Source organism: Cupressus sempervirens, chromosome 9 (genome assembly GCF_028749045.1).
Source record: "Cupressus sempervirens isolate cs-2001-9-10 chromosome 9, ASM2874904v1, whole genome shotgun sequence".
Taxonomy (NCBI): Eukaryota; Viridiplantae; Streptophyta; class Pinopsida; order Cupressales; family Cupressaceae; genus Cupressus; species Cupressus sempervirens.
In genome coordinates this window covers 159,985,171-160,057,259 of record NC_143126.1, presented here as the reverse complement: position 1 = coordinate 160,057,259, position 72,089 = coordinate 159,985,171, and positions in this window count along the sequence as shown.

Sequence of the window (72,089 nt, the reverse complement as noted above, 5' to 3'; positions counted from 1 at the left end):
TATTTGAAATCGTGTGGAATTAAGCACGAGCTTACTATTCCTTATACACCACAACAAAATGGTGTAGCGGAAAGAAAGCATCGGACCATTGTTGAAATGGCTAGAAGCATGTTGCATGCTAAGAATTTGCATTATAAATTTTGGGCTGAAGCCATGTTTTGTGCAACTTATATTCTTAATCGGACTCCTACCAAAGCTCTCAAGGCTATCACTCCAGAAGAGGCTTGGTCTGGTAGGAAACCGAATTTACATCATTTACAGATATTTGGTTCTATTGCTTATGTTCATACGCCTAAACAGAAAAGGCATAAATTAGATGCTAAGTCATCTCCTTATATGTTTGTTGGCTATGATGAAAACACTAAGGGTTATCGTGTTTATGATTCCACTACTAACAAAGTTCAAGTTGCTAGAGATGTTTGCATTGCAGAAAAATGGCGTTCATGATTGCTCTACTACAACGGATGAAGAATTCAGTGGCACTAAAATTGTGCTGGTGGAGGACCAACCTCCTTCTCTTAACCCTACTCATTCTCTTAATCAAGTACCACAGATTATTTCTGCTCCTACATCTCATGATACTCAAATAGATATTAATGATACTTTTCTTACTCATGATTCTTCCTCTAGTGATAATTCCATTACAACTAAACGTAAACCTAAATGGGCTCAAAACCTCATCAATGAAGCTGATGATTATATTTCCAAATCTGGTGGAATTAAACATAGAAGGATTAATTATTGTAATTATGCTTTTATGACTACTACTATGAATTCTAACGATCCTAAGTCTTTTGATCAAGCTAACTCTCAACCTCATTGGCAGAAAGCCATGCAAGAGGAATATGATTCGTTACTTGCTAATCACACTTGGGACTTAGTCACATTACCTCCTGGAAAAAATCTAGTTTCATGTAAATGGTTATATAAAACAAAATTGAATACTAATAATGCAATTAGTAAATTTAAAGCTAGACTAGTTGCTAGAGGTTTTTCCCAAATTGAAGGCTTAGACTACAATGAAACCTTTGCACCTGTTGCTAAAATGCCTACTATCAAATTAGTTCTTGCTTTAGCATCTAAAATGAATTGGCCCATTCATCAAATGGATGTTAAAAGTGCCTTCTTAAATGGTGAGTTACATGAAGAAATCTATATGGCTCAACCTCCTAGATTTGTTAAGAAAGGTAGTGAAAATCTAGTTTGCAAATTGAACAAATCTATTTATGGTCTTAAACAATCACCTAGAGAATGGTATTCTAAAATTAATTCTTTCTTCATTTCTCAAGGTTTTACTAGAAGCAAAAATGATCCTAATTTGTATATTAAACATACTAAAGATGATATTATCATTGTTATTGTTTATGTAGATGATTTAATTCTCACTTCTAGTTCAAACATTTTGATTTCTGATATTAAATTCCAACTTAAACAAAAATTTCAAATGACAGACTTAGGTATCTTACATTACTTCTTAGGTATGCAAATTTTTCAAACTCCTAAAGGTATCTTTGTTTCTCAAAGAAAGTATGCTTATGATCTTTTAGAAAAATTTAAGATGAATGACTCTAACCATGTTTCAATTCCATGTGAATTAGGAACTAAATTAATGAATGATATGAATACTCCTTTTGTTGATGAAACTTTGTATAGATAGTTAGTAGGAAGTTTAAATTATTTAACTCTTACTAGACCTGATATTGCTTATAGTGTTGGATTAGTTTCTCGCTTTATGTCTAAACCTCAAAAAACTCATTTTAAAGTTGCTAAACGCATCTTAAGGTATATTAAAGGAACTATTAATATAGGCTTATTTTATGATCCAAACTCTGAATTTATTTTACATGGCTATACTGATTTCGATCTAGGTGGAGATCCCAATGATGGGAAATCCACTTGTGGTTATTTTTTCTTAGTTGGTTCAGGTCCAATTTCTTGGAAAAGCAAAAAGGAACACTCTATTTCCCTATGCTCAACTGAAGCTGAATACAAAGGTTGTACCAATGCAGCTAAGGAAGCTTTGTGGATTCGAAGACTTCTTGATGATTTGGGTCTACCTCAACAATTACCTACACCTATACATTGTGACAATCAAAGTGCTATTGCCTTGGCAAAGAATCCAGTGTATCATGCCCGCACCAAACATATTTCACTTCAACATCACTTCATTCGAGAACAAGTTGAAGACAATCAAATTATTCTTCTTTATTGTAAAGGAGAAGATCAAGTGGCTGATATTTTAACCAAACCACTTTCTAAAGAGAGATTTCAGTTCCATTGTAAAAATTTGGGTTTACAACCCGTTGAAGTAAACTCCCCAAGTAAAGATTAAGGGGGGGTGTTAGAAAGGTTAATCTTTCCTTGGATATATTTTAATTGGGATATTCCAAGGGTCCCTACATGTAGTTTGTCCACTTGTACACATGTGGAGGACATGTCATTGTTTTTCCTTTATTCCACATGTAAGGACAACTCTTGTTTATTTCTTTATTTAGTTTATCCTCCTTAAGAGGATTGTGACACTTTGCACACACCTATTATGAATGTGGCATTCATAGAAATGGGAGTTACAAATTCAACTCCTCTCTCATCTCTATATAAGAGATGCTCCTCCTTCTTTCTTCACAACTACAACACCACTCTAAGCACTTGATGTTATTGTATTGAGCTACTTTTGCTCCAACACTCTCTCTCTCTCTTCTCTAGGCATTTGCCTTCATTCATAATACTCACAAGGGGTTTTCTTTGCTTTCCCCTTATAAATCCTTGTCTCCATTGTTGAACCATCTTGGTGTATGCTCTTGGAGTTGCTTATCTTATGGTAACATTGTTTCACACTTAACTTACTTAGATTTTTTCTCGTTCCTTGCTCAACATTATCATTTCTTACAAATCTCCCTAATAAAGTAGATATGTTTTTCATGTACATATATACCCCATTGAAAACAATGAGAAAGGTATCATTATGTCAATTATCTACTCCAAATCTTTAACCAAGTCAAGTTTCCAAAGACAATGTTTCAAGACTAATTACCAAGAGTCCTTAATGAATATTCTCATCTTAGACACTCCCCATACAAAAAGCATCAACATTTAGTCCATTCAAATAATAGTGCTCTGTATCACTAGATTGATGCAATCTCTATATCACCTACTCTAAAGTAGGTAGGGTCATAACCCCAAACATACCTCTCAGTACTCAAATTTATCTTTAGGTAAGGGCTTTGTAAAAATATCTACAATCTATTCTTTAGTACTGACATACTCCAATCTGATTTCTTTTTCTACTACCATCTCTCTCAAAATATGATACTTAATAGATATATGCTTAGTCTTAGAATGAAATACTTCATTCCTAGACATAGTTACTATACTTGTATTATCACAATATATGGAAATAGGTTTTGAGAATTCTATCCTAATATCCTTTAGCATCTCCTTCATCCATATGACTTGATTATAATGATTTGTTGATGCTACACACTCTTCCTCAACTATACTTTGTGAAATACAATCTTGTTTCTTGCTTAGCCAAGAAACCAATCTTCCTCCAAGAAAGAATGCTCCACAACTGGTTCTCTTTTTTTCATCCATAATGCTTGCCCAATCCACATTAGTATAAGCACATAGAGTGAAATCACTTGATCAATCATACCATATTCCATAATTAGATGTTCCCTTTAAATATTTGAATATCCTCTTTGCTTGTGCATAATGATACTCCTTAGGATCAGCTTGAAATCTAGCTACAATCCCAACTGCATTTGCTATATCTAGTCTAGTGTGAGTAAGATATTGCAAACATCCAATCATGGATCTATACTTCTTTTGCTCAACTATAGGTGTCTCATCTTTGCTAGATAACTTGTGACCAATTGTCATAAGTGTACCAATGGGTTTACAACTTTCCAAGCCAAATCTTTTCAAAAAGTCTTTCAAATACTTAGCTTGTGAAATGAAAATTCCATCATTGTTCTATATAATCTACAAACCTAGGAAAAACTTCATTTCTCCTATCATACATATTTCAAACTCATTCTTCATTTCTTCAAAAAACTTATCACTTGCTTCATCATTGCTTCCAAATATTATGTCATCAACAAATATTACTATTATCAACAAATCATTCTCAGTTTCTTTCAAATAAAAGTTTCTATCTACCATACCTTTAGAAAATCCAATTTTTTCCAAATACTTGTCCAACCTTGCATATCAGGTTCTAGGTGCTTGCTTCAGACCATACAGATCTTTCTTTAATCTACATACCATATCTTTCTCTTTTGTCAAAGGAAAACCTTCAATTTTTTCAATGTATACCTCTTCTTCAAGTTCTCCATTTAGGAAGGTTGATTTAACATCCATCTAATACACTTTGAATTTCTTGTTTGTTGCATAAGCTAGGAACATTCTTATTGATTCCATTCTAGCTACAAGGGCATAAATCTCCTCATAATCTATTCCTTCTTGTTTTGAATATCCTTTTCACACAAGTATAACTTTCTTTCTTATAACTTCAGCTTCTTCATTCATCTTGCTTATAAATACCCATTCGGTTCCAATAACATTTTTGTCTTTAGATCTTGGAATTGATTCCCATGTTTCATTCTTAACAATTTAATTTGATTCTTCCTTCATTTCTTGAATCAAATGGTAATATTTACATGATTCATCTATACTCTTAGGTTCATCTTGACAAATTAATCATATTTTTGCATTAACTCTATTTCTTTTCATTACTCCTTTCTCTTTGCTTCCAATTATCTTCTCTGGAGGGTGATTCTTTGTCAGATTCCTCTCAGACATAGGAGTTTCTACCTCAACTCTTACTTCTTCTCTTGGTTCATATCTTTCTCCTCTTTGCTCAAAATTTTTTACATCATTATGCAAATCATTGTTAGTCTCAAAGAAAACTTCTACATTCTCTCTAACTATTGCAATATTTTCTTCTTCTTCATTATCATCAATAATAGTTACCAATGCTATCTCTTCTAATTATTCATATTTCTTAACTACTTCAAGGTTATTATCTTTATCATCATAGTTATTCAAGAATCTTTCCATACTTGCTTTAAATTTTTTAGCTTCATCATAAAGTGAACTCTTTCTATTTTTTCTTACTCTCTTAGGATATCTGGATAAAAAATGACCAAACTCTATACATGTCCAACAAGAACAAACTTGCATACCTTTTGGCTCTCTTTTTATAAGTAGATCAATACCTTCTTTGATCTTCTTGTCTTCTTTAGATCTATATCTATCTTTACTTGTGCTTCTATTAATTTGTAAGCAACAAAAGGATTCTAGATTTGGAAACTCAATTATCAATTCTTTACACATTTCTAATATCTCACCAAGAAGCTCCATCTCATGGGTGTCCAAATTTCCTCCAATAAACTTAGGAATATCATTTTTTAAATGACTTTCCAATGATCTCCCAAAGCTATTAAGATTTCTCTTCAAGGACATGATTCTCTAATACCGATTGTCAGAATATATAGTCCACCAATATAACTGAAAGGGTGGGCATAATCAATTGTACAACTATTATCATAATTATCAACCTTATTAAATCTTAACCATATGAGCAATATAATTAGAAACCACAATAAGATACTCATACACAATAACACCAGATATATTAACTATAGAAACCCTTGATGAGAGGCAAAACCTCAGTGGGGATGGTACCCACAAGATGATGTACTAATATAAATATTCCTTGTTAGAGACTGGACCCTGTTAGGAGTCTATGAAAACATTTAATACATATCAGTCCATGTTAGGAGACTTTGAATCCTTGTTAGGAGATTCCAACTCTATTAGGAGTTGTACAAAACCTATTAGAAGTTGTAAAAGGTAGATGGACCCATTTTCCAAATAGCTTTAGGGGCCAGACCAATGAACCTAATCTCCAAATGATCTTTGTATCATTCCTTATAGAATAATAGAATTGTATTGCACTACTCCTTCCTCTTTCTTTTTCCTATCAAGCAGACCTCTTCTCCTTTTAACCTTGATACCAAATCAAAAACTTTGCATCCAATAATCCCTTGGATTGCTTACTCGCATTTACCAAACACTCTACTCCTTTTTGCACTTCCTTGATTACTTCACTTTCTATACATTAATTACACACTTTACAAATAAGGAAAACATCTTTCCTTTATACCATATCTTCACAATAATTGCTTGAGTTGGCCTTGAGGCTTTTCCAATTTTATTTTTTAAGAGGGGTAAACGCTTTGACCTGGAGCTATGAACCAGTGAGGCTACAAACAGGGGGCCTCATCCCCATGAGATTTGAACCTTGATGGCAAGGATAACAACACAACCACTTAACCATCACAACATGCCACTATTGGCTTGAGGCTTTTACAATTAATTATAGTAAGATAATTAATTATTTTTTCAATTACAATAGCATTGTCAACCCATAGTCTATAAAAACTCTCACACGTTTGACACTTGGACTTGATAATTCATTGATGTCACTATTAGACTATCTTCTATTACTATCTAACTGTGCATTTCCAAATTATATTTCTATTAAAAGATATAATAAAATCATTAGAAACTACTTAATAGTTACTCCATCTCTATATTGCTCTCCATAAATCACTTGCAAATTATGCATGTCTTCAACTTATGTTATGCATATTTAACCTTGTCATCAGGACACAGTGTGGAACACATTCTTATCCATGCATCACTATAACATCAAACCTTTGTATGTATGACCCTAATTGCTATTTTCTATTTTGCTAGTCTTCATAGACTTATTTCTATTATAAAATCAATGGAAAACATAGTCATGAATGCAACATGCTCACCAATACTTACGATACTCCCCCAAAGGAATACCATCAACATTCATGCTAGCAATGTAGCTTCCAAGTAGATGATCAAAGGCAAAAAACCACCACTAATAGTCACCCTAAAGGCCATGGAACCATTGATGTAATTCCAACAAGCAACAACTTATCCTAATAGGATTGAGGTGGGGGTGCACATAAAATGGTGACAACATACCAATACTTTCTATCTTTCAAAGCCAAAACCACCACTCAAGAAACCCATGGAGGTGTCCCTATACTTCCTTGGTCAAGCCAATAGAATGAATTTGATTGGTGAGATCCTACCTCACACAAAACTAGGACAAAAGAAGGATGCCAAAGGGAATCCAAATGGTGAAAACCACTTTCTGGTATGCAATCACCCAAGAAAACCATAGAAGGAAAAACTAGACCACCAAATTGAACAAAACCAAAAGGAAAACAACATAGCCAGACTCTCCTTACCAAAAGATATGTTTTGCACTATGAATCTTGGATGACCAAGTGATGGTCCAAAAGTCTAGAATACCCATCTGATTTTTTTGGAAGAAGGTTAGATAACTTTGTAAAATTAAAAAGGTGGAGCCAAAGAAGCTTCACTTGACAAAAACTAACTAAAAAAATGGAACAAAATGTAGGCCTAACCAAAGGAATCAAACAACCACCCAAAAGAAAAACCATGCCAAAGCAATGATGAAACAACATAACTTAAAGAAAAGAAAAAGGAAGAAGTGTAGACCCTTAAAAACTAGAAAAGCCTTGCAACCCAACAAAAAAAGGAGATGCAAAAAGAACCAAAAATACCAACCTAGAGCACGAGAATGCAAAGGTGGTCATAGTGTTAGGACCCATCCTCATCCAAACATGAACTAGAACAAGCCCAACACTGAAAAATACACTCATAGACTTGTGGAATGAACACTTGTAGGTAGGGTGATGACCCCAATGATAACTTTTCCTTGCCGAGCATAATTAAGATTATTAAACGAAGTGAAAATTAACCCCCTTAGATATCTTAGATAGCTTGTAGATTTTTATAATTAGAAGGTGCACTAATTTTACCTATCCCGCATTAAGGATATTTTTCATGCATATTTCCTTAGGACTATGGAAATCCTTATCCATCATTGAAGATACCTAAGTAAATACTCCCACTTGATTCAATATTGGCTTTTATAAAAATCAAGGATCCATTTCCCAAGGTTGGAAGCACTTGCTTCCTTTCTCCCACATGAAAGGGTCCAACATCCTAGACAAGAATATGGGAACCCAAACACCAAAGGCCAAAACCAAAAAAAGGACTTATCTCAAATGAGGTAAGGAAAAGGAGAAAAGAGGGGACCCAAATTTTTGCTCTCAAAAAGTAGGGATGTGTATGTAAGGCATAAAAAATGGTGACTCAACAAGGAAAATGCCTTGCATTTGAGAATTCTAGAACTTAACCTTTGAAATCACCAGTGCCTTATAATTGTAAAGCTAATCCCTTTAAGCATGAACTACATATTTGAACATCCTAACTCACTATAGTCCATGAAATTTACAAATGCATAATAGTGAAGTGTGTTCTTTGAATGGGGTATATCATTTAATTCCCAAAGAAAAAAAAGAAACCAAGCTCACTCAAGATTACATTTTGTCTTGCTTTTATCAAATATCATGCATTATTCAGAAATTATGTCTACCTTTCCCTCTATATATATTTATAAAATTTGCAAGGCATGGGACATAGTAATTCTTTCCCTAGATGGAAAATTTAATTTGATCATTGTCGGGGTACTTCTTTCACCATCCCATCTTTGTATTCTATTCTTATTTCAGAGGGGAGAAGATACCCATTCCCCGCGATATCACTTAGCTTAAAATTTTTATCAAGTTTTGAGTAGGGTTAATTTATTTGTTCCAACCTTATCATGATTCTTCTCTTCATTTTTTATTTCCAACTTATTTGACCATTTTATCTTGGAACAAGAGAAGAGTTGTCTAGATTCAATTAATGTTGGCCACATCTTGAGTTCATATTTGTAGTTTTCAATTTATAATAACATGGTGGGAAGAGATTCATAAGAGATGTAAAGTAACAACCAAATGCTAAGGATATCTTTCAAAAAATTGCCTAATATCATGCGAAGCATACATGCCTACATAGAGGAGAAAGAAACAAGCCCCTTGAGAAAGAAAATAACAAAAGGACCCAAAGACCTAAAAAAAGAAAAACCAAAGAAAAACTTAACCCATTTATTTACAAGGGTCAATGATACAAAAGTAGAAAAAGGGGAAGAATTCATAGGATACACCCAAAGGAGCAATAGGGAAATATTTACAAGAAACTATACATATGATACAATAGGGGAATAGAGACCCTTTCTTATCTCCTTATTCAAAATAATGCTTGAGAAACTGTCCATTAATGGGAAGTGGAATAGGTTCTCTAGTTAACAAACTAGGATGGTAGGTATTGGCTCCCTAGATCTCTACAATTTGGTAGGCTCCAAGCTAGACCGATTAGAAATTTGTGTGCTTCCCCTTCTTCTCATGGGCCTTATCCCATAGGAGGAATGGGTCCAAAATTTGAAAGGCCTTGTACTAGGATCTTTTGTCAAACCATCGTTTGACTATTGCTTGATGTTTTGTACAATGTTTATGGGCTGCATCTCTATTTTCTTCATGATGCACAAGGTTGAGGAGGAAAACTTCCATGATGTTATAATCCTCATCAAAATCCCTCATGAATTACAAGGCTAAAATCTACATATTCATTTGGAATGCTAGATTCTAGCCATTGACTAGGTAGAAGAAAGAAGTTCCCAAGCTTTGTTAGTTTAAATACAATCTATCCACATAGCAAATGAGCTTGTTGTGCCAATCCTGATGATTTCTCTTTAGCAATTTTTTGGTAATCTCTAGTAGATTCTTATTGGTTGACTCTTCTACTCCATTATCTTTTGGATAGTAATTTCTTGATTATTTCAAGGTAATAGTAATTTCTTGATTATTTCAAGGTAACATTTCTTTCATATGACCACTCTAGGAGTTGGGTGAAGGAAAATGTTGCTGCATTGTCACATACAAGGGAGGAAGGCATTCCAAACCTGATGGAATTGTTCTCAATACATTGAATCATCACATCTATTATGTTAATCTTACAAGGAATATCCTTTGATCGCTAATTAAAATAGTCTATCATGGTTAGCACATGCTAGTGTCCTACATATGAGTTGGGGTTTATCTTGATGATGAAATCAAATGCCCAATGAGAAAAAGGTCTAGCCTCAAAGATTGGCTGAAGGGGCATAAGATGGTTCTACACTCTAGAAGCAATAGTTTGGAAAGTGTGAGATTTCATCACATGATTTTGGACATCACAAAACAAACAAGGCCAATAATACCCATCCTAGAGGATTTGGTGGGTCATAGCATCAGCTAAACCATCCTTGGATCCAAAATTTTTGTGGAATTCCTCAATCATCTTCTTTATTTTCTCTTGATCAAGATACTTGAGATATATGCCTTTAATTTTTTTTTTAAATAAGGTACTTCCTTTAATTATGAAATTTTTTCTTTTTTAACAAAAGGGTGCAGTGGTTGTAGGCTAGGAGCCCTTCTAGACATTTTTTATGCAATAGGAGGTACACTAAATCAACATACCAGGAGTCTTAGGTTAGAGCCTACATGGTGTAGGTTTGACATTTTATTTGGAGGTTTACTAAGTTCATAGATTTTGATAATCCTTTCCCAAAAACTTACTTCATGGGCTATATTCCTATGCCATACTCTTAGAGGATAGCCATCCACTTCCCACATCTTTCACCAAGTTTACTCTTCATCAACAAGGATTTGACCTCTTGGTCTAGAATAATTGCATGCACTTTGCTTTGGAGGATACAATGTCTAAATTTATTTACTACCCTAACAAGGGAAGACACTTGTTTTTCAAGTATGGAATATCACATTTTGACATTCTTGAATGGGGAGCTCATGAAAGTGATACCATTTTCCTCTCCTTTGACCTTTTGGGATAGTACAATAGCAATAGAGTGGATGGATGCAAAGGAATAAATATAGAACAAGAGGTCATAATTGGGACTCCTCAAGTTTGGGGCCTCCATTATAGCTTATTTTATTTGTGCAAAGGCCTTCTTAGCCTCCAATAATTCACTTGATTTTATTGTCCTTTTTCATTACATCATTCAAGGGTTTAATAACCTCAACAAATCTTGTGATAAAATATTAGACAATTTATCATTTCAATGAAAGATCTCATTCTAATTTATTTTTTCCAAGCATCTGCAAACTCAATAGAGTCTCTACTATCTCTAGGTCAATATTAGTATCCTTCTCAAAGATGATATGTCTTACTTGTTTTCCTTTAGTGACACTGAATATGCATTTCTTGGGGTCCAGTGAGATACCAAATCAATTACATCTCTCATAAATTTTTGCAAAGATGGTTAAATGATGTATATAGATGATTATACATTTGTTGACTAATCCCTTCAAATTTTTATCCATCACCTTCTAGAACATGGCCACAACATTGGTTAGCCTAAAGGGCATACATTTGTAAGAAAATATTCCCTACTTGGTGTAAATGTCATCTTAAGCTGGTCTTCATGATTTACTATGATCTTATTGTAATCATAGTATCCATCCAAAAAGGACATCATCAGTGCACTATTAAAAAAATATATAGGACCTTATCCAATGAAGGTAAGGGGTAGTTATGTTTCATTGGTTCTCTATTCAAGTTCTAGAAATCTACACATAATCTGATTTCTCATTTTTTTCTTCTAGATTAGAACCAAATTAGCTACCCATGTGGTGTGTTAAACATGGAAGATTATTCTTCAAAAGAGTGGCTTTTGAACCTCTTGATAAATCAAGGGTTCAATCAAGGGGTTCATAGGCCTTTTCCTCTATCTGAATGGCTCGAAACCTAGTTTGAGGTGTATGGTGTGTATCATCTTGAGTGTATTGTATGTCTTTAGATCTTTGTAGCTCTATACAATATTATATATTTATTATCAGAGAACCATGAGAATCTTCCCCTTCTCTTTGAGGGAGGAGGAGGTACTAATGAACACATTTTTATCCTTGGTATCTATCTTAAGGTTGACCTTCTTATACTTCCCTTCATTTGAGGAGGGATGATGCCTGTCTTTAACCCATGGATCCAAGTTAAATATTCATTTGAGCACTATCATACAAAATTTTTTAGTTTACTCTGACTTTAATTTAAATATTAGAGATTTTGTAGATTGCATTTTAAGTGGTGTCCTACCTCCATGCCATCTAGATATATTAAATTATGTCATTTTGATCTTGAATCATCTAATTCTATATTTATTATTCACTTTAGGTAAGTGTTCTTTCCACTATCATATTCCTCTTTATAAACACATCCTCCCTTCACTTTTTCTTACCTTAGCTATGGATACTCCTTTTAAAAATAGTTTCCCAAATAGGTTGATGAGCTTTGATGCTACTATAACTTTGGATGTAATTAGGCAATTTTTTAACATTAGGAACAAAGTCAGTTGTAGATCAATGTTGTATAGTTTGGGAAATTAATATTTTTTTTGTACTAATAGATCACACTAATATTGATATTATCATTATGTTCATTGCTATATCTATTCATATTTATAGGAATAGGAACACTATTGTCAATGTCTATAGAGAAATCTTCTTTGAGGAAATTTTAGGTGATCAAGTTAGAGTTCTGACCAATATTCATATGGACCTCATAGTCCCTTTGGTTGACAACTATGGTCTTGTTTACATTAATGGGGCTCCAATGCCAACCTATTGTATTATTTTCTCTAAAGAGTTGGAGGACTTCTAGGCTGATAGTGTGGTGTAGAAAAGGGATATTAGGTTCGTCATGCTCTTTTATGGGGCTCTATATTTTGTTAACAATAACTAGCTTGAGGACTATTTGATGGAAGAAGGAATTCGGGAAGAGAGGTGGTTGTAAGAATCCATTATAGGTCTTATGAATTCCCTAATGGAGCTTGATGCTTAAGTTTCATCTAGTCAGTTGTGGTTTGACTTCATAAACTCTAGCTCCTACTTTTTATTTTGTAACTAATAATGCAATACTTAAAAGGAAATTAATCAAACTATTTGATTAAATCTAGGATTCAAATATTAGCTTACTAGAACTATATAATTAAGGCTATTATGGTTTTATTACTAAAGATTATATTCTATCAAACTAGAATCTTTATGCCTAGTCCACTAATTTTTATCTATATATGACATTTTTTTTTAAAAGCTTAACTTTAAAGTATTTATTTAGCTTACTAGTAAACCCATGTTTTAAAAGTGGAAAGTCCTTCATTAATTGGGTTAAGCAGGATAATTTGTTTCAAGGTTGGAGTATATTCTATGTATAGTTTTTCCTCTACCTTGACCTTTGGTGGGGGCTTTGTCCCCTTTTAATGGACATACCCTAAAATATGTATGAGAGTAATAGCTTTTGGGGTATGGTAATTCTTGAGGCCATAAGGCCCACAAGGGAAGTTTCATAGTTGGAATATTTAGCCATTGTTGCTTTGGTGCCTCTATAATAGATAAAGTCATTTTGGAAGTACTTTCTATTCTATTATATGAACTTTCTTAGGGGTAGTAGAATGGATCCATTATTACTCACTCCTTTCCACAAATTGAGATGAAGCGAGTTAGTTTTTCTATTGGATTCATTTCAAACATTTCAATATCATACTATGGTTTTATTTTAATTTTTAATATATGTGAATTGGTTTCTCTCGCTAAGATGTTTAGTGGCCACTAACTATATGTTCTTCAGATTAATGAGGCCCCTTTGGTTGGTGGTCATCAACTTGGTTATCACAACAAAGTCTTCCTTGATGGGAAGTTGAGCTTGGGCTCTCAATTTCCTCTTTTAAGATTGGTTTGTGTTCATCCTTTTAATGACAATTAAATGAAAGTTTGCTTCTATCTAGTAAATGACTATATTTTTGATAATGACTATAGGGGTTGGAGCATACCCTTTATACTAACATCGTATGTGAAAATTTGTTATTTTTGATTGTGGTGTTGGATGTATTTGGTCTTAGGCCTTCTACTAAAGAGTTGTGTACTTAAAGCAGATTATCCATCAAATGAGTGGTTTCAGAGTAGTTGAATTTTTAGTACTCTCTATTATTCCCTCCTTTGTTATGTAATAAGGGATGTTAATCCAAGTAAAAGTTTATTATGATTATATTTCATTGATGTAAAAGAAGGTATGCCTTCTTCAAGACCCATTGAATGGAAATTGTACCTCTTGAACAAGACTTCAGTCTTGGGCTACAGTAGGGGTAATCAAGGATGTTAATCTAAGTAAAATTGTATTGTGAAAATATTTTATTAATGTAAAAGAAGGTATGCCTTCTTAAAGACCCATTGATGGGCATCTGTACCTTTTGAACATGACTTTGGTCATGGGCTACACTGGTGGCTTTCTTCCCCATTCCTTTTCCCTTGGTGCTTGCACTTTGAACATCGATATCATTGTAAATATTTTTGAAGTTAAGAAAATTAGGCACTTGTATTTTAATGATAAAAAAACAAAATAAATAAATAAATAATATTTAAAAGCTAAAAAAATTAATTAAAAAGATGAGTTACCATGGGGGTTACATTGGTCGTAGACCCTGTGATGACCCTAATTATCATTTTCATCAATGGCAATAATTGCCACCATTAACAATTGTTAGTTACAACAAATACTTTCAAGGCTATCGTGGGAGAAGTGTACACCCTTGAGGGAAACATGGGTGGTGGCCCTATCACACGTTTAAAATGTTTTTATTTTAAAAAATTAATTTTTTTTCAAAACTTAATATATAAAATACAAATGGAAATTGGAGAAATATGAATAGTTGGAGAAAGTGGAAAAATAAGAACATTTTAAGGAGATGAAGAGTTATTTTTAGGATTATAAAGAACTCCTCTCATTTCATTTTTGTTTTGCAAAGAGGAGAGTAAATTTGGACAAAAAAATAAGGGAGATTTTGAGAGGATGAAGAGAGATTTTGAGAGGTTGTAAAATATAGATTTTGTGAGGAAGAAGAGAGATTATGTAAGAAAGAAGAGAGGTTTAAAAATGAAGAAGAATAACTTGGAGAAGAGGAAGAAACATTAGAGATCAAGAAGACACATATTGGAGATCAAGAAGACAAATAAAAAACAAAGTAAGTTGCTTATAATGCATTTTTATTTTAGATTAGATTTTCATATTAAGTGCATTATTGATGCAGGACCATCCAGAGGTATAAGGGCAATCCTGTGTCACCCAAAAAAAAATGTACTTAGACTTAGTTTTTGTTTCATGTATTTTCATTTTTGGATACCCATTTGGGTCAACTAAAGGTTCCAACTCTCATAGTTCCACTATCAGTGTTCTACGATAGAGTATTTGAACACCTTGGGATACATGTAAATGCTAAAAAAATAGGAGTATGTAATTGAGCCATCATTTTGGTGAACTAGAAGATGTAAATTGCTGGATGAATGTAATTGTAATTTAGAGCATTCCAGAAAAAGAATCAGGTCAAAAGGCCCCACGGTTTGAAAGTTATTGCAGTTTTTAGTTTTTGGAGACCTCTTAAGAATGCTTCAAAGTCAGGTTTGGGGAATTAAATGACCTTGAAAAGGGCCAAAAAATGCGGACGAGCAAAGCTGGTCCATAGGGATATAGAGTGCTTCTAGAGCTTTTCAAAAATGTAAACGGTTCGTCAATTGGAGCTACAGTTCAAAAGTAATGCCTCTCGAAAGTTCGGTTACCATTTTTGGATTCTTCTAGATTTACACCAACTTCTAACACAGCTTTTGGAGCCTTCTACTTGGTTGGTGGATGCCTACTAGCACTTTCTAGAATGTACTCCTGGTCCTTAACCCTTTGGGGTCTATTTAAGGACATTACTGGCATTGTAAAAGGCAGTTCGGAGTGGAGCTTGAGAGGAGGTACCAAAAGGAGAAATTATCTCTAGTTTTGTGCTATTGTAAGCCCTTAGGGCATGTTTTGAAGTCTATTATCTCTGTACTGAATGTACTAGCTTATTTTCATAGTTAATACAATTTCCCTTTTCCCGTTGTGTCCATTCTGTGCTTGGGTTGTGTCCCCATCAATTATTTACATTTACAATGTGTTATATTTTTAGTTAGATTTTAATTTTTATTATGTATTTGTATTTGTATTAGACTTACATGCTAGGTATACTACATATATTTAGTTGCATGCAATATTTTGTAATTAGATTTAGAATTTTATTATGTTTATATATTTGAAATTAGATTTGTATGTTAGGTATACTATTTAGATTTATTATGCATATTGTGTTTTGTAGTTAGATTTATATTTTTATTATATTTTTGTATTTGAAATCAGATTTGCATGTTATATTTTTTTGTTAAATTTAGATTGAGTTCTTTTAAATTATCATTTTGTATTAGGAAAATAGGTTTTGAAGGGGTCTTGAAATCCTATACAAAAGATACTAAAGATATAACATTAAGTCCATAGGTACATTATATCAAAAAGAAATAGAGCCAATGCCCAAACAAAGCTAATTATGGACAAAAAAACTAACAAAAGATAGAAACAAAAAGATGTAGAAGGAAAATGAAGAGGGACAGCAAATGTGTAGTGCCTCTCATGTTTGCAATTTGTACCTTGTCTATTTTTTATTTGAGAGATACTTGATACTCTAATTATATGTACTTTGAGATGACCAGAGGGTTAAATGTTATATTTTGTTTCAGTACAATAGATGCTATACTACTATGTTGTTCAGTTTATCATATTTTCATGTTGACACCATTTTGAGATGACAATAGATCTATGATTATATTTGATTATCTAGTATTTGGACATATTTTCTGATTATGTTATGTGAAGGGTTTTATTATATTCTGATTTACTTCATTCTTGTCTCTTTATGCTTTATGTGAACATGAGTGATGTAAATGGATTTTTAGGTATAATTAAATAAATGGTTAAATTAGGTATTTAATGCATTATTTCTTTGGCTATGATATTATATGCAATTGCACTTGATTGTGTGTTTTAGTCTGCATGTTTATATCCCTCATAGTGGTACATGGAGTTAATGATTCAACTATTCATTTTACCAATGTCTTCCCTATATGGTTGATATATCCTAATTTTAATTATTCAATTAAACCTTTTAGTGATTACTTAATCCAAACTCATCTGCATTATGTGATTGGACAAGTAAGGGTGTCTTTGCATTTAGAGGTTCACATTTTCATGAAAGTTATTAAGTGATTTTTTATGATTTTGGGCTTTTGGGCTTTAAATCTTATTGAATTTAATTTCTAGTAGATTTTCCTTAGGTGAATTCCCATTATGAGGAATAACCTATTTTTATTTTGGTCAATTCAAAGTCTAGCTAATCTATTGGCTATTTCCCTAGTCAAATATTCACTCAAAAAGTGAATAAGTATTGAAAAAAGATTTGTATTCTCACTTTTGAATTTTGCAATTTAGAAATTGGAGAGCTTTTCTGAAATCTTCTTTTTGAAGGATTGGATTTTTGTTCATTTTGAGAGTTGCAAGTGTGGGATTTTCATGAGATCAGTCTCATTAGATCTAGTTCAGGGAGACCTTGCTTTGCCATCACTTTTGGTAGTTTCGGTAGATTATTTATTTTATTAGCTTGATTTTAGTTTCAGCCCCTTTTGTTGTCAAGTAGGGATTTCTAGTTTTCTTGTTTTTGCTTCATTTTAGCTTCTATTTCTGGTAGCAATTTGTTAAGAGGCTGAGAACTAGTGTTCCCCTCAATTTTTGTTTGTTGGTTCTACCCAATTGGTCGAGTATGAACATCTTCCATATTTTTGGGATGGGGTTTTGGGGTCTTGCATTGTTATGCTGGCCATTTTTACATACAATTTTCAAACCCAAATATTATTGGATTTTCAAGGTTTTTGTACCTAAAGGCCAAATGGGTTTTAATTTTGGAGCTTTCCAATTTTTGGGGTTTTTACCTCTTTTTGTGTACTACCCTATTCTCTTGGGTTTTCTTGGCAGAAGTTTCATCATGGGCCTAGATCATTTGTTTGGATTTTGGTGAGACCTTTGTTGCACTTTTACATTGCATTGGGATGCATGCCATATCCATCCTCCCAATTTGATTTCAGTTGAGTGACTTCCTACATTGTGTTCTCATCTAGTCCTTGTGTTACGATCTTCATGATGGTGGTGCACCACACATGAGTACATGCACATACATTTGTTAGGTGACTTATGAGTCCTAATCTTTTGTGGTACTTCTAGGAGTTACAATCTTTGGGGTTGGGTTGGGAATATGCATACCTATGAAAACTCATCATTGGATGAGCATGGGTAGGGTAGGGTAGCACATGGAGGGGCTTCTGTCTTGCAACCTGGTGACTATTCTCATTGGTTGTAAAGGAAGTTTTTTATAAGTGATAACTAAATTAAAATATTGGGTGGTAATAAATATAAAATAATTAAAATGTTGGGAATTGTACCTTCCATTGGGAAGAGTTACCACTCAAATTGCACACATTCCATTGGGGAGTGCAGCTACCAAATTGGCTTAGGCTTGTTGATGCCAAGCAACTCTCTATGATGTCAACCCCTAGTTAGTAGCCCATTAAGTGTTTGACCAAGACCTATAGTTTATGCATTGTTTATGTCTTGGTTTTACTCATCATATTGTCTAGCATGAGTGTTAGCCATGGACATTGTGCTTTGTGTGTATTTGTGGCTGGATCATTATCTCCATTAACATGGTAGGAATGTTCTTGTGGTTTCCATGTGGTTGGGAGGCATAGCTACCTATACCACTACCAGAGACTAGTCTACAGAGATGGTCTTTGTCATAGTATGACCTTTGCTAGATGTTTTCACTTGGTACTTTAGGTTTTGGAGTATGCTTTCTTGTGATTTATGCTTTCATTGGAATGTTTATATATCATGTTTAGATAATGTTAGTTATTGACACATTTCCTTATTATGATGATTAGCATATGTAGATGATGATTTAGTTTGTAGGATTATCTTATGCTTTACTTCTAGCATGTTAGATTTCCTTATTCTTATGCTGTAGCATGTTTTAGTAGTGATGTCCTTATAAGATAGTACCGATGATGTGATCAGTAGCTTGGGATGCTACACGTAGGGGATGGCTAGGGCCTATGATGGTCTTATGATGCTATTATGGTTGGGAGGAACCATGTACTTAGTTTGATTGTACTATTCATTGTGATGTTACTTTGGGTATTGCAATGATGTTTTAGTACATTGTGATATTTCCTTCTATACTTTCCTTTCACTATTTTTTAGATGGTTAAATTGTGTTTCCATCTTTTAGTATTGTGTTTGAGTGCATACAACTCAAATCATGGATCCAGTACGCCCCATTGTGTAGGAAATTCATTCCTTAGCTTTTTACAATTTTTTGTTCTTTGGCTTGCTATCATGGGATCTCACGTGAAATTGTGCTTTCTCATGCAAGAATAAAAGATCTTGCTTGGTGTGTTGGGTTTCCTTGTGTAGCCTTGGGCACTTTCTTGTGCAAAATCGAACACCAGTTTTGGTGTCTTGATTGTTTGTTCAAGCATTTTCTCATGTTGTATGGTGCACATCCACTCATGGAAGGTATTTACTTGCATGGCATGCTACACATCTTTGTGTAAAAATCTATCTGTTATTACTCCTAGCACAAAAAATAGGGTACATCTCCGCTAGTTTTTGGGGATCAATTTTTGGTGATTCTAGTATGCTTTGAGTTTACTTAAATTTCCATACCTTGATAGATCTTACATTATTTGTTTTTTTGTCTTTTTGGATTTCCATTTCCTATTTTAAGTGTGTTAATTCACGTAGTGGCATTTGGAGATTTTTTGGTTGTCGAGATGGTGGTTAAGTCTTCTGTTGTGATCTATGTGATTTGTGTATGATGTTGTCATGTGCACTTGTAAAAAAAATTTATCTTCTCTTGTATTTCATCCTTGTTCCAAGGATCTATGAGTGGGATATTACATCTAGTATCAAAGCCCATGTTGCAACATTGGGATCTCTGTGTTATGCTTCCATTATGGTTTTGTTTTTTTATTGTGTATTATTATATTATAGTTGCTAGTTTGATATCTTGTTAATTCATGGTTTTGACTCTTATGCTCATGACCTAGTTGTTCTGACATTGTCATGTTGTTCCCATAGTGATGCTTCCTACACATAGACTTGGTGGTCAAGGTAGTACCTATAGCGATAATCATGGAGAACACTAGGAAGAGGGATGTTAGGAAGGAGAGGGAGAACATGGTAATAATGCTAGTTAGAATGGTGTGGGGGAATTGATTCTAGTGCTTCAAGAGATTCTTTCTAAATTGGGCCCTTGTGTTGAGGAGTGCCAATAGGATCATAATCAGGAAGAGGGATCTCATCATGGAGATTCCCATCATTCAGAGCATAGAGAAGAGGAACATGAACGTGAACGTTCTTGTACTCCACTAGGTGGTCAAGGACACTGTCGGGGTGGTAGGGACTACAATGGTGAAGATTCTATTAGGTTGGGTATCATGAAGTCTCTTCATCAATCCAAACCACCATTGTATGATGGTAAGGGAGGTGGCCTCAAGGTAGAAACTTGGTTATTGGACATGAAGCATTGCTTCACCATGTACCCATATGCAACCAATTTGAGGGCATATTGTAGAATTATGTAGTTGAGGGACTACACATCTAAATGGTGGAATATGGAGAGTTAGAATCTCTAGATTAGGGTTGTAGATCTCACCTGGGAGATCTTTGAGGAGAGGTTTTGAGAGAGATTCTTATCTCTTTAGTTTAGAGAGGCTCGTGCTGATGAGTTCTGTGTGATCTAGCAAGCAAATATGATAGTGGATTAGTATGAAATCTAGTTCTTTGAGCTTAGATAGTATTTTTACTACAATCATGATGATTTACTCCTGGCTCATCATTTCATCCAAGGCCTTAAGGATGCCTTGATTGGAGAAGTCCATATGCACTAGCCTAGAACTCTTATTTTCACTATTGAGAAGGCACGTATAATAGAGGAGAATTAGGCTAGAGGTTTTAGTAGAAAATCTAGTTCTTAGAACCAAAGTACTCAAAATTTAGGGCAATATGTACAGTACTTTTAGTCCTTAGGGAAGGGCTAGACCAAATCATAACCCTCACAAGGTGGTAATTGTCATTTCTGATCAAAAGGAAAATGGCTTATGAATGGATAGAATGTAGGTGACTTAGGGAAAAAAGGAGATAACCTAAATCAAGGATAAAAATCTCAGTAGGATTATCCTCCTTAGAATGTTCAATATAATTCTAGTAGGGGTAGTGCATCTTATCCTAGTGCTACCTAGGGTGGTCATAGATCAAGTTCTAGCTTTGGAGAAAACTATTATTCTTGTGGCCAGCCTGGCCATAAATCTTTTGAGTGCTTCATCAAACCATCTTTAGGAATTGGTAAGGGTGCAATGAGATCTAAGCATACCATAGAGATGCTAGTAGGAACCATAGAGTCTTTGTAGTGGTTGACAATGATCAAGGGGATCATCAAGGTATAGTAGTCAAGGCTACAGGTACATTACATGGTATTTTAGCTTCTATTTTGTTTGACTCTGGTGCTTTAGATTCTTTCATATCACCATCTCTTGTGTAGCAATGTGGGCTAGTGGTAGTGCATCAGGTCGATAGATGGTAGGTTGAGTTAGCCATGGGTTCCAAAGTGGCTATAGACTCATTAGTCAGTTGTTATATTATGAATTTTGGAACCTTCACCACCACATTAGATCTTCATATCCTACCTCTAGGATTGTGTGACATTGTGTTGGGCATGGATTGGTTAGCCACCCATTAGGTGAATATTGATTTCCATCATAAGATGGTACAGTGTGTTGATGACATGGATGGATAAGTCAAACTTTTGGGAGTCTTGAAACTAATCTCACTTTCAATGATCTTGACTAATCAGTTGAAGTGGAGTGTGTGGAAGGGTTATTAGTTGTTTCTTGTGTTTGTCAGTGATCTTGAGGAAGTTAAGAACCATACAGTGATACTTGATGATCACCCACTCCTTTGTGAGTATGCAACTGTGTTTTATAATGAGATTCTAGGTATGCCACCATAGCATGACATTGCTTTTCAGATTGATCTTGTACCAAGAGAAGAGCCAATTTCACGAGCTCCTTACTACATGACTACTTAGGAGTTGAGTGAGCTTAGATTAAAGTTGGAGGAATTCTTAGCTAAGGGCCACATTCATCCTAGTATATCCCCATGGGGTACACTAGTCATCTTTGTAAAGAAGAAGGATGGTTCTTTGTAGTTATGCATCGACTACTAACATTTGAATAAGGTGATAGTAAAGAATTATTATCCTTTGTTGAGGATAGGTAACTTGTTTGATTAAATAAAGGGTGCACAAGTGTTCTCAAAGATTGATCTTAAGTTGGGATACCATCAACTTCATATCTAGGAGGTTGACATTCATCAAACAATTTTTTGTACATGGTATGGGCATTATGAGTTCATGGTTGTACCCTTTGGGTTAACCAATACACCATCAGTATTTATGAGTTTGGTGAATGGTTAATTTCACACTTACCTTGATCAGTGTATCATTGTATTCTTGGATGACATATTGATCTATTCAAAGATTGTGGAGGAGCATGAAGTCCATTTACATTAGGTATTGTAGTGCTTGAGAGACCATTAGTTGTATGGAAACTTAAGTAAATGTGGGTTCTTCTAGTTAGAGGTAAAGTATTTGGGATACATGATCATTAGTGATGGAATTGTAGTGAATCCAGAGATGATTTGTGCCATCATGGATTGGCCAATACCCACTAATGTTTTAGAAGTTTATAGTTTCGTGGGATTGGTGGGTTACTATCATAACTTCGTGAAGGATTTCTCATGAGTAGCTCATCCCATCACTTCTCTTTAGTGGAAAGGGAAGAAGTACGTTTGGCCAAACTAGTGTGAGGTAGCATTTAATGCTCTTAAGGAGTGTTTGGTCAATGCACCAATTCTTGCAGTGCCTAATCCTATAGATGATTTCATGGTTTTCATAGATGCTTTGTTGGAAGGCATGGGTACAATGTTGATGTAGGATGGTCGAGTGATTGCATATGAGTCTAGGAAACTAAAGGATCATGAGCTTAACTACCCCATTCATGATTTGGAACTCAAGGACATAGTGCATGGCCTTGTCCATTGGAGGCATTTTATTTTGGGACATAGGTTTGAGTTGCATAGTGATCATATGAGCTTGCAGTATATCTTTACTCAACCAAACCTGAATGCATGACAATGTTACCAGATGGAGTTCTTATGTGAGTATGAATTTGATGTTCACTACATTAAAGGGAATGAAAATTTCATCTTGGATGCCTTGATTAGGAGGTGACATGAGGTATTAGTGATGTCATTGGGAGTGGATTTGTGAGACTATATCTTGGAGGATTTACCTAGTGATACTTGGTATTAGGAGGTGAGGGCAGAGATCAAGTTTGGACATACCCTTGAGGGGATATTTTCAAGTTATATGCTTGAGCTTGATGGACTACTATGACACTTGGGTATATCTATGTACCAATGTTAGGTGATCTTTGTACCTTGGTTTTGTCAAAAGTGCATCATGCACCATATTTTGCACATCCCGGTGTCAAGAAGATGCATGCTAACATCAAACAACTATACTTTTGGGTAGGGATGAGATGCAATATTGTTGATTTTGTTGCTAGATAACTTGAGTGCTAGAGAATTAAGGAAGAGCATCAGCATCCAATGGGTCTTTTGTAGGTGCATACCATTCCAGAGTGGAAGTGGGATACAATATCTATTGATTTTATCATAGGGTTGCCTATGTCATCATAGAGACATGATTATATCATGGTAATAGTGGACAAGTTGTCCAAGGTAGCACATTTTTCACCCATGTGAAAATACTACATAGCTTCGTCTATAGTGCATGTTTTCTTGGAGGATATTGTTCATTTGCATGGGATCCCTCATTAGATTATTTTTACTTTTACACTATGGATGTCTCATTAGCATGCCTTGGGTGTGTAACTCAATTTTAGTTTGGCTTATCACCCGGAGACCGATGGTTAGACTAAAAGAGTGAATCAAGTTTTGGAGGATATACTTCACATGTATGCTATGGATGGGCAGGTGAGGTGGGAGTACTATTTGTACCTTATTGAGTTTGCATACAACAACAAGTATCATAGTTCTCTCTGCATGTTAGCTTTTCAGGCCTTGTATGGTAGACCATGTTGTACCCCTTTGAGTTGGGATCATTTAGAGGATCAAATTCTTTTGGGTCCAAAGATGCTTCAGGATATGGAGTAGTAGGTTATTTTCATTAGGGAGCATTCGGTTACTATTCAGGATAGGCAAAAGAAGTTTGCAGATGCCCATTGGTTGGACTATCACTTTTTTGTAGGTGACAGGGTGCTTTTGTGAGTGCATCCAAGGAAGAGCCCCATCCATAATGGAAGAAGCTCTAAGTTGGCACCACATTTTGTCAAACCATTTGAGATCCTCAAGAGGATTGGTCCTATTCCTTATTGACTAGCATTTCCATCTATCCTATCATGCATCCATGATGTTTTTCATGTTCCTATTTTAAGGCATTATATTCTAGATGTGACCCATGTTCTTGATTGTGATGCTTTGTAGGTAGAAGATGAGAAATTTACTTTGGAGCCCATTTATATCCTACAGCAGTGGAGGCTAACCTTACAAGGTTGGGACATTGAACAAGTAAGGGTCCAATGGGTCCTAAGTGATGAGACCTCTGTGACTTGGGAAGATGCTACACATTTGAGGGGATTGTACCTCTATCTTTTTTTTGGCTTCTAGGAGCAAGCCTATGCTAGTGGGGGAGGATGAGTGCCTCTTGTGTTTGCCATCTGTACCTTGTCTATTTTTTTATTTGAGAGATACTTGATACTCTTATTATATGTACTTTGAGATGACCTAAGGGTCAAATGTTATACTTTAATTTAGTACCATATATGCTATAATGCTATGCTATTCAGCTTATCATATTCCCACGTTGATGCCATTTTGAGATGATAGTGGATTTATGATGATATCTGATTATCTGGTATTTGGACATATTTTTTGATTATATTATGTGATGGGCTTTATGCTATGGCACTTCATTCTTGTCTCTTTAAGCTTTATGAAAATGTGAGTGATGTTAATGGATTTTTATGTATAATTGAATAAATGGTTAAATTAGGTATTTAATGATTTATTTCTTTGGCTATGATATTATATACAGTTGCACTTGATCATGTGTCTTAGTGTGTAGGTTTATATCCCTAGTAGTGGAACATGGAGTTAATGATAATGCTATTCATTTTACCAATTTTGTCTTTGTATGATCATTGTATCCTTATTTTAAATATTTAATTAAAATTTTTGGTGATTATTAAATCTAAACTCATCTGCTTTATGTGATTACACTAGTAAGCATGCTTGTGCATTTAGACATTCACATTATCATGAAAGTTGTTAAGTGATTTTCTATGATTTTGGGTTTTTAGGCTTTAAATCTTATTAAATTTAATTTTTGGTAGCTTTTCCTTAGGTGAAATCCCATTACGAGGAATAAACTATTTTTGTTTGGGTTGATTTAGAGTCTAGCTACTCTAACTAGCTATTTGCCCTAATTGACTATTCACTCGAAAAGTGAATATGTATTCAAAAAGGGATTTGTATTCTCACTTTTGAACTTTGCAATTTGGATATTGGAGAGCTTTTTTGAAATCTTCTTTCTGAATGATTGGATTTTTGTTTTTTTGAGAGCTATGAGCATGGAATTTTCATGAGATCAGTCTTGTTGGATCCAACTCAAGGAGACCTTGCTTTGCTACTACTTTTGGTAGTTTTGGCATATTATTTATTTTACCAGCCTAATTTTAGTTTCTTTCCCTTTTGTTGTCAAGTAGAGCTTTCCAATTTTCTTTTTTATGCTTTGTTTCAACTTCTATTTTTGGTAGTAGTTTGTTAGGAGGTTGGGAACTAGTGTTCCCCTCCATTTATGTTTGTTGGTTCTACCTAATTGGTCAGGCATGAAAATTTTCATTATTTTTTAGATGGGGTTTGGAGTTTTGTGTCATTATTTTGGCCATTTTTGCATATGGTGACTAAACCCAAATATTATTCGATTTTCAAGGTTTTTGTACCGAAAGGCCAAATGAGTTTTAATTTTAGAGTTTTCCAATTTTGGAGTTTTGACCTCATTTTGTGTGCCACCCTATTTTCTTGGATTTTCTTGGCATGAGTTTGGTTGTGGACCTAGATCATCCATTTAGATGTCAATTGGACCTTTACTTCACTTTTACATTACACTGGGATGTGTGTCACATCCATCCTTTCGATTCTATTTTGGTTAAGTGACTTCTTGCATTGTGTTCTCATCTAGTCTTTGTGTTATGATCTTTGTGATAGTGGTGCACCATACATGATTATGTGCACACATATTTTTTGGGTGACTTGCAAGTCTTGATCTTCCATGGTACTTTTAAGAGTTATGATATTTAAGGTTTGGTTGGGAATATGAATGCCTACAAGCACTCATCATTAGATGAGCATGGGTAGGGTAGGGTAGCACATGGAGGGGCTTCTATCTTGTAACCTGGTGACCATTCTCATTCATTGGTAGAGGAATTTTTATATAAGTGATAACTAAATTAAAATACTAGGTGATAATAAATATAAGATAATTAAAATTTTGGGAAGTGTACCTTCTATTGGGAAGTGTTACCAATTGGATTATACACCTTCTATTTGGGAGTGCAGCTACCAAATTGGTTTGGGCTTATTGATTCCAAGTGACTCTCCATGATGTTAGCCCCTACTTAGTAACTCATTCAATGTCTGACCAAGACCTATAGTTTATGAATTGTCTATGTCTCAATTTCAATCATCATACTATCTAGCATGAGTGTTAGCCATGGGTGTTATGATTTGTGTGTGTTTGTGGCTAGATCATTATCTCCATTAGCATGATGGAGGTGGGACTATAGGTTCCATGTGGTTGGGAGGTGTAGCTAGCTATACCACTATTAGGGACCATTGTACAGAGATGGTCTTTGTCCTAGTGTGACCATTGTTGGATGTTTTCACTTGGTACTTCAGATTCCAAAGTATGCTTTATTGTGATTTATTCTTTCATTGGAATGCTTGTATATCATATTTAGATAATGTTAGTTATTGATGAATTTCCTTATTATGATGATTAGCATATGTAGATGATAAGTTGATTTGTAAGATTATCTTATGCTTTACTTTTGGCATGTTAAATTTCCTTATGCTTATGTTGTAGCACATTTTAGTAGTGATGTCCTTATAAAATAGTATTGATGATCTGATTAATAGCTTGGGATGTTATGCATGAGGGATGGCTAGGGCCCATGATGGTCTTATGATGCTATTATGGTTGGGAGGAACTATGTATTTAGTTTGGTTGTACTATTCATTGCAATGTTACATTAGTTATTGTGATGTTGTTTTAGTACATTGTAATGTTTCCTTGTATACTTTATTTTCACTATTTGTTAGATGGTTAGATTGTGTTACTATCTTTCAATATTGTGTTTGAGTGTTTATGCCTTGAATCATGGATTCTATTGGGCGTTTGTTTTGCATGAGGTCAATGGCAAGAATCCATTGTGTAATTCCTCTCTTGAAAAGAAAATCTATTTAAGGATCCACTCCAAGGTTCAGTGTTTGTCTTGCAACATACCAAAATCTGCTCTATAATAGATAAATGTGAGTGTTCACGAGGAGGCCTTTGCTAGTTCTAAAAAAACACTTTTGTCTTAGAATCAAAGTAAATCTATTTGTTGTCTCAAAATAGCACACCAAAGAGAGCAATATTTTTGTATTTTCTATTTTTTTGATGAATGCAACTCTAACAATGCAGCTAATATGAGGTCCTATTCTAACAAAGGGTTAGCAAAGAAAATAATGAAATTGAAAGAAAATAACATGAAATCAAAATAACTTGAAATTGAAATCCTAAATGGACATAATCTACAGAACAAAAAACATTGTGAGTTAAGCTTTCGAATAAATCAGTAGGAAACTAATGAAAATAGGATCAGTGCTTCCTAGAATCCACTGATGGAATTGTCAATGAGAAACTTGAATAATTATATGGTATTTCACCTCTCATCAAATAGTAAGGCCATGGAAAGTGTGATCATGTGAGACAAAAGGCTATGCAGACACAATTCGATGATCGCTTCTCAAGCTCATTACATCAGCAAAATTTGTAAATCTATAGCAAACAACAGAACTAAAAGATCACACAACCAGAAACAATGCAATAAATTTTTGGCTCAGTCACAATCTCATGAACAAAATTCACAAAACAATGACACATTGAGGCAAGAATAACTACACTCCAAATGTGAGCACCAAAAGCATAATTTTATTGCATAATAATGGCAACCTTTTTACATTTTACAATGGGATATTTATAAGAAATCATCTCCTCAATTTGTGTTGAGAGTGAGAGATATCTTTCATGCAATAAAATTCTTCTAACAATAAAAATAAACTAAATATATACACACAAACAATCTAATTGGTGCTTAGAGGGATTCCATCCATATTTTATTCATTAATTGGATGCATGAGCCCTTTACATGTCAAAAATAAAGAAAAAACAAGAGAGAAAGTAGGAGGAATCCATCAGTCGAAGTGAAAGTGCATGGAGACACCAAAAATAGAAGCTAGCCCTTCACTAGGCATGTGTCAGATTTATCGTACCATCAAAACGTGCTCCCAATGCATGGAAAGTGCTATTTTTGGAATTGGCAGTCAATTGTCAATGCACCCTTGAATTGCAGAGATATGGACCTATGGACCTATGGAGCTACAAATTTGTGGAGTTGTGGAGCTGTGGACCTCGACAGGGTCAAAATCTCAAAATTTTACTAAGTGTCAAAATTGATATTTTGGCATCTGGATTTTGTTCTTCTTCATCCCAAAGCTATGTTTAGATGTTTGCTCTTGAATTTCTCTATCATATTAGTAATTTTAGCTGCATCTAAAAGATCTAAGGCCTCATACTTGTCCTTGACCTTTTGTCTATAGTTTTCCACCTCAATTTGAGTCTGTGAAAAGTCTCCGAGTTTGGTGTCCAATTCTAACAATGCTTATTCCATCCTAAAGGCTTGTCTGATATCTTTTTCACTAGATACTTCCTCTAAAGTCCTCTTGAAATTCTCCACTACTACCTCAATTGGCAAAAACTTCTCTCATTCTTCATCTTCAAAAATGTCTAAGCATGCATCACTATACAAGTTTTTTGCTTCCAAAATTTTCTCTCAGGCTTGGTCCTTGAGCCTATGTATCTCATCATGCAATGTTTCCATTACTTTATTTCCATCTACTATCTTCTCTAACCAATCATCTATCATGTCTAGCTCTTCTCCAGTATATGCATCAATCAAAATGAGGTACCTTTGGCCCTTTATGGCTTTCAGAGTTTGCAAATCTTTGCTCCATGCTTGTACCTCATCCATGATGCTAAAGTCTTGCCTCAAAATTGCCATGATCTTATCAACATTCTCTTGCATAGCATGCAACAACTTCAAACTTCCTGTGATTATAGTGGCACCTATATCCTCAAGAATTTCTCACCATTCCTGACAAGCTCTCAAAAATGGATTGAGCTATACACCTTCACCTTTTCTAAGAATGGTATTTAGAGTCTCCTCGAGTCATTCAAGATAAAGAGGACCAACAACTTCGGCTTGATATCCCTTTAGGATCTCAACTTGCCTTCAAAGAGTTTGTTGTTCAATCTCATCCTGCTCCATGTGCTTGAGAACCTCTTTGACTCTCATAGTCATCGGTTGTTGGGCTGAATCCTATGTAGGCTTTCCCAAAATAACATCCCTCACTTCATAATCCTCAAGGCTAACGGCTTCTACATTTGTACCTTTAGGAGGGAGGGACACTTGTGCAAATAAATATTTGTTTTGTATGGTAGTGATAAATGCAAATGACATTGCATCATGTAACAGAGACTTAGGTTTGTTTAAGATCTTTGCAATATCACAAATATCATCTTCTGAAGCACAAAATTGATGCTTGGCACTTCTCATTATCTCCTTTTAGAACCATCTCAAGATATTTTTCCTCGTGGATCTAGATATTGATGATAAAGGGGTGTGTTTAACTACCTCCTTCCCTTTATCACTCTTACTTGTAGTCATCTCCTATTGTGAAGACTCTCCTTCTATAGCCTAAGTCCTTGTAGATCCTGTAGCTTGCTCCTCAGCATCCTAGGAAGGTTGTTATGCATATTCCACCATAGGTCCCTCTTTTTATGCTTCAACAGTAACCCTTGGTTCTAGTTGACCTTGTAATGATGGTTCCTTTCGAATTTGTTCTTCTTTTGAACTTGGAGGTGGGGGAGTTACTAAACCCTTATCTACCACCATAATCTCTGGTGGAGATGGATGAGTGAGATCAAGAACCTATGTTTTTGGTGGAATCTACATCCAATCCTCCTATTGGTGCTTACCTGTAGTGGTGTCTCTAATCTTATCGCCAACCAACTTTGTCCCCATGGGCATGAAATCAAAATATATCATGGAGAAAACATCCTCACCTCTTGCCCTTTTCTCATTCACCCACTATTGCACTTCATCTTGTGAAGAAGAGATTTCTAATGGTTCAACTTGGGTGGATGGCAGGGTACTGGTGGCACTTTTTCTTCTTTCCAACTCTATAGCTTTTGCTAACCAAGTTCTTCTTTGTAGGGGTACCTATTCCTCCTCCTCTTCTGATTCTATTTCTTCCTAATCTTCTTCTTCCTCCAAAATAGTTTCAGGAATAGATGGACTAGGTACTAATCTTTTACTGATCCTTTACCTTTTCTTCATCTTAATCTTGATCCTTATATGTTTCTTAGAGATGGAAGGAAAAGGGGGCTCTTCTTGTACATGAGGAATGGAGGCTTCTAGAATCTATCCCTCTTTTGGTTGGCTTGGCACAATAGGAGGCAATTGAGGTTCATCTTGGATTTGAGAGGCTCCAATACCTTGGGACTCTTGTGAGCTCTATTCATGTTGTTGAGAAGACACATGTTTTGTAACCTGTTCTATCTAAATCCTTTGAGGAGATGTTCTCTTCCCCTTTCCCTTCCTTTTAGGAGGGTGATAATATCTAACTAGGCAATCAAGTTGGTAGACTATCTTTGGCCTAATAGGAGACTAGAGCACAAAGATAGGTACTGTGACTTTCCTTCCCCTACCCCTTTTTGGGTGAGCATGTACATGGAAGATTATAGTATCAGGGATTGGGTCAAGTGGAAAATGTTTCTTGATCCAGTCCTTTGTCATTCTAATGACATGTCTTGTTTGATGATTGATGTCATCTCCTTCCTCTTTGTCAACCTCTACATTCAGAATGGTTCTTTCACCAACTTTATCTATACTGAATAGGAGATCTAGCAATTCTTTAGAGACTTTTAGCCTTATCTCATTAGGGATAGTCAAATGGAGAGCCTTTTTTGCTAAATACAAAGTCATCCTACAATAATCCCTGATGTGGACATCGTAGTCATTTGTGGCATTCATCTAATGATCTTCAATGGCATCTTTATAATAGAAGTCCTTTCCTACCAGGATTTCTACTTTACCCACATTGTCAAAGTATGGTCGAGGAGAGTTGTATTCTTCAAGAGGATAGTTCTCCCATTCCCACTTGAAGGTTAGAATGTCCTGTTTCCACTTCACTTGATATGGCCCAATGACCAATGGTCATTCCCAGTAGGGTCTCCTTTGTCTTTTGATCCTCTCATAAGCTAACTCAATCTTCTAGGAGATCTCCAATAGGACCAGCTTGTCACTTGGATATGTTGGGAGCTTCTTAGGATTGATAGATGTACCACCTACCTAAATAAATGTGAACGTCTTGAACTGGATGAAGTAGGCTCTAAGAGTTGTGATCTATGCCTTGGCTTCATTGGAAAACCTCTTCCCATAATCTTCCTTAGTAAATCAAATGATCACAAAGATGAATGCATCATTCACGATCCTATACTCCTTGCTCTGCGCTGAGAGATTCTTCTTCACCAATTGAGGGTAAACTATGTATGGCTAGGCATTGGGGTCCTACATATTACCTTTCCTGTACAACCCGAGATAGTTCATTGCCCTTGCTGCAAGTAGGTACACCATATAAGAAGTCATGCAGAACTTCTTCTTATCCTTTACCATTCTCAGCTACTCCCACAGGTTTTCACTTAATGTGGTTGTCCAATTCAGTGGTATCTTTGCATGCTTGATGGTCTTAATGAAGTTGACCATGAATGGAGTGAGATGATCCATTATGGGTAAGCCCATGACTCTACTTAGGAGAATAATAGAGTATTAGATGTCATCCTTCATATATCCCTGAGTCATATCCACTTTGCTGATTATCCTTCTCCAAGGTGGCTTCTCAATGAAGTATAAGGAATATATGATATTGATGGTCTCTTGATGATGCTCCTTCTACCATCTATCAGCTGCTTCATAGGAGAGTCAGATGCCCTAGGAAGATGGAAGACTCTCTCAATGTTATCGAGTCACAGATCTAAGACAACTTCTCCAGTAACACTCTTGACTACCCTTTCATTAGTAACAAAGTGTCGAGATAGGGTCACTACTAATTCAGCTGATTGCACTGACATAGGATGTGATGCTGCACTCACTAATTTGGATCAGATCAACGTAGACACCAAGGTTGATCTTTGTGTCAGATTGTTGCAAACTTTTAGGAAATTTCCCAAGTCCATGTATTCGAGGTCAGTGTCTTTGATCTTGGCATAATCATCATGTAACCTCAACTTTAGGGGTATGCCTTGGAACTTGAAAACAACTAGTTTCATTGCTACTCTGGATGTAGACACCATCAGATTACATTGCTTGCACATCATGAGAAAAGAAGATGTCATTAGCTACACGATAAAACAAAATGAAAAAAATGTTCCCCTTGGGGACTTACTCATTTGTAACTTAGAAAGAATTTATATATATATATATATATATATATATATATATATATATATATATATATATATATATATTTCTTTTCAAAAAACAAAAATAAAATTAAAGAAAATGTTTTTTAAAAGCAATGTCGCGTCTCACACGTGCGCATCTAAGGCACGATGTGGTGCGCATGCCCGCCCGAGGGCAGCATTGTGCATGCGCACACTTGAGGGTGACACTACACGTGCCACGCCCAAGGGTGATGATGCATGTGTCATGCTTGGCTAAGGGCAGCGTTGCATGCCCTGCCAGAGGGTAGCGTTGGGTGAGCAGGAAAAGGGAAAAATAATAATAATTTTTAAAAAAAATTTATTGTTATTATTATTTTTAACTTTTCCCATTTTCAAATGTTTTTGTGTTTTTGAATCTCTTTTTTTGATGATTTTTTCATCTTTTTAATTTTTTTTGTTGTTGTGATTTTTGAACTTTTTGACTCTACAACTCAAATGTTTAAGCAAATTTTCTTCTTTCGACTCTTGAACTGTGAGTTTGGGAGTCAAAAAAAGTAGGGGGTCCCCATTCCTAGCGAGGAATGGGGCATGTGTTATGGACACCACAACAAATTCTAGGGTAAAATTTAAGAAACCCCGCTCCAGAAAAAGATATAAACTATTGACGAATCTTTCATTATTTTGAAAAATCAAATTATTTATATTGGAAAATCTCTGAATATTTTTATTTTAAATATTATTTGTATTGGTAATTAATTTGGAATCATAATTTTGGAGTAGAAAATATTGGTGAATCTCAATATTAATAGGAAGTTCACTATTCATCATGGAATATTACAAATTAAAATTGAACATGTTTTATCTCATGGAAATTATGAGGATAATTACATTATATTTTAAATCAAGAGCAAAAACTAAATATTGGTAATATATCCCTAAAGTAACTAATAATTATGATAATTATTAGTCAATTAATTTTAATTTCTTTGATAATAGATAATATTTAGGTGAATCAAATCTAATCATGTACCAAATATTGTGGCAAATCTTTAAGTTTAATTTTTTTTAATAAAATAAATTATTGACCAATTTTAAATATTTTAGAACTAAATTTAATAAAAATGTGGCAATTTAGGTTGCATTAAATCTTAAATTATTAGCCAAATTACTAGCAAAAAATTTCTAAAATTCACAAAATTATAAATATCCACCACTAAAAACCACCTTAGTGGATCAAGAACTCCCCAGTGTGGAGGAAATTCATTCCTTAGCTTTTTACCTTTTTGTTCTTTGGCTTTCTATCTTGCATAAAATTGTACTTTCTCATGCGAGAATGTAATATCTCATGTGGTGTGTTAGGTTTCCTTGTGTGGCCTTGGGCACTTTCTCACATGAAACCTAACACTAGCTTTGGTGTTTTGGCTATTTGGTCAAGCACTTTCTCGTGCCATATGGTGCACATCCTCGTGTGGAAGCTATTTCCTCACATGGCATGTTGTACATCTTCATGTGAAAATCTATCTATTGTTGGTCATCATGTGAAAAATAGGGGGCATCTACACTGGTTTTCGAGGATCAATTTTTGGTGATTCTAGTACCCTTTGAGTTTACTTAATTTTCCATATCTTGACAAATCTTAGATTCTTTGTGTTGTTGTTATTTTGGATTTTTGTTTCTTATTTTGAGTGTGATGCAGAGCCCTCTATATTTATCTTCAAGAAATCTTAGTTCAACTCAAGGGATTCACAATAGGCTGGTACACCTCAAGGAACCAAGAACATCTCAAAGATTACAACAAAGAACCCTGACATTATACACCAATAAAGACAAAATCTTCACTCACACAATCAGATTGCTATGTCTGATTGCATTGTTCATAACTTCTGTTCTAAATGTCTTCTTGAAAAACCTTTTAAATGAATTGTTCCAAACTAGGTATAGTAAAACATATTCAAGGATGGTACCCATCCAATAAACCAATTACAATTTATGGTCTTTGTATCAAGACCCATTTTCCCTGTCATAAACCAGAACCAAAACTGGTAACCCTTCCTAGGGCATCACAAAAAGTTCACAAAACAAATTCAAATAATCCCAAACCAATTCCAAATCATCCATTTGTGAGTCTAATTTCCAAATCTGTAAGCCATTAATTTATCCAATACATAAATCAATGTATAAGCACAAATCTTTGCCTGCCACACCATTGAAGGCATTTAAAAACTAGTTTTCACTCAAATCTTCATAACTTTCACAAATCTATATAAAAAAAATCAAAACCAAAAGGAAATGAAAGTTAATTCATGTATCTTTCCAATGAATATTTTTAGAGGCCTTTATTTTCCAAAATATTCCTGTACCAAACGTTTCAATCTGACTGTAGTTGGGCATTCTCAAATCTGCAATTTACAAGCTTTGCCAAAACCTGCATAACTTCTTCATTTCTAAATTAAAAAAATCCAAACCAAATTTAAAAGAAATATTATTCACTTCTCTATCCAAATATACAAAATTTACATGGTTTTCAGGCTGTACATGGTCGTACAAGACCTGGAACCAACACTAAAACAGAAAAACAATCAAAATAACAACTTAGGATATTACCAAATTTCTTTCAAAATGTATCTCTTCCTTTCCTTAATGCTTTGGTTCGACCTTACATACAGTTTTATAGATTTTTTGGTTGGTTATAACTTCCAAACCACCCTTTAAACCAACCCATTACATTCTTTTGACCCTTTTGGTTTCTTGACAATGTTTTATGCATTATATGCATTTTTTTACATTACAACTTTCATACAAACCCAACCTAGACCAACAGTATGACTCAAATGACTTTAGATGGATGCTAATAGATCCATTCACCAATTAAATAAATATTTTTACATTATTTATCATATTAAGACCTCCTTTGACAACTTATTACAAATGGCTTCTCTAGCTTTTATATCTTTGTCTTCTTGAAATTTAGGTGCCTCTGCACCAGAGTGTGTTAGTTCAAGTAGTGGCATTTGGAGATTCATTGGTTGCTAGGATAGTGGTTAAGTCTTCCATTACAATCTATGTGATCCTTGTATGATGTTTTCATGTGCACTCATGCTTGTAATATTTTTATCTTGGCTTGTATATCATCCTTGTTCTAAGGATCTCTAGGTGGAGCATTACAAAATGTGACTTATCCCATTTTCTCGTTCAACACAGCTGCCTATTCCTCTAGCTAGTCCATCTTCTCAACTATTTTTTAAATCTAGCTAATATCTAAAGAGACCCCAATAATCATTTTCCTAGTTTTGGCCTTGGTCCTCCTCTCTATCCCTTCCTTGTCATTAGTAGTGCTAACACCTTGACCTTGTGTAAAAATTACAATGGCTTTCTCCCCTAGACTACCTTCCAATTTATTAATAAGTATTTTGACATACTCATTGAAGGCTTTAAGGATTTTATAACTTTGATCCCCTATGTTCCTAGGGGTGCTTTGAATACCATTCACTTTATTGTCTAGCTCCAACACCTAGGCCTCTAGCATGTAGAAAGTAACCATTCCAATTAGAGAATTTATTATAATATTGATACTTTAGGTTTTGTAAAATTAAATATGGAGAACAATGCAACAATATATTTTTTGAAAAAAATGTATATAAATGTTAGTATATTTTTTGTAGACATTAGTTTTCTTCATCATTTAGTTTAAGTAGTTTTTAAAGATTAATATTAGTTTAGATTTTCTAATGTAATTATTTTAGATTAATGTTAGTTTAACTTTTCTAATATTGCATATGGAGGACATATAAATAAATATGATATTCTATAAAAATTATTATGTACACTAATGTTAATATATTTCTTTCTAATATAGAAACTAGTATTTTTCATCACTTATAGTAGTTTATGTAATTTTTTTAGATTAATGTTTTAAGTTTTCTAATATAATTTTTTAAAATTAATGTTAGTTAAGGTTTTCTAATATTACACATGGAGGGCAATATCGTCATATAAATAATATTTATATATATTTTAAATTCATTTCATATATTAATATTAGTGTCTTTTTTGTAACGTAAACATTACTTTTTTTCATTATTTAAGATGTTGTTTAAGTAAAAGAAATGATTAAGGTTAGTCTATTTTTTTAATGTACTTTATTTTAATAAAATAGTTTGATCTACTCTTTTTTAAAATATGTTAAATGTGGAGAGAAATGCTACCATATAAATCCTTGAATATTTTTGAGCTATCATTTTACATGATGCGTAATGACAAGTATCCTTTCGAGCTCCTTTCTTGAAAAGCTAATCTAGGATAAACTCCAAGGTTTCAGGCGATCTTGTGACCTACTAAAATCTACTCAATTGAAGATAAATGTGCATGTTCATGAGGTTGCCTTTGCTAGTTCCAACCAATTAGACAAGATGTTTGATCTATTGTTTTGAAAAGTAACCATAAAAGGGATATATTTTTGGTATTTTCTATTTTATGATGAATGCAATTTATTTATGCAACTATATGAATTCCTATTTTAACCAAGTGTTAGCAAAGGAAATAACCAAAATAAAGTAACAAGAGATTAAAGAAAATAACTTGAAAGGAAAATTCCTAATGGACATAAACCATGACAACAACATGTCTGTGAGTTAAATCATTGAAAAGATTGAGTAGGAAACCAATGAAGATAGGAGTAGTGCTTCCTCAATTCCATTAATGCAACCATTGATGGGAACTCAATAATAATTGAATGATGTTTCACTTCTCATTGAATTGCAAGGCCATGGAAAGTGCACTCATGCAAGACAAGAAGCTATGCAGGAACAATAGGTGATCTTTTCTCCAACTCCGTACATTAATGGAATTCATTAACATGAGGAAAACACCAAAACTAAAAAGGTCAAACAATTATAACAACATAATAAAACCATTGGCTCCATTATTATTTATGAACATACATTCACAAAAATAACACACTCGAACAAGAATAACTATACCCAAAATGAGAGCACCAATAGCATATATTATTGCATCAAATTAATAGTTTGGAGTACATATTACATCCATGTATTTATAAGAAATCATCTCCTCCCTTTGTGTTAGGAAAGAGAGAGTTCTTAAAATGCAACTCATGCTAAAAATTTATGAAACAAATCTAATTATATACAAATTGACTCTTAAAATTGTGCTAAGTAGGCCTCCACCCTTATTTATATCAATTAATGGGTACATGAGCATTTAGATGACTTGAAACAATAAAAAAAGAAGTAGATAAGAAGAAGGAAGCTACAAGAGGATCTGAGAGTCACTAGAAGCTCTAAAAATGGAAGCTTGGCCTTCTCTAAATGTTTTTGGGAGTTAAGCTACCATCAAAATGCATTTCCAGTGCATGAAATGCTCTTAAAATAGCAATTGGTAGTTAATTATCAGTGCACCTCTAAAAATAGCACACTTACACACCTTGATGATAGGTTCCCAAAATCTAAAATTTTCTCAAGTGTTAAAATTGAATTTCTAGCATCTGGATTTTTTTCTTCTTCACCCTATAGCAATGGTTGGATGCTTATTCTTGACTTTATCTATGATCTTTGTTACTTGGGAAACCTTAGGAAAATCCAAAGCCCCATACTTATTCTTCACTATTTTTTGGTAATTACTAACCTCTATACAAGTTTCCACAAAATCCTCAAGTTTAGTGTCCAGTTCCACCAATACCTCTTTAGTCTTAAATGCTTGCCTGATATCTTCATCTGACAAAGCATCCTTGAAAGTTATTCAGAATTGTTGAGCTACTGATCACATTGAATTGAGCTTAGTTTTTGACTCATCTTCACAAATGTCAAGGCTAATAGAACTATAATACTTCTCTACTTCCAAAAATTTTTCTTGAGTCTGATCCCTCAACCTTTATATATCCTCATGTAGTTCATAACTCTATTCTTGACATATATTTTCTCTATCTAGTCATTGAGCTTGTCTATCTCCTTTGTAGTATATACTTCCATGAGCATATGATACCTTTGACCTTTTATTAATGTCAAAGCATGTAGGTCTTTTTCCCAGGTATGTACCTCATCCATCAACCCAAAATCAAGGTTATATATGGACACTAGCTTATTTGAACTTGACTGAATATGGTGTAACATGTTCAAATTGCCCTATATTATTTATACATCCATTTTTTCTCAAAATTGTCACACCATTTTTGAAATGCTCCCAAAAATTAATCCACTTATACATTGCACTTTTCTCTTCTTTCTAGTGCCATAACAAGAGTGATCTCTAGATGATCCAAGTCTATTGGACCCACTACTCCATGTAAGTAGCCTCTCAAAAGCTCATTCTAATTTTGTAGCATCAATAGTTCAGACGTATCTCTATCCATATGCTTGAACACCTCCTTCAAGCCTATAGTAATCATTACTTATACAATATTTACTATGGGCCTTCTTAACACAACCTCCTTGATTTGGTAATCCTTAGGAGTTAGTTCCTTGGTATCCATATGTGGAGGATGGATAACTATGTGTGCAACCAAGTCCTAATCTTGATTCTTCATAATTATGGCCAATTATTATGCATCACCCATAGATGGCTTAGGCTTCTTGATATCTTTAATTAGCTCTATCATTCCCTCATCAACAATTAGGTCCAACTGCTTCCTTTTCTAGAACATTACCTCCCTCTTTAGTCAAACTAGTGTGGTTCCCATTGGAGACATATATTTCACAAAAGAGGTGGTTTTAACTATAGGTCAGGCTTCCCCTTATCAGTCCTTTCTAAAGTCTTCTCCTTTTGAGAAATATCTACATTTGGAGTCTTTGTATCTATTATAGACAAGGCCTTGGCCTCCATATTATGAGGGTTTTGCTAGGGTTCTTCAAGTATTTGACCCTCCTTTGATACTTCATTGGCTTGCGGTTGTTCATGCTCTTCCTCCTCTTCTTCTTGTTCTTCTCTTTGTGTGGTAGAAGAAAGTGGAGTAACTGAGCCTTTGTCCAAAAATGAAAAATCTTGAGATGGTGATGGGGGTATATGCAATGGTCCTTGAGGTAGAGGTGGTAATTAATTCCAATCCTCTCTTAAGGATTAATTGATAGGTGTGTCTTGTTGGCTCCTGATTTAACAATTTTACAAATAACCAAGAGACTAGACAAATGCATCTAAGGCTAGCGAATTCCTATGATGGATACACTTAACTGCAATCTTGGGCCAACTTTAAGGCATAACTCCTTCTTCACTTTAGGCTCTACAAAAACCAAGCGGGTGGACCTCATATTCAATTGATATGGTACCAGTTATCAAAGCATATACTAAATATAATATAAAGTAGATAAAACCCTTATTTCTCCTAATAAATCATGTGATAACACAGATCTACAATAGCAAATTGCAACTCTATGATATTCACAAGCTGAGTGAGGGTATTCTATTATAGCTCTTCAACATAAAATGTAAAGATGATTTGAATTTGATTTGATTTTATGTGGGTGGGGAAAGTGGATGAAGACCAGGTATGAACAACAAACTTATGATCCTATAATAGATCAGTGCCTCATCCATTGGGCAATTCATGAATCTCCTTCATGCATTTTGGATATCTGGAACACAATTCTTATGCCAAGACTCCAGATCTATCCATTTACCTTGTAAATTGGATATCAATGTTCAATCTAAATCTGATTCTTACCTGATATCCTCCTCAATAAACCTACAACCCTATTGAATCTCTGAAGCAATTACATAATTCCTTAAATTAAAAGCAACATACAGCCTTAAGGGACTACAACTATGATCTAGACACTTTGTTCCAAGACCATAAAACATCACAGCTCAATGGGGAAAGGAGACAAGATTTAAACTAAAACTAAACACTTTTTGTTCCTTGTATTGATTTCCTTGAAATAATAGATTCAAATGCATGAAATTAACTCATAAAGAACCTAATAAACTAGACTATACAATGAAAAAATATTGTCATACAAGAGAGAAAATGGCAGGAATGAGAAACTTATGGGATGGGAAGGGGGTGTCATAGCCAAAGCAAAGCTTCATGGTCTAGAACTAGCACATCCCAAATCTTCCATTCAGAATTCATCAATTTCAGGGCTAGTTATACTAAATGCCTTCATTCTAGAGAAACTTTCCAAATTTTCCAACCCCTACAATGAATGAAAGAAAGAAAGATATAGCAAGAAGTGAATTCTTGGATCTATTATGCAACTGACATCTGTCCACTTGGAATTCAATCCCTTACAACTGAAAAACCTCTCTCTTCCTTCTCCCATTTTGGTCTTATTTATTTTCATCATTACATTGTAACTAATTTGAAAATATCCTTGTTGAAATGATGAAAACTTTTGTTTGTTAAAAATATTTGAAAACCTCATGAAAATGTTTGTGAAATTTTGAATTTTTACTAATTTAAAAGTGGTTAAATTCACCTCAAACTGCATTTTCACCGCCTTTTAACCACATTTAGGTCATCTATGTGTTAGAAAATTAGAACTAAACTTTGATACTTGATTGTAGTTGCAAATTGAGAACCTAAGAGAAAAGCTTGAATAGCTCAAACAAACTGCTTCTTGTGCAAAAAATAACTACATAATCAAAAAAATTAGATTCTCTTGATTCTGGTGATATATAATATCACATATTTAGCCTACCAAAAATGCCTAGGAAGTCAGTTTGAAAATGTCCCCCTCTACTAGAAATGTTTGATTTGCAACTTATTGTTTTCTAAATTTTTGAAAAATTTAAATTAATCTAAAGTTAGAACTTTAGATTAAATTCCTTTTTGATTTAAAATAACTTGCATGTACAAACCTTTTTGAAAAATATTTTTAGAAGACAATTTAAAATATTTTATTTTCCCCTAGGCTTCAATTCTAGGGTCAACCTCTGTTGACCAAGTGCCACATGTCACTCCATGATTGGTCCACCTCTGACATTGCCACCTCATCACCAGTAGGGCCTGCGCTGCCACATGTCGATCACCCACATGCCCACAATATTTAACTCCCTAGCATCTTTAGTTTGCGAGCAAGCACCCACCATCTATTCCCAAACACACGTCAAAATTTGAAGCTATGTTTGAGTTTGTCGCTGATGAACTGTGACCTGGGCCCATTGCCACATTGTGCCTAGGTGCATTTCCACAATTCTTAACCGTTGCACATTTTTGCAATGCGAGAATGTGCTTTGTTGCCGCATGTCCACTGTGACATGTGGCACCTTGGATTCTACACTAGGTTGCAACGACTGTCATTTCATTAGTTTATCTACATTTTCATTTAAAATATAAGTTTGCACCTTGATTTTGAAGTTCTTTGGCCGACCAAGGGCCCCACCACCTATGGCTTACAAATGTCCACATTTCTTTGGACACTATAACATTGTGTTGAGTTGTATTTAAATAACTAAAGTCTCACTACACCCCTGATGTGGGACTAAACTCTTATCTTTGTTTTTCCCTGCCTCAAGCCATCCCTTGTTGGTGGTCTTTGATGTGGATCCTCTATCAATTCATTTATCCAAATGCAAGTTTCTTGCAAGATTTTGATCAACTAATGCAAGACATGGTGAAAAGAGTCATAAAACAAATTTTAATCGTAGTAGAGCTTGAAGGAAAAATGGTGTATAATAATTAAGAACAGAACTGCGAGTGAAGTTCCCAAGCGAAAAACAAAATCCAAAGGGGTCTCTGCAAAAGTGCAAGTTGTGTGTATCTCCTTAATTGTGTGGGTAGTCTCCTTATCTCCCATGTTTAAGCACTAAGACTTATACTCCCTTGGCCGATTCTTCCCTTTTGACCAGCATAGACTGCTTCCCTCATTTTGGAACTTTCTATCTCTTTCAAAAAAACTCCAATCTAGTCTCCCATCCTATCTTCGACATGAATTTATGAGCACATCCTTTTGTCTTACATTTTTCTTTATTGTGGCTACCACTTGGAATGTGGTCTTGGAATGGCTTCCTCTCATATTTGGTGGCTACCTCTTTATGTTGTCCACCCAATCTCCAGCTCCTCTGCTTGCTTGACAGTGTCTCTTGCCTCCAATGTCATGGGCTTGTCTCCTACTGGCTGTGGACACCTCTCATCACATGGGCTTCCAGATCTACTACCTAACTCTTCGCAAGTGGAGATCCTTTGCTTTTTGAATCTTCCAACACTCACTTGCCCATTTTACTCTTTCACAATATTTAAATTGGGAATCATAGTAATTAGCTCAAATTCTAGAGGCTTCAGTAACACATAAATTGTACTACGGCTGCTCCCTCTTATTATACACAATTCTTTTTCCTTCCATTGATACACAACAAATTTTTCAACATCTTTTATCTCAGCATAAGATGCTACTCAAAAGATCTTCACCATATTATACCCAGAAGAATATCAAATCTCTAATCTAAGGACACCGAGATTAGATTAGATCCCACTCTATACTTAAAGCAAATGAAATACTCTATACTAAACACATCAGCAATTTGATCAAACTAAAGGAAATGACTTCATCATACTGGAAGTAATGCTTTAATAGGAAGTCTTTTGATTGTACTTGAATTATCTTTAAAGTCCCATAACAGAATTATTTAAATTTTCTTCGAGAGTATCCTTGACAATGCTCATTGAAGTGTCATGAACAAGTTGCCCATAATTCAACCTTATCTTTAACAAGGTGCAAATGCCATTTAGATGATCCCAAGTTCACAAGAATCAAATATTCCAAATCATTATGAGTTCTTTTCCTTTTAAACATTTTAAAATCCCAATGTCATATTAATCAGGCAGAAATAGTTGGGCCCCAAAATGGGTCCAGCTAAAAAAATTTCATTTTCAAACACCTGAACTGTGGGGCTAATCCATAGAACATTTGATACCGATTGGAAAAAAATTCGATCACCAAACCATCAATAAAAGATCATTTTACCATTAATCTACAAACTGTCAATTTGGTGCTAGAAGGTCCTTTAACTGGCCTTAAAAACTGACCCAAACCTCTGATCGAGCTCTGAAATTGAACATATTGATCCCCTGTTCCACAAAAGTGCACCATGTCGAATCTCATCTCATGAAGAATTTGAGGTCAAAAGATATTCGTTGTCAAAGTTGACCTTTTAGAACTTCCTACAAGAAAACATGTTAGAAAACACTAAATTACATTCAGATTTGGCTTTGAAAATTGGGTAAACTGACACTTGGGGAAATGAAACTTGGGGCATTGGTTCTCTGTCACAAGGAGAGTATAAGTTTATGATCTGGGATCATGATGAATAATAAGATGCAAATGGTGAGCAGTCAAAGTGGGCTACTTGGATTTGCAGGACTAAAAACAATGACAAAAAACATTTTTTTGTGAATGGAATTGACCTAGAAAAGTGTGCAGACGGATTTTTCATGACTTTCAAATTGACAAACTTGAAATATTTTTAGAAGAAAACATAGTGGTACAATCCATTCAATCTTAACTATCATAAATCTCAAGTTATAATGTCCTGAACAGGGGTCCCGAAAAATTTGCAAATGCTGACACCAGTAAAAAGATAGAAATTGTGTTTGGAATTACATTTGAAAATTGATCAATTGGATTTTTCATGTTCTTAAACTTGAAACATAACAAGCCTCTAATGTCTACAATATAACACAAAAGGAAATTTAGCATTTCAATCAACTGGTCAAAAGTTATAGCATGTCAAACAGGGCTTCCTAGAATTCTGAATAATGTGTATCAGCATGAAAATAGTAAATGACCAACTTTGAGGGATTCAAAACCTAGTCAAACGGACTCAAAATGGCTCAAAATCTAAAACGTAGGTTCTCAGGTATGGACACTAGACACTCCCAAAGAAAAAAATCACAAAACATTTCTGGGTACAAGATATTCACTTGCAAACAAGGCCTCATGTTACTGTTTAACATAGGTGAAAATGCAAATTTGGAACTAGCTCAAAATGAGACTTCACGAAATGGCTCAAAATGTCAATTTAGCTTCATGGAATGCTTAGATAGGCTAAATGGAAAGTGATAGAAACATTAAACACCTTAGGGGCCTCAAAGGTACAACCAGGTACATGCACATTTATAGGCATTCATAGGGCTTGATTTTCTCAATGGTGCTCAAAATCAGGGCTACAATTTTGAGTGCCAACATGTCCTTTATCTTCTCACCCACCATCTCAGTGTCCAATGGCATAATGTCAAAATTAGAGAGGTCAAATACATTTATTTCTTGCTCCTCCATGTCTATAATCCATTATTGTTGCTCTTCCTTTGAAGTGGAAACCTGAATAGACTCTTTTGTAATGGCTAGAGGAGTTATGGTTGAGCTTTTCCTTCTTTTCTCTTCTATAATCCTAGCTAAGTGAGTCCTCTAACTTTAGGGAACATAATCCATCTATTCATCTTCTTCATCTTCTACCTCAACTTTAGAGATAGTTTTAGGAACTTGAGGAATAGGAGTAGTTTTATTCTTCAACTTCCTCCTTTTTGTGCTGGCCACCCAAGTTTCAACTCTTGATCTTTTGGGAGATTAAGTTGAGGCTTCTTCCTCTATAGCTATAGGCAATACTTGTTTCTCTTCATCTACTTTTTCTTGTGCTTGCTCTTCATCTTGCTGAATGGGCACTTTCTTAGTCCCTTGAGCTTTCTCTACTGGGTCAGCTCGGGGCTCCACTTTGATGCAGGAGCATCCAGAGGTATAAGGGCAATCCTATGTCACCCAAAAAAATGTACTTAGACTAAGTTACTATTTCATGTGTTTTCATTTTTGGACACCCATTTGGGTCAAATAAAGGTTCCAACTCTCACAGTTCCACTATCAGTGTGCTAGAAAATCTCAAAAAAATAGGAGCATGTAATTGGGCCATCATTTTGGTAAACTAGAAGGTGTGAATTAGCTAGATAAATGTAATTGTGATTTATAACATTCCAGAAAAAGAATCAGGTCAAAAGGTCCCACGGTTTGAAAGTTATTGCAGTTTTTTGAGTTTTGGAGACCTCCTAAGAATGCTTCAAAGTAAAGTTAGGGGCATTAAATGACCTTTAAAAGGGCTGAAAAATGGGGAACAAGAAAAGCTCATCCATAGAGCTATAGATAACTTCAAGAGCTTTCCAAAAATGTAAACGGTTCATCAATCAGAGCTACGGTTCAAAAGTTATGCCTCCCAGAAGTTCGGTTACCATTTCTAGATTCTTCTAGATTTGTGCCGACTTCTAACGCAGCTTCTGGAGCCTTCTATTTGGTTGGTGGATGCCTACTAGCACCTTCTAGAATGTATTCCTAGTCCTTAACCCTTCAGGGTCTATTTAAGGAGATTCCTGGCATTGTAAAAGGCAGTTCAGAGTGGAGTTTGAGAGGAGGTACTGAAAGGAGAAATTATCTCCACATTTATGCTATTGTAAGCCCTTAGGGAATGTTTTGAAGTTTATTTTCTCTTTATTGAATGTACTAGCTTATTTTTAGTTAATACAATTTCCCCTTTTTCTATTGTTTCCATTTTGTTCTTTCTTTTGTGTCTTGATCAAGTGGTATCAGAGCTGGTTTTCCTGAGTGTGTAGATAGAGCGTCGACTGTGAGGCAGTTTGCACTAGGACTGTGTGGTTGTGGGTTTGAGTTAAGAAGATGCCTCCATGAAGAGAGCATGGCAGAAGGGCTAGAGCTATTAATCTTGAGGAGGTTAGAGCCCTCCAAAGGAAGGTACAAGCATTGCAAGAGGAGCTCCGTAGAGGAGCAACTATGGCCGTAGGTGATGAAAGTGAAGATGACAACGAGAAAGATGAAATTGAACCAGAAGGGGAATTTAACAAGGAAGTTTCAAATCATGTAGAGGAAAGGCTTTTTAGGGCCATTACTAAGTTTGGAAAAAGACCTACAATTGAAGTGGGTGTATTTTTAGGAAATCTGAAACCAGATGAGTTGATCGATTGGATCAATGAACTGGAAGAATACTTTGAGTATGAGGATATCAGGAACCCAGATAGGGTTAAGTTTGCAAAGGCCAAATTGGAAGGCCATGCCAAAATCCAATGGCAAGAGGTGCAAGTGGAAAGAAACAGAAGAGGAAAGGAGAAGATTACAAGATGGGATCGCATGGTGGACAAATTGAAGAAGCAGTTCATTCCTGTGGACTACGAGCTTGATATTTTTAAGAAGATGCATGGGTTAAAGAAAGCAAGAAGATCAGTCCAAGAATATACAAAGGAATTTTACTAAATCCTAATTAGAGCAGGGCATGCAGAAGCAAATAAGGAGAAGTTTGCTCATTATATCAGTGGGTTACGACCTAGCATCCAGGAGGAATTAAGTTTGGTAAGAATGACCAGCGCTGAAGAGGCAAACCAGTTTTCCCTATGAGTTGAAGAGAAGCTGAATAAAAGGTTTGATGGAAGACAAAGAGGGCATGGTCAAGGAGGAAGGGGAAGCGGTAGATCATATGGAGGTCGCAATGAAACCCAAAAGAAAAATGAAGATGTGGGTACTAGCAGGAACCAAAGGAATGAGGGTTTCAACCACTCCCATGATCAAGACTTTGGAAATCAAAGAGGAAGAGGTAGAGGATGTGGACAAGGAAGAGGTGGCTTTCATGGTACCTATTTCCATTACAATGAAGAAGTTCATCATGCCTTTGAATGCCCTCAACGACAAGGAAGGACAGTTAGGAGAGCTGAGGGCCAAGCTACGGTTGCTCATGTGGATGAGGATGCACAATCATCACATTCAGAGGATGCAGAAAGAGGAGAGACCTTGGTAAATGAAAGAGTCCTACTAAGTGGTGAGATTGAACCAAGACAACGGAGGAGTTTGTTCCGTACCATATTCAAGTGTGAGGATAAATGTTGTGACGTGATCATTGATGGTGGTAGCACTGATAACTTGGTATCAGAAGAGATGGTCTCTAAGCTAAAGCTCAAGAGGGAGAAACACCCCCAGCCCTATCAGATTGCTTGGGTAAAAGATGATCATAAGGTCCTGGTAAGTGAACAATGTTTAGTAAAATTCAAAATTGGGAGTTACCATGATGAAGTTCTCTGTGATGTTATTCCGATGGATGTTTGCCATCTATTGTTGGGTAGACATCCATTGGAATAACATCACAGAGAACTTCATCATGATAACTCCCAATTTTGAATTTCACTAAAAATTGTTCACTTACCAGGACCTTATGATCATCTTTTACCCAAGCAATCCGATAGGGCTGGGGATGTTTCTCCCTCTTGAGCTTCAGCTTAGAGACCATCTCCTTTGAGACCAAGTTGTCAGTTCTACCACCATCAATGATCACATCACAACATTTTTCCTCACATTTGTACCTGGTATGAAACAAACTCCTCCTTTGTCCTAGTTCAATCTCACCACTTAATAGGACCCTTTCATTTACCAAGGTCTCTCCTATTTCTGCATCCTCTGAATGTGATGATTGTGCATCCTCATCCACATGAGCAACCCTAGCTTGACCCTCAGCTCTCCTATCTGTCCTTCCTTGTCGTTGAGGGCATTCTAAGGCATGATGACCTTGTTCATTGCAATAGAAATAGGTACCATGAAAGCCTCCTCTTCCTTGTCCACATCCTCTACCTCTTCCTCTCTGATTTCCAAAGTCTTGATCATGAGAGTAGTTGAAACACTCATTCCTCTGGTTCCTGCTAGTACCCACATCTTAATTTTTCTTTTGGGTTTCATTTCAACCTCCAGATGACCTACCACTTCCCCTTCCTCCTTGAGCACGCCCTTCTTACCTCCCTTCAAACCTCTTATTCAACTTCTCTTCAACACGTAGCAAAAACTGGTATGCATCTTCAATGCTGGTCATTCTTACCAAACTTAATTCCTCCTGGATGCTAGGTCACAACCCACTGATATAATGAGAAACCTTCTCTTTATTTGCTTCTACATGCCCTACTCTAATCAAAAGTTGATAAAACTGCTCTGTGTATTCTTGGACTGATCTTCCTGCTTGCTTTAGCCCATGCATTTTCTTAAAAGAATCAAGCTCGTAATCCACAGGAATGAACTGCTTCTTCAATTTGTCCACCATGTGATCCCACCTTGTGATCTTCTCCTTTCCTCTTCTGTTTCTTTCCAATTGAACCTCTTACCACCAAATTTTGGCATGGCCTTTTAGTTTGGCCTTTGCAAACTTAACCCTATCTGGGTCCCTGATATCCTCATACTCAAAGTATTCTTCCAATTCATTGATCTAGTCAATCAACACATATGGTTTCAAATTTCCTAAAAATACACCCACATCAATTTTAGGTCTTTTCCCAAATTTAGTAATGGCCCTAAAAAGTCTTTCCTCTTCCTGATACAAAACTTCCCTGTCAAATTCCCCTTCTGGTCCAATTTCTTCTTCATTGTCATCCTCACTGTCGTCACTTGTGGCAACATTTGTTCCTCTACAGAGCTCCTCCTGCAATGCTTGTACCTGCCTTTGGAGGGCTCTAAGCTCCTCGGGATTAACAACTCTAACCCTTCCACCACACTCTGTTCATGGAGGTATCTTCTTAACTCAAACCCACAACCACACAGTCCTAGTGCAAACTGCCTCACAGTCGGTGCTCTATCTACACACTTAAGAAAACTAGCTATGATACCACTTGATGGGGACACAACCCATGCATAGAATGGACACAACAAGAAAAGGGAAATTGTATTAACTTTATAAATAAGATAATACATTTAGTAGAGGGAAAATAGACTTCAAAACATGCCCTAAGGGCTTACAATAACATAAATCTGGAGATAATTTCTCCTTTCAGTACCTCCTCTCAAACTCCACTTTGAACTGCCTTTTACAATGCCAGAAATGTCCTTAAATAGACCTCAAAGGGTTAAGGACTAGGAATACATTCTATAAAATGCTAGAAGGCATCCACCAACCAAATAGAAGGCTCCAAAAGCTGTGTTAGAAGTCGACGCAAATCTTGAGGAATCCAAAAACGGTAATCAAACTTTCGGGAGGCATAACTTTTGAACCATACCTCCGATTGACGAACCGTTTACATTTTCAAAAAGCTCTCAAAGTGCTCTATAGCCCTATGGACCAGCTTCACACATCCCCCATTTTGACCCATTTATGGTCATTTAATACCTCTAACCAGACTTTGAAGCATTCTTAGGAGGTCTCCAAAACTCAAAAAACTACGATAACTTTCAAACCATGGGGCTTTTTGATCTGATTCTTTTTTTGCAATGCTCTAAATTATAATTACATTCATCTGGCCAATTTGCACCTCCTAGTTCACCAAAATGATGGCTCAATTATATACTACTATTTTTTTGACATTTACATGTATCCCAAGGTGTTGAAATACTCTATCGTAGAGCACTGATAGTGGAATTGTGAGAGTTGGAACCTATATTTGCCCCAAACAGGTATCAAAAAATGAAAACACATGAAACAAAAACTAATTCTAAGTACATTCTTTTGGGTGAGACAAGATTGCCCTTATACCTCTTGATGCTCCTACATCAGACACCTAGGGTAGATTGAAAAGTGACCCTGTCACTTTATGAATGGTAGAGGAAATCCCAAATGGGAAACCTCAGCTACTAAAATCCAAGTTGAGTCCTTGATCGGCCGTCCTTTCCACTCGACCAAGTACTCTGCATACTACCTATTTCTGGTATTTCTACCCACACAATGATCTAGAATATCTTCTATCTCCTCCTTCTTAGAAGCAGGAATTGGACATTGCTCTAACACCAGCTCCTCATCTACACCATCATCATGATACTCTGTTAAGTCTACAATGTTGAAAAAAGGAGAAATGTGAACACCATCTGGTAGCTCCACCTCATATGCATTTCATGAGTCATGTTTCTTCAAAATTTTGCAGGGGCCAAATTTCTTCATTTTCAGCTTGTTGTAAGTACCGGCTAGAAATCTTTCTTTTCATAAGTGCACCATGACTAGATCCCCTACTTGAAATTCCTTATGTCTTCTCCTTTGATCGGCCCTAGCTTTATACTCTTGATTCATCTTGGTAATGTGTGCTTGAACCTCCTCATGTAGATGCTTGATATGTTTAGCAAATTCTTCAACTTCAGCACTTCTCCTTTCCCCTTGCTTTATCTTCCTCAATTTTGGTGCAGTCCTTGGGCTACTTCCATATACGATTTGGAATGGTGATTTTCCAGTGCTCCTATTTATAGAGTTATTGTAAGCAAACTCAGCTTGTGGTAGAATCAAATCCCATCCCTTGGGCTTATCAGCAACTAAACATCTCAGCAAATTTCCCAGACTTCTGTTTACCACTTCTATTTGGTCGTCAGTCTATGGGTGATGTGTGGAATTGAATTTCAAGTCTGTTCTCAACTTTTTTCACAATGTCCTCAAGAAATACACCACAAATTTACTATCTCTATCAGAAACTATACTCCTTGGAAGACAATGCAGTCTTATCAGCTCTCTGAAAAACAATTTTGCAATATGGACAACATCATGAGTCTTGTGGCATGGAATGACATGTGCCATTTTGGAGAACCTATCAACCACCACAAATACTGAGTCATTACCCCTTTATGTCCTTGTCAATCCAAGAACAAAATCCATACTTATGTCCTCCCATAGCCTTGATGGAATAGGGAATGGCTGATATAGTCCAGTATTGTGACTAAATCCCTCGGCAACTTGACAAACCTGGAAACTCTATACAAACTTCTTCACATCTTGTGAAATCTAAGGCCAAAAATAATGTTCTCTAAGAATGGCAATGGTCTTATCTCGACCAAAATTTCCTACCATCCCTCTGTTGTGTTTCTCCTTAATCAAATTTTCCCTCATGGAACTCCTTAGAATGCACAATTGACTAACCTTGAACAACATGCCATCCTAAATCAAATAGTCTAACCAATTGGTTCTATCTATAGCGACAAGCTCTTTACAAGCTTTCCATGCTTCAGCAAAATCAATATCCTTAGGGTACAAATTCTTGAGTTCATCAAACCCAACTACTTCAACCTGCATTACTATAAGCAACAACTGTCTCCTACTTAGTGCATCTGCAACCCTGTTAGATTTTTCTCTTCTATGCTTCAACACAAATCTATAACTCTAAAAGAACTCTACCCACTTCATATGCCTCTGATTCAATTTACCTTGGCTATTTAAGTACTATAATGCTTGATGATCAGTATACAAAACAAATTCCTTTGGCAACAAATAATGCCTCCATTTTTTTAAGGCCTAAACTATTGCATAGAACTCTTGATCATAAACAGAATACTTCTTCTTTGCATCATTCAATTTTTCACTAAAATATGCAATAAGCTTACCTTCTTGGCTTAATATAGCTCTAATAGAACTGCAACTACCATCACAATCCACCTAGAACACCTTTCTAAAATTTGAAAGGGCCAACACAGGTTGTTCTATCACCTTCTTCTTCAACAATTCAAAACTTCTCACAGCTGCTGCAGTCCATTTGAACTCTTTTCTATCCCCTCTTATTGTGTCAGTTAGAGGTGCATATATGCCACCAAAATTCTTAATAAACTTCTTGTAAAAATTAACTAGACCATGAAATGATCTTACCTGAGTAGCAGACCTTGGAGTAGGCCATTCCAAGATGGCTTTTACCTTCTTTGGATCCATTTTGAGACCTTTAGGTGATATAACAACCCCTAGATAGACTAACTCTCTTTTTGCAAAGATACACTTCTTAAAATTAATTAACAGTTTCTCTCCCCTTAACCTTTCAAGGACACTACGAATATGCAATAAATTTTCTTCCAAAGTCTTGCTGAAAATTAAAATATCATCCAAATAGACAATAACAAATTTTTCCAAGAACTTCTTAAGTACCTCATTCATAAGCCACATGAAGGTGCTTGGGGCGTTTGTCAATCCAAAGGGCATGACTAACTACTCATAAAGACCCTCTTTGGTCTTGAAGACCATTTTCCACTCATCTCCTTCTTGAATCTATATCTGATGATAGCCACTCTTGAGATCTATCTTTGTGAAGTACTGAGCTCCACTCAAGCAGTCCATAAGATCATCCATTCTTGGCAAAAGAAATTGATACTTGATGGTTATCCTATTTATAGATCAAAAATTTGTACACATCCTCCACTCTCCATCCTTCTTTCCTCTGAGTACTGCTGGTACTGCACATGGACTTAGGCTCTTCTGAAGCAAGCCCTTCCTCAACAACTCCTGAACCTATCTGTTTAGCTCCTCTATTTCAGTAGGAGTCATCCTGTGAGCAACCTTGTTAGGAATACTTACTCTTGGAATCAGATCTATCTAATGAATGATTTTCCTTACTGGTGGCAATCCTTCTGGAACATTATCAGAGATAATATCTCCAAATTCACCTAGTAAATCTAAAACTTACTGTGGTATTTCACTACTACCTTCTTTATCTTTCCTAGCAATCAAAGCATAGCACATATGCTGATGTTTCATTCCATCTAAAAACTTCCTTCCATCAACAAGACAAATCCTAGCACTGCTACATACCTTTTCACCTTCCTTTTTCATGGGCTTCAGTTTGTGGCAAACTCCATCCTTTGTTAGAGAATATTTGTTTGCATGACCATCATGTATTGCATGTCTATCAAACTGCAATGGTCTACCCAACAATAGATGGCAAACATCCATTGGAATAACATCACAGAGAACTTCATCATGGTAACTCCCAATTTTGAATTTCACTAAACATTGTTCACTTACCATGACCTTATGATCATCTTTTACCCAAGCAATCCGATATGGCTGGGGATGTTTCTCCCTCTTGAGCTTCATCTTAGAGACCATCTCCTCTGACACCAACTTGTCAGTGCTACCACTATCAATGATCACTTCACAACATTTTTCCTCACATTTGCACCTGGTATGAAACAAACTCCTCCTTTGTCCTGGTTCAATCTCACCACTTAATAGGACCCTTTCATTTACCAAGGTCTCTTCTCTTGCTGCATCCTCTGAATGTGATGACTGTGCATCCTCATCCACATGAGCAACCCTAGCTTGACCCACAGCTCTCCTATCTATCCTTCCTTGCCATTGAATGAATTCAAAGGCACGATGACCTTCTTCATTGCAATAGAAATAGGTACAATGAAAGCCTCCTCTTCCTTGTCCACGTCCTCTACCTCTTCCTCTCTGATTTCCAAAGTCTTGATCATGGGAGCGGTCGAAACCCACATTCCTCTAGTTCCTGCTAGTACCCACATCCTCTGTATATTCTTGGACTGATCTTCCTGCTTGCTTTAGCCCATGCATCTTCTTAAACAAATAATGCTCGTAGTCCACAGGAATGAACTGCTTCTTCAATTTGTCCACCATGCAATCCCACCTTGTGATATTCTCCGTTCCTCTTCTGTTTCTCTCCAATTGAACCTCTTGCCACCAGATTTTGAACCGTAGCTCCGATTGATGAACTGTTTACATTTTCAAAAAGCTCTTGAAGCGCTCTATAGCCCTATGGACCAACTTTGCTCATCCCCCATTTTTTGACCCTTTTCAAGGTCATTTAATGCCCCTAACCTAACTTTGAAGCATTCTTAGGAGGTCTCCAAAACTTGAAAAATTGCGATAACTTTAAAGCCATGGGGCCTTTTGACCTTATTCTTTTTCTGGAATGCTCTATATTATAATTACATTCATTTGGACAATTTACACCACCTAGTTCACCAAAATGATGGCTCAATTACATACTCCTATTTTTTTTGCATTTACACGTATCCCAAGGTGTTCAAATACTCTACCCTAGAGCACTGATAGTGGAACTGTGAGAGTTGGAACCTTTATTTGACCCAAATGGGTATCCAAAAATGAAAACACATGAAATAGAAACTAAGTCTAAGTACATTTTTTTTTGGCTGACACAGGATTTCCCTTATACCTCTAGATGCTCCTACATCAGACACCTAGGGTAGATTGAAAAGTGACCCTGTCATTTTATGAATGGTAGAGGAAATTCTAAATGGGAAACCTTAGTTGCTAAAATCCAAGTTGAGTCCTCGATCGGCCATCCTTTCCACTTGACCAAGTACTCTGCATACTACTTGTTTCAGGTACTTCTACCCACATGATGATCTAGAATGTCTTCTATCTCCTCCTTCTTAGAGGCAAGAATTGGACAGTGCTCTAACACCAGCTCCTCATTTGCACCATCATCATGATACTCTATTAAGTTTGCAATGTTGAAAATAGGAGAAATGTGAACACCATCTGGCAGCTCCACCTCATATGCATTTCCTGAGTCATGTTTCTTCAGAATTTTGTAGGGGCCAAATTTCTTCATTTTCAGCCTATTCTAAGTACCGGCTGGAAATCTTTCTTTTTGTAAGTGCACCATGACTAGATCCCCTACTTGAAATTTCTTATGTCTTCTCCTTTGATTAACCCTAGCTTTATACTCTTGATTCATCTTGGTAATGTGTGATTGAACCTCCTCATGTAGACACTTGATATGTTCAGCAAATTCTTCAGCTTCAGCACTTGTCCTTTCCCCTTGCTCTATCTTCCTCAATTCTTGTACAGTCCTTGGGCTACTTCCATATACAATTTGGAATGGCGATTTTCTAGTAATCCTATTTATAGAGTTATTGTAAGAAAACTTCTCTTATGGTAGAATCAAATCCCATCCCTTGGGCTTATCCTCATCTAAACATCTCAGCAAATTGTCCAGACTTCTGTTTACAACTTTTTTTTGGCCGTCAGTCTATGGGTTATGTGTGGAACTGAATATCAAGTCTGTTCTCAACTTTTTCCACAATGTCCTCAAGAAATACCCCACAAATTTAGTATCTCTGTTAGAAACTATACTCCTTCGAAGACCATGTAGTCTTACCACCTCTTTAAAAAACAAGTCTGCAATATGGATAACATCATGAGTCTTGTGGCATGGAATGAAATGTGCCATTTTGGAGAACCTATCAACCACAAAAAATACCGAGTCATTACCTCTTTGTGTCCTTGACAATTCAAGAACAAAATCCATACTTATGTCCTCCCATGGCCTTGATGGAATAGGCAATGGCTGATATAGCCTAGTATTGTGACTAAATCCCTTGGCAACTTGACAAACCTAGCAACTCTGTAAAAAATTCTTCACATCTTGTGAAATTTGAGGCCAAAAATAATGTTCTCTAATAATGGCAATGGTCTTATCTCGACCAAAATGGCCTGCCATCCCTCTGCTGTGTTTCTCCTTAATCAGATTTTCCCTGATGGAACTCCTTGGAATGCACAATTGACTAACCTTGAACAACATGCCATCCTGAATCAAATAGTCTAACCACTTGGTTCTATCTACAGAAACAAGCTCTTTACAAGCTTTCCATGCTTGAACAAAATTAGGATCCTTAGGGTTCGAATTCTTGAGTTCATCAAACCAAACTACTTCAACCTGCTTTACTGTAAGCAACAACTGTCTCCTACTTAATGCATCTGCAACCCTATTAGATTTTCCACTTCTATGCTACAACACAAATGTACAACTCTGCAAGAACTCTACCAACTTCATTTGCCTCTGATTCAATTTACCTTGGCTATTTAAGTACTATAATACCTGATGATCAGTATATAAAACAAATTCCTTTTGCAACAAATAATGCCTCCATTTTTTAAGGCCTGAACTATTGCATAGAACTCTTGATCATAAACAAAATACTTCTTCTTTGCATGATTCAATTTTTTACTAAAATATGCAATAGGCTTACCTTCTTGGCTTAATACAGCCCCAATAGCACTGCCACTAGCATCACAATCCACTTCGAACACCTTTCTAAAATCTAGAAGTGCCAACACAGGTTGTTCTGTCACCTTCTTCTTCAGCAATTCAAAACTTCTTGCAGCTACTGCAGTCCATTTGACCTCTTTTGTATCCCCTCTTATTGTGTTAGTTAGGGGTGCACATATGCCACTAAAATTATTAATAAAATTCCTTTAAAAACCAACCTAACCATGAAATGATCTTACCTCAGTAGCAAACCTTAGAGTAGGCTATTCCAAGATGGCTTTTACCTTCTCTAGATTCATTTTGAGACCTTCAGGTGATATAACAAACCCCAAATAGACTAATTCCCTTTTTGCAAAGATACACTTATTCAAATTAATTAACAGTTTCTCTTCCCTTAACCTTTCAAGGAAACTACAAATATGCAATAAATGTTCTTCCAAAGTCTCGCTAAAAATTAAAATATCATCCAAATAGACAATAACAAATTTTCCCAAGAACCTCTTAAGTACCTTATTCATAAGCTGCATGAAGGTGCTTGGGGCGTTTGTTAATCCAAAGGGCATGAATAAACACTCATAAAGACCCTCTTTTGAAATGAAGGCCATTTTCCACTCATCTCCTTCTTGAATCCATTTTTGATGATAGCCACTCTTGAGATCTATCTTTGTGAAGTATTGAGCTCCACTCAAGCAGTCCATAAGATCATCCATTCTTGGCAAATGAAATCAGTACTTGATGGTTATCCTATTTATAGCTCAAGAATCTGTACACATCCTCCACTCTCCATCCATCTTTGGTGTGAGTACTACTGGTACTACACATGGACTTAGGCTCTCCCGAATCAAGCCCTTCCTCAAAAGCTCCTGAACCTGTCTATTTAGCTCCTCTGTTTCAGTAGGAGTCATCCTGTGAGCAGCCTTGTTAGGAAAACTTTCTCCTGGAACTAGATCTATCTAATGACTGATTTTCCTTACTGGTGGCAATCCTTTTGGAACATTATCAAATATAATATCTCCAAATTCACCTAGTAAATCTGAAACTTCAAGTGGTATTTCACTACTACCTTCTTTATCTTTCCTAGGAATCAAAGCATAGCACATATGCTGATGTTTCATTCCATCTAAAAACTTCCTTCCATCAACAAGACAAATCCTAGCATTGCTACATACCTTTTCACCTTCCTTTTTCATGGGTTTCAGTTTGTGGCGAACTCCATCCTTTGTTAGAGAATATGTGTTTGCATAACAATCATGTACTGCATGTCTATCAAACTGCCATGGTCTATCCAACAATAAATGGAAAACATCCATTGGAATAACATCACAAAGAACTTTATCATGGTAACTCCCAATTTTGAATTTTACTAAACATTGTTCACTTACTAGGACCTTATGATCATCTTTTATGCAAACAATCCAATAGGGATGGGGATGTTTCTCCCTCTTGAGCTTCAGCTAAGAGACCATCTCCTCTGACACCAAGTTGTCAGTGCTACCTACCACCATCAATGATAACATCACAACATTTTTCCTCACATTTTCACCTGGTACAAAACAAACTCCTCTGTTGTCCTGGTTCAATCTCACCACCTAATAGGACCCATTCATTTACCAAGGTCTCTCCTCTTTTTGCATCCTCTGAATGTGATGACTGTGCATCCTCATCCACATGAGCAACCCTAGCTTGACCCTTAGCTCTCCTATCTATCCTTCCTTGTCATTAAGGGCATTCAAAGGCATGATGACCTTCTTCATTGCAATAGAAATAGGTACCACAGAAGCCTCCTCTTCCTTGTCCATGTCCTCTACCTCTTCCTCTCTGATTTTTAAAGTCTTGATCACAGAAGTGGTTGAAACCTTCATTCCTCTAGTTCCTGCTAGTACCCACATCTTCATTTTTTTTTTGAGTTTCATTTCAACCTCCAGATGACTTACCGCTTCCCCTTCCTCCTTGACCACACCCTCTTTGTCTCCCTTCAAACCTCTTATTCAGCTTCTCTTCAACACATAGGGCAAACTGGTATGCCTCTTCAAAGCTAGTCATTCTTGCCAGACTTAATTCATCTTAGATGCTAGGTCATAACCCAAAGATATAATGCGCAACCTTTTCCTTATTTGCTTCTGCATGCCCTGCTCTAATCAAAAGTCAATAAAACTCCTCTATATATTCTTGGACTGATCTTCCTACTTGCTTTAGCCCATGCATCTTCTTAAACAAATCAAGCTTGTAGTCCACAGGAATGAACTGCTTCTTCAATTTGTCCACCATGCAATCCCACCTTGTGATCTTCTCCTTTCCTCTTCTATTTCTTTCCAATTGAACCTCTTGCCACCAGATTTTGGCATGGCCTTTCAGTTTGGCCTTTTCAAACTTAACCCTATCTGGGTCCCTAATATCCTCATACTCAAACTATTCTTCCAGTTCATTGATCCAGTCGATCAACTCATCTGGTTTTAGATTTCCTAAAAATACACCGAGATCAATTGTAGGTCTTTTCCCAAATTTAGTAATAGCCCTAAAAAGCCTTTCCTCTACCTGATTCAAAAATTCCCCATCAAATTTCCCTTCTGGTCCAATTTTTTCTTCTTCATTGTCATCCTCACTGTCGTCACCTGCAGCAACATTTGTTCCTCTATGGAGCTCCTCCTGCAATGCTTGTACCTGCCTTTGGAGGGCTCTAGCCTCCTCAAGATTAATAGCTCCAGCCCTTACACCATGCTCTCTTCATGAAGGCATCTTCTTAACTCAAACCCACAACCACATAGTCTTGGTGCAAAGTGCCTCACAGTCGGCGCCCTGTATATACACTCAGGAAAACTAGGTTTGATACCAGTTGATGGGGACACAACCCAAACACAGAATGTACACAACAGGAAAAGGGAAATTGTATTGAATTTTTAAATAAGCTAGTACATTTAGTACAAAGAAAATAGACTTCAAAACATGCCCTAAGGGCTTACAATAACGTAAATCTGGAGATAATTTCTCCTTTCAGTATCTCCTCTCAAACTCCACTCCGAATTGCCTTTTACAATGCTAGAAATGTCCTTAAATAGACCTCGGAGGGTTAAGGACTGGGAATACATTCTAGAAAGTGCTAGTAGGCATCGAGCGACCAAATAGAAGGCTTTGAAAAGCTATGTTAGAAGTCGATGCAAATCTAGAAGAATCCAAAAACGGTAACCAAACTTTCAGGAGGCATAACTTTTGAACCATAGCACCGATTGATGAACCGTTTACATTTTTGAAAAGCTCTCAAAGCGCTCTATAGCCCTATGGACCAGCATCACTTGTCCCCCATTTTTTCACCCTTTTTGAAGTAATTTAATTCCCCTAACTTGACTTTGAAGCATTCTCAGGAGGTCTCAAAAACTTGAAAAACTGCGATAACTTCCAAACCATGGGGCCTTTTGGCCTGATTCTTTTTCTGGAATGCTCTAAATTACAATTACATTCATCTAGCCAATTTACGCCTCCCAATTCACCAAAATGATGGCTCAATTACATACTCTCTTTTTTTTTTTTACATTTACAAGTATCCCAAGGTGTTCAAATACTCTATCCTAGAGCACTGATAGTGGAACTGTGAGAGTTGGAACCTTTATTTGACCCAAATGGGTATCCAAAAATGAAAACACATGAAACAAAAACTAAGTCTAAGTACATTTTTTTTGGGTGACACAAGATTGCCCTTATACCTCTTGATGCTCCTGCATCAGACACCTAGGGTGGATTGAAAAGTTACCCTGTCATTTTATGAATGGTAGAGGAAATCACAACTGGGAAGCCTTAGCTACTGAAATCCAACTTGAGTCCTTGATTGACCGTCCTTTCCACTTGACCAAGTACTTTACATACTGCCTAGTTTTGGTACTTCTACCCACACAATGATCTAGAATTTCTTCTATATCCTCCTTCTTAGAAGCAGGAATTGGACATTGCTCTAACACCAGCTCCTCATCTGCACCATCATCATGATACTCTATTAAGTCTACAATGTTGAAAATAGGAGAAATGTGAACACCATCTGGTAGCTCCACCTCATATGCATTTCCTGAGTCATTTTTTTTTAGAATTTTGTAGTTGCCAAATTTCTTCATTTTCAGCTTGTTGTAAGTATCAGCTGGAAATCTTTCTTTCCATAAGAGCACCATGACTAGATCCCCTACTTGAAATTCTTTATGTCTTCTCCTTTGATTAGCCCTAGCTTTATACTCTTAATTCATCTTGGTAATGTGTGCTTGAACCTCCTCATGTAGATGCTTGATATGTTCGAAAAATTCTTCAGCTTCAACACTTGTCCTTTCGCCTTGCTCTATCTTCCTTAATTTTGGTGCAGTCCTTGGGCTACTTCCATATATGATTTGGAATGGTGATTTTCCAGTGCTCCTATTTATAGAGTTATTGTAAGCAAACTCAGCTTGTGGTAGAATAAAATTCCATCCCTTGGGCTTATCCCCAACTAAACATCTCAACAAATTGCGCAGAATTCTGTTTACCACTTCTGTTTGGCTGTCAGTCTGTGGGTGATGTGTGGAACTAAATTTCAAGTCTGTTCTCAACTTTTTCCACAATGTCCTCAAGAAATACCCCACAAATTTAGTATCTCTATTAGAAACTATACTCCTTGGAAGACCATGTAGTCTTACCACCTCTCTGAAAAACAAGTCTGCAATATGGATAGCATCATGAGTCTTGTGGCATGGAATGAAATGTGCCATTTTGGAGAACCTATCAACCATCACAAATACTGAGTCATTAGTCATTTGTGTCCTTGGCAATCCAAGAATAAAATCCATACTTATGTCCTCCCATGGCATTGATGGAATATGCAATGGATGATATAGCCCATTATTGTGACTAAATCCCTTGGCAACTTGACAAACCTGGCAACTTTGTACAAACTTCTTCACATCTTATGAAATCTGAGGCCGAAAAAAATGTTCGGGAGGCATAACTTTTGAACCGTAGCTCCAATTGATGAACTGTTTACATTTCTAGAAAGCTCTTGAAGTTCTCTATAGCCTATGGACCATCTTTTCTCATCCACCATATTTTTAAACTTTTCGAGGTCGTTTAATGCCCCTAACCTAACTTTGAAGCATTCTTAGGAGGTCTCCAAAACCTGAAAAACTGTGATAACTTTCAAATCGTGGGGTCTTTTGACCTAATTCTTTTTCCTGAAATGCTCTAAATTACAATTACATTCATCTGGCCAATTTACACCTCCTATTTCACCAAAATGATAGCTCAATTACATACTCCTATTTTTTTGGCATTTACATGTATCCCAAGGTGTTCAAATACTCTATCCTAGATCACTTATAGTGGAACTGTGAGAGTTGGAACCTTTATTTGACCCAAATGGGTATCCATAAATGAAAAAACATGAAACATAAACTAAGTCTAAGTACATTTTTTTTTGGGTGACACAGGATTGCCCTTATACCTCTGGATGCTCCTGCATCAGACACCTAGGGTAGATTGAAAAGTGACCCTGTCACTTTATGAATGGTAGAGGAAATCCCAAATGGGAAACCTTAGCTGCTGAAATCCAAGTTGAGTACTTGATCAACCATCCTTTCCACTTGACCAAGTACTTTGCATACTTCCTGTTTCAGGTACTTCTACCCACACGATGATCTAGAATGTCTTCTATCTCCTCCTTCTTAGAAGCAGGAATTGGACATTGCTCTAACACCAGCTCCTCATCTGCACCATCATCATGATACTTTGTTAAGTCTGCAATGTTGAAAATAGGAGAAATGTGAACACCATCTGGTAGCTCCACCTCATATGCATTTCTTGAGTCATGTTTCTTCAGAATTTGCAAGGGCTACATTTCTTCATTTTTAGTTTTTTGTATGTACCCACTGGAAATATTTCTTTTCGTAAGTGCACCATGAGTAGATGCCCTACTCAAAATTCCTTATGTCTTCTCCTTTGATCAGCCCTACCTTTATACTCTTGATTCATCTTGGTAATGTGTGCTTGAACCTCCTCATGTAGATGCTTGATATGTTCAGTAAATTCTTCAGCTTCAGCACTTGTCCTTTCCCATTGCTCTATCTTCCTCAATTCTAGTGCAGTCCTTGGGCTACGTCCATATACAATTTGGAATGGTGATTTTCTAGTACTCCTATTTATAGATTTATTGTAATAAAACTCTGCTTGTGGTAGAATCAAATCCCATCCCTTGGGCTTATCCCCAACTAAACATCTCAGAAAATTGTCCAGACTTCTGTTTATCACTTCTATTTGGCCGTCAGTATGTGGGTGATGTGTGGAACTGAATTTCAAGTCTGTTCTCAACTTTTTCCACAATGTCCTCAAGAAATACCCCACAAATTTAGTATCTCTATTAGAAACTATACTCCTTGGAAGACCATGTAGTCTTACTGCCTCTCTGAAAAAAAAGTCTGCAATATGGATAGCATCATGAGTCTTGTGGCATGGAATGAAATGTGCCATTTTGGAGAACCTATCAACCACCACAAATACTGAGTCATTACCCCTTTGTGTCCTTGGAAATCCAAGAAAAAAATCCATACTTATGTCCTCCCATGGCCTTGATGGAACAGGCAATCGCTGATATAGCCCAGTATTGTGACTAAATCCCTTAGCAACTTGACAAACCTGGCAACTCTATACAAACTTCTTCACATCTTGTGAAATCTGAGGCCAAACATAGTGTTCTCTAAGAATGGAAATGGTCTTATCTCGACCAAAATGTCCTGCCATCCCTTCGTTGTGTTTCTCCTTAATCAGATTTTCCCTCATGGAACTCCTTGGAATGCACAACTGACTACCCTTGAACAACATGCTATCTTGAATCAAATAGTCTAACCACTTGGTTCTATCTATAGTGAGAGGCTCTTTACAAGCTTTCCATGCTTTAGTAAAATTAGGATCCTCAGGGTACAAATTCTTGAGTTCATCAAACCCAACTACTTCAACCTACATTACTATAAGCAACAACTATCTCCTACTTAGTGCATCTGCAACCCTGTTAGATTTTCCACTTCTATGCTTCAACACAAATGTATAACTCTGCAAGAACTCTACCCACTTCATATGCCTCTAATTCAATTTACCTTGTTTATTTAAGTACTGTAGTGCCTGATGTTCAGTATACAAAACAAATTCCTTTGGCAACAAATAATGCCTCCATTTCTTTAAGGCCTGAACTATTGCATAGAACTCTTGATCATAAACAAAATACTTCTTCTTTGCATCATTCAATTTTTCACTAAAATATGCAATAGGCTTACCTTCTTGTCTTAATATAGCCCCAATAGCACTGCCACTAGCATCACAATCCACCTGGAACACCTTTCTAAAATTTGGAAGTGCCAACACAGGTTGTTCTATCACCTTCTTCTTCAGTAATTCAAAACTTCTCACAGCTGCTGCAGTCCATTTGAACTCTTTTCTATCCCCTCTTATTGTGTCAGTTAGGGGTGCACATATGCCACTAAAATTCTTAATAAACTTCCTATAAAAACTAACCAGACCATGAAATGATCTTACCTCAGTAGCAGAACTTGGAGTAGGCCTCTTAAGATCCTCATTCATAAGCCGCATGAAGGTGCTTGGGGCATTTGTCAATCCAAAGGGCATGACTAACCACTCATAAAGACCCTCTTTGGTCTTGAAGGCCATTTTCCACTCATGTCCTTCTCGAATCCATATATGATGATAGCCACTCTTGAGATCTATCTTTGTGAAGTACTGAGCTCCACTCAGGCAGTCCATAAGATCATCCATTCTTGGCAAAGAAAATTGGTACTTGATGGTTATCCTATTTATAGCTCAAGAATCTATACACATCCTCCACTCTCCATCCTTCTTTGGTGCGAGTACTACTATTACTACATATGGACTTAGGCTCTCTCGAATCAAGCCCTTCCTCAACAACTCCTGAACCTATCTGTTTAGCTCCTCTATTTCAGTAGGAGTCATCCTGTAAGTAGCCTTGTTAGGCAAACTTGCTCCTGGAATTAAATCTATCTGATGACTGATTTGCCTTACTGGTGGCAATCCTTTTGGAACATTATGAGAGATAATATCTCCAAATTCACCTAGTAAATCTAAAACTTCAAGTGGTATTTCACTACTACCTTCTTTATCTTTCTTAGGAATCAAAGCATAGTACATATGTTGATGTTTCATTCCATCTAAAAACTTCCTTCCATCAACAAGACAAATCCTAGCACTGCTACATACCTTTTCACCTTCCTTTTTCATGGGTTTCAGTTTGTGGTGAACTCCATCCTTTGTTAGAGAATATTTTTTTGCATGACCATCATGTACTCCATGTCTATCAAACTGCCATGGTCTACCCAACTATAGATGGAAAACATCCATTGAAATAACATCACAGAGAACTTCATCATGGTAACTCCCAATTTTGAATTTCACTAAACATTGTTCACTTACTAGGACCTTATGATCATCTTTTACCCAAGCAATTCGATAGAGCTGGGGATGTTTCTCCCTCTTGAGCTTTAGCTTCAATACCATCTCGTCTGACACCAAGTTGTTAGTGCTACCACCATCAATGATCACATCACAACATTTTTCCTCACATTTTCACCTAGTACAAAACAAACTCCTCCTTTGTCCTAGTTCAATCTCACCACTTAATAGGACCCTTCATTTACCAAGATCTCTCCTCTTTCTGCATCCTTTGAATGTGATGATTGTGCATCCTCATCCACATGAGCAACCCTAGCTTGACCCTCAGCTCTCCTATTTGTCATTCCTTGTCATTGAGGGCATTCAAAGGCATGACGACCTTCTTCATTGCAATAGAAATAGGTACCAAAAAAGCCTCCTCTTCCTTTTCCACATCCTCTACCTCTTCCTCTCTAATTTCCAAAGTCTTGATCATGGGAGTGGTTGAAACCCTCATTCCTCTAGTTCCTGCTAGTACCCACATCTTTATTTTACTTTTCGGTTTCATTTTGACCTTGAGATGACCTACCACTTCCCCTTCCTCCTTGACCATGCCCTCTTTGTGTCCCTTCAAACCTCTTATTTAGCTTCTCTTCAACATGTAGGGAAAACTAGTATGCCTCTTCAATGCTGGTCATTCTTACCAGACTTAATTCCTCTTGGATGCTAGGTCGCAACCCATTGATATAATGAGCAACCTTATCCTTATTTGCTTCTGCATGCCCTACTCTGATCAAAAGTCAATAAAACTCCTCTGTATATTCTTGGACTGATCTTCCTGCTTGCTTTAGCCCATGCATCTTCTTAAACAAATCAAGCTCGTAGTCCACAGGAATGAACTGCTTCTTCAATTTTTCCACCATGTGATCCCACCTTGTGATCTTCTCCTTTCCTCTTCTATTTCTTTCCAATTGAACCTCTTGCTACCAGATTTTGGCATGGCCTTTCAATTTGGCCTTTGCAAACTTAACCCTATCTGGGTCCTTGATATCCTCATACTCAATGTATTCTTCTAGTTCATTGATCCAGTCAATCAAATCATCTGGTTTCAGATTTCCTGAAAATACACCCACATCAATTGTAGGTCTTTTCCCAAATTTAGTAATGGCCCTAAAAATCCTTTCCTTTGCCTGATTTAGAACTTCCCCGTCAAATTCCCCTTCTGGTCCAATTTTTCTTCTTCATTATCATTCTCACTGTCGTCACCTGTGGCAACATTTGTTCCTCTACGGAGCTCGTTCTACAATGCTTGTACCTACCTTTGGAGGGCTCTAACCTCCTCAAGGTTAATAGCTCTAGCCCTTCCACCACACTCTCTTCATGGAGGAATCTTCTTAACTCAAACCCACAACCACATAGTCCTAATGCAAATTGCCTCACAGTCGGTGCTCTGTCTATGCACTCAGGAAAATCAGCTCTGATACCACTTGATCGGGACACAACCCAAACACATAGTGAACACAACAGGAAAAGGGAAATTGTATTAACTTTGTAAATAAGCTAATACATTTAGTACAGATAAAATAGACTTCAAAACATGCCCTAAGGGCTTACAATAACATAAATCTAGAGATAATTTTTCCTTTCAGTACCTTCTCTCAAACTCGACTCCGAACTGCCTTTTACAATGCCAAAAATGTCCTTAAATAGACCTCAAAGGGTTAAGGACTAGGAATACATTCTAGAAAGTGCTAGTAGGCATCCATCGACCAAATAGAAGGCTCCAAAAGTTGCATTAGAAGTCGACGCAAATCTAGAAGAATCCAAAAATGGTAACCAAACTTTTGGGAGGCATAACTTTTTAACCATAACTTCAATTGACGAACCATTTACATTTTTGGAAAGCTCTAAAAGCACTCCATAGCCCTATGGACCAGCTTCGCTTGTCTCCCATTTTTGACCCTTTACAAGGTCATTTAATGCCCCTAACCTGACTTTGAAGCATTCTTAGGAGGTCTCCAAAACCCAAAAAACTGCAATAACTTTCAAACCGTGGGGTCTTTTGACCTAATTCTTTTTCTAGAATGCTCTAAATTAAAATTACATTCATCTAGCCAATTTACACCTCCTAGTTCACCAAAATGATGGCTCAATTACATACTCCTATTTTTTTTGGCATTTACACATATCCCAAGGTGTTCAAATACTCTATCCTAGAGCACTGATAGTGGAACTGTGAGAGTTGGAACCTTTATTTGACCCAAATGGGTGTCCAAAAATGAAAACACATGAAACAGAAACTAAGTCTAAGTACATTTTTTTTTGGGTGACACAGGATTGCCCTTATACCTCTGGATGCTCCTGCATCATCAATCTTACAAGATGGATGCTACAACTGGCTAGATAGAGCCTCTAGCTCACTCAACTTTTCTCCAATCTTACTATTAATGTCCATAGTCAATTTGCAAGATAGGGTACACTTAATGTACAATATCTTCCCATCATGTTGACACTTCTAAAGTTCGTTGATACAAGTATCAAGACTTATCAAATCATTCTTAATATTTTGACAAATGGTGCTAAAGAAGTTAGCATCATGTGAAATTTGTGCCTTTGCTTCTACAACATTTAGTAAATTAGTAAATTCTTCATCAAATGATTTTAGCACTACCTACCACCTCTATTTTAGATCTGCTTCTATGTGTTGCACTACCAAAGTACTATGTAGTTTGTCATTAACTTTCATCAAGGTTTTCTATAGGTTATTGACTATTCTATTCTTCTAAATTATCTTTGATAAGGATGAGATTAAATCAGTTTGATCATCATCATTAGTTGCTAGGCTATTAAGTGAAAGTAGAGTAGATGAACCAGAAGATTTTGTGTCATCCTCCCTTCACTTCTTGGCTGCCTCTTTTACTCTTCTCTCTTCTCCTTCTTCTTTATTTTCTCTTTCCTTCCTTTCATTTTCTCTCTTCTCTTCCTCTTCTAGTCTCTTCTTCTTATCTTTTTTCTATTTTCTTTCTTATTTCTTCTTCTTCTATTCTTTTCTTTTCCTCCTCTTCCTTTCTTTTCTTCTCATCCTCAAGTAATTTCTGCTCGGCTTCTTCTATTTTCTTTTTTTCTTCTTCAAGTAATCTCTTATCCTCTTCAATTTGCTTTAGTTTGTCTTCAATATCCTCAGTATTAGGTTAATTAAGTTTAGGACCTTCAAATGGATAAGTATCATTAATGTTAGTGGTAACATTGGTCTAATCTATCTGCATAGTGTCACTACTTACTAACACTTCTGAGGTTCTGGGTGTTGGTGGAGATAATGCCTTAGATTTTGTCAACATCTAACTTATTGCAGCTAGAATCTCACTTCTTCATTTGTTGTTCTAACCTACCATAAACAAAAATGGTCTCACTTTATTTCTTAGATAAGGTGTAAGATTATTCAATAATCTCTTCTTCATCATCAGTCTTGTAAATAGTTTTGAGCATAGAATTCTAAAGTTCTAAATCATCTTTCTTTGTTGGTACCTTCTTCTCAATAAGTCTATTGTAACACTACTACTATCCACAAAACCAATAAAAAGGAATTCCAAAAACAAGTATAAAGTACACAATATTTTTTTATATAACTCCTCTTATTACAAGTACAAGTACATAGATTGAGCCATTCTCAAACTAAAAACCTCAAAATACATGAAAACATTATCCAAATATGATTCCATAAAGATTCTAAAACATATTGAGTTTAGTACAATAATGAAGTACAATCTCATCCTTAAATGCCTATGTCCAAATATGGACCCTACAAGCAAATGAATAATGATTTAGGAAGAACTTCATTAAGCATCTTTAGCTGCTTGTAAACTCAAAGCAGCTGGAAACACATAGGAAGCAACACAAAACAAAAGAGGGCTCAGTACACACTGAGTTGAATAGCGTAATCCACTTGTATGCATGTTAGACCAAACATACACATAACCATAATGCAGATATCCATTTTACTACAACATAGTGTAGTTCCAAAATTAATATGCAAGAAGTAAACCTTTACTTATTATTGCAAAATTAAACTCGCACTAAGAATAACACGTAAATGAAACATATATATACTGAGGTGTCATCATTATGGCACTAAGATACTGCATCCCTGTATGGTATGCTCATAGTCAACACATAATAGGTTTCTCTATTATACTTGTCAATGACAGAATAGAGATATGCCTTATTCTCTGTACTTAACCATAAAGGTCTAAGTCATAGGTAAGGTCAACTATCTTTTATATATGTAATTAACCCACCCAATTCATTTTATAGTTATCACTGAATTAATTAACTGAATAAGATAAACCAAATTCAGCCACCTCGATATACGTTCATTACAGCTATCCTTAAAATACACATCAAACAGATACTCTAAGAATGCACAAGCAATGAATAACCAAAACAGTTTACTCATGATATTACATTCTTCATCTTAGAAATCTCATCTTTTATTGCCAAATTCAAAAGTAAACTTAGATTATTTTAATAACAGTAATAAGTTCTATAATATTACGCTCTCATAACTATAACTAAACTAATACATCTATCTAATGATAATTACCAATCGTAACACTATACTACTTACTCCTACTGTCAAAATAAACTAAACTTATCCTTTGAAAAGACCAAGATAATAAAATAATGCTCATATGATATTCTTGTTTAAATTGACAAACTTATATCATAACTCTGCCTTACACAAAAACAATTGTCCATTTCAATTATGAAGTAAAATACATCTGATTAACTTAAAAAGAATTTTATTTCAACATAATATCTCAACAATTCCATAATTTCTATAAAGATCAATTTCCATATATAAAAAGTAATCTATACTATCGCATGAAACTTCTTCTTCATGTTTCAAACTAACAGATCAATTTCCATATATAAAAAGTAATCTATACTGTCACATGAAACTTCTTCTTCATGTTTCAAACTAACTCCCAACAGTTTCACCGATTGCTATGACTGTTTTTGAAGAAAAGCTTTTAAACTTAAGATACTAACTATCATAAAATTCCCACGACATCAACAGTTAACAACATAATAAAACTAATGACTTATACTAATAATGGATAGTTTAATATTCTTTTTTTAGTTTTATGTTAACCATTTGACTAAATGACTGTCACAATCCCATATAATTGCTCAATATCATGACTATACTCAACATGACCCACTACTCATAGCTTCAATGAATTAACAATAGTAAAAAAACAATAACTACAGCCAACTAAGAATACCTAGAACCCTATACCATATTCTTTATCTCAATAATAATCGAGTAAGATTGATCTGCTGGTTGTTTTCCTAAAGACATTTTCATGAAATAAGATCGAGCTATAAATTTCAAACACATTGAATTATATTGTCACTACCCTTGGTTCCAATTTACTATCCATGAAACAGAGTGACTGTGCCCTTATTCAATCATGAGACTGCAACCAATTACGAGCTCACAACTGAGGTCAAACCTCATTTAACAATGAACTCAAGATACAAGTGCTCTCAAGCTCGGCTCCATCAAAACCAAATACCCAAAGTATAACACAAACAATTCAACTAACCATTGCGTGATATTTCCAAATCAATTTCGGGTTTCATGTTAAGACTTTTGCGCACAATTACTCGCAAACTGATTGACATAATACTTAAGTCACAGTTTCCACAATATGTATACATATAAAACACAGTGACTAATCTTTTAAACTTTGAACACAACTAATCATATCAATCATGACTAATTCCCACCTGATATGTATGATATAACGCCCTACCCAACTCGTATGAAACATAAAGGATTTATGTTTATCCATAGATTTCATGCAATTTTCTTGAAATAATAGCTTACAACAATTTATATAGAGATAAGGTCCGCACTAAACTCTTCTCTGTGATAACAACATGTTGATACACATTTCCACTTTATATAACAAAACCCAAATGCAACTTTTCTATTAAAGCCACAAATCCACACTCACACCTCAATATGGAAATATACAAAATTCAACCGTAAAAATATCAAACTTTGCATACTTCCAGACTCAGATGTCAATATGAGTTGTATATAATTGAACAACCATATTATTCCTAATTTCCAAAATCAAATGCAGTATGAATAGAAAAAAGTGAAGGGTTAGAAAAAATGCCCCTACATGAGATTCAACAGATAGAAAATTCTCAACACAGAGCCTTGCTATGAAGCTTGATGCGAAAGACCCAAATGCCAAATCCAACCAAACTTCAAAATTGCAGAGATTGAAGAACTTGCTAAACAAATTGACTATGAGAAACACCTCAATGCTTAGCCTCATATGCATGCAAATACATTCAAAAAACTTTTCCATGTTTTTCAAACCATAGCAACTAGGCTCACAAGTGTAAACCAAATAGAGCAAGGCAGCCATGTTTCTAGCCTGATCTCAATAGGAAACCCACTCACAAAATGAAATGATCAACAATACCCTGAGTGCCATAATACCTCTTAAATTTTGCATTTAATGCTTCGGTGACACATAGTGATGCCAGGTACATAAGACAGACCCATTACCACTGCCATTTTGGCTTTTTGAAACAATGCAAAATTTACCTCTTTTTAAGCATTCAAAACCCAATTAACAAAACAAAATAATGTGTATGTTCTATCAGCTACGATAAATACGACCCTTAATAAAACAAGTGAATTAATGTCATGAAACAAAATCAATTTAGGGTAGAATGAAATTAGATATATATAACCCCATTTACATCATTTGCAAACATGCTATGTCAAATTCACTTCTAAGGAACATAATTAATCTTTTTAACAATTTATATGCATATACAATGTAAAGTTCAACCTCATGAAACACTTGATACCCTAACATTATAAGTTCTTATAATCATGTTTTCAAACCTTAAAACTCAAATTTAAATTAAGAACTTTAAACGTTTAATCCTTCCAAGAAATCTAATTTATGCAACCAGAAATGTCAGGTATATAAAACCTCTTAATATAACATATTAAAATCATAAGTCATCTGTCAAATCTAAATAGAGTAATTTTGATACTGAATACACACTCAACAAAAGTTTTATGTTCTGCTAAATAGATTA